The sequence below is a fragment of the Salvia splendens genome, chromosome 15, assembly GCF_004379255.2.
Source record: "Salvia splendens isolate huo1 chromosome 15, SspV2, whole genome shotgun sequence".
Lineage (NCBI taxonomy): Eukaryota > Viridiplantae > Streptophyta > Magnoliopsida > Lamiales > Lamiaceae > Salvia > Salvia splendens.
Window position 1 is genome coordinate 12,564,176 of NC_056046.1, and position 70,695 is coordinate 12,634,870.

At 37.2% G+C, this 70,695-nt stretch overlaps 6 protein-coding genes across 8 annotated transcripts in view; 4 read left to right on the plus strand and 2 right to left on the minus strand.

The window, feature by feature from the left end:
* Positions 1-4,099: 4,099 nt before the first annotated feature.
* LOC121766713 (zinc finger MYM-type protein 1-like) lies at positions 4,100-5,059 on the minus strand. Its single transcript, XM_042162977.1, has one exon. It carries the CDS (start codon positions 5,057-5,059, stop codon positions 4,100-4,102), a length of 960 nt encoding a protein of 319 aa, XP_042018911.1.
* A 1,465-nt stretch (positions 5,060-6,524) lies between these two features.
* LOC121767616 (kinetochore-associated protein KNL-2 homolog) lies at positions 6,525-13,572 on the plus strand. Its single transcript, XM_042163937.1, has 10 exons — positions 6,525-6,750; positions 6,853-6,938; positions 7,819-7,963; positions 9,501-9,633; positions 10,206-10,834; positions 10,936-11,166; positions 11,757-11,838; positions 12,023-12,081; positions 13,038-13,092; positions 13,241-13,572. The coding sequence occupies exons 1-9, from the start codon at positions 6,670-6,672 to the stop codon at positions 13,077-13,079; spliced, it is 1,488 nt and encodes a 495-aa protein (XP_042019871.1). The 5' UTR covers positions 6,525-6,669; the 3' UTR covers positions 13,080-13,092; positions 13,241-13,572.
* A 4,284-nt stretch (positions 13,573-17,856) lies between these two features.
* On the plus strand, positions 17,857-22,064 carry LOC121766518 (rab GTPase-activating protein 22-like). 2 transcript variants are annotated; one of them, XM_042162774.1, is made up of 5 exons: positions 17,857-18,183; positions 18,787-18,922; positions 19,039-19,088; positions 19,796-19,849; positions 20,597-22,064. In XM_042162774.1, the coding sequence occupies exons 1-5, from the start codon at positions 18,008-18,010 to the stop codon at positions 21,819-21,821; spliced, it is 1,641 nt and encodes a 546-aa protein (XP_042018708.1). In that variant the 5' UTR covers positions 17,857-18,007; the 3' UTR covers positions 21,822-22,064. The 2 variants fall into 2 exon arrangements, with proteins under 2 accessions (XP_042018708.1, XP_042018709.1); XM_042162775.1 differs by having other exon boundaries at positions 17,858-18,183; positions 18,790-18,922.
* A 621-nt stretch (positions 22,065-22,685) lies between these two features.
* Positions 22,686-30,726, plus strand: LOC121769191 (protein HLB1-like). The gene is made up of 14 exons (XM_042165917.1): positions 22,686-23,200; positions 24,011-24,133; positions 24,588-24,657; positions 24,813-24,926; positions 25,401-25,484; positions 26,350-26,400; positions 26,589-26,618; positions 26,776-26,838; positions 26,935-27,000; positions 27,148-27,276; positions 27,911-27,946; positions 29,642-29,761; positions 30,160-30,345; positions 30,445-30,726. The coding sequence occupies exons 1-14, from the start codon at positions 22,812-22,814 to the stop codon at positions 30,553-30,555; spliced, it is 1,572 nt and encodes a 523-aa protein (XP_042021851.1). The 5' UTR covers positions 22,686-22,811; the 3' UTR covers positions 30,556-30,726.
* A 1,361-nt stretch (positions 30,727-32,087) lies between these two features.
* LOC121768889 (metal-nicotianamine transporter YSL1-like) lies at positions 32,088-34,560 on the minus strand. The gene is made up of 5 exons (XM_042165491.1): positions 34,213-34,560; positions 33,971-34,146; positions 33,780-33,874; positions 33,579-33,713; positions 32,088-33,500 (listed from the first exon to the last, which is right to left on the minus strand). Exons 1-5 carry the CDS (start codon positions 34,532-34,534, stop codon positions 32,282-32,284), a joined length of 1,947 nt encoding a protein of 648 aa, XP_042021425.1. The 5' UTR covers positions 34,535-34,560; the 3' UTR covers positions 32,088-32,281.
* A 28,747-nt stretch (positions 34,561-63,307) lies between these two features.
* Positions 63,308-70,695, plus strand: part of LOC121769014 (STE20/SPS1-related proline-alanine-rich protein kinase-like) — a 10,621-nt gene continuing 3,233 nt past the window's right edge. Inside the window, exons 1-15 of one of the 2 annotated variants that reach the window (XM_042165653.1) lie at positions 63,308-63,670; positions 66,043-66,297; positions 66,405-66,535; positions 66,709-66,753; positions 67,247-67,328; positions 67,409-67,477; positions 67,586-67,756; positions 67,840-67,905; positions 68,554-68,622; positions 68,717-68,788; positions 68,932-68,978; positions 69,163-69,441; positions 70,222-70,355; positions 70,443-70,537; positions 70,627-70,665. In XM_042165653.1, coding sequence (XP_042021587.1) covers positions 63,515-63,670; positions 66,043-66,297; positions 66,405-66,535; positions 66,709-66,753; positions 67,247-67,328; positions 67,409-67,477; positions 67,586-67,756; positions 67,840-67,905; positions 68,554-68,622; positions 68,717-68,788; positions 68,932-68,978; positions 69,163-69,441; positions 70,222-70,355; positions 70,443-70,537; positions 70,627-70,665 — 1,710 coding nt within the window. In that variant the 5' untranslated portion in view covers positions 63,308-63,514. The remainder of the gene's footprint in view (positions 63,671-66,042; positions 66,298-66,404; positions 66,536-66,708; positions 66,754-67,246; positions 67,329-67,408; positions 67,478-67,585; positions 67,757-67,839; positions 67,906-68,553; positions 68,623-68,716; positions 68,789-68,931; positions 68,979-69,162; positions 69,442-70,221; positions 70,356-70,442; positions 70,538-70,626; positions 70,666-70,695) is intronic. The other variant, XM_042165654.1, reaches the window with a different exon arrangement.

Genomic DNA, 70,695 nt, shown 5'->3' on the forward strand with positions numbered 1-70,695 from the left:
TTGGCTTGGGGGTCAGTTTGTATTTTAGGAGGATCTGGGGGTCTCAGAGCGGGATTAGGAAAAGTTGGGGGGTTGGTTTGGCATTTAGGGAAGTTGGTTGAATGTAAATTGGGTGAGGCCCAATTTCGTCGAGCCCTAGCCCTCTCCATCTCCGGAACCCTAGCCGCCTCCATCTCCGGAACCCTAGCCGTCGTTGGGTCCTCTCCAGTGGGGACCCGAGCCTCTGTTGTCCGGTCGTCGATGGGTGTCCCTGTACCTTCAGACCATGTCTTTGCCGTCGACGCAGAGGCGATGGCTATCTCCTCCGGTGTAGCCTTGCCTTTGTCGTTGATTCCTCCGTCTTCCACTGTAGGACCGAAGCCGCCCGCCGAGGTGTCAGCGTAGGTGGCTCGGTCTCCGATTGTCACAACCGCCGCCGCTCTCCCGCCGCCCCCACCGTTATTGCGGTTATTCTTCTGTTGTCGAGACTTCTTCATCTCGTCCCACCACTCTGGAAATCCGTGGAGGTGAAAGCATGTATCTTTTGTGTGCTTTTTACCCCCACAGTGGCTGCAAAATAGCTTGCTCTTGTCTTCAGTTTCTCGTCGGTAGGGTTTCGCCGGTGGAGGTGGGTGTCCAATGCACTGGGTTGAGTGTCGGCTTCGGTCCACTGCGGCGAGGCCGACGCCAATTCCAGGGTCCTTTGTATCTGATTTCAGTAGCATTTCATTAACTGCCTCTCGTCTGACCATTCCGTAAGCTTTCTTGGCTGTTGGAGTCGGATCCATGTTTAGGATCTCCCGTTTAATTTTATCATATCGGTCGTCGAGGGCCCATAGGAACTGGTAGAGTCGGTGGCGTTGGGTGATCTGATTATACTTGTCGATTGATGAAGGGGTGTCCATCGGGTTGGGATCTCTGCTGTCAATAGATATCCATATGTCTTGGAACTTTTGCCATAAATTTTCTAATGACAAGGTTCCTTGTTTCATCCCGTATGCTTGTCGATGCAGGTCCGCAATTTGGAATGGATCAGAGCCGCTTCCATACGTGATGGCCAAGTTTTCCCACAAATCTTGAGCCGTCTCGTATTGTGAAACCTCGTTTACGAGGCTGGGATCTATGCTGTTGATGATCCAACTGAAGCAGCAGTGATCCCGTTGTATCCATCGGGCGTAGTTCGGGTCAGTCGGAGGGGGGGGGGCTCGACACTCCAGAGATGTGAGAAATCAGGCCCTTCCCCCCGATGGCTCTCTGCACCAGTTTCGCCCATAGGGGATAGTTTTCCCCATTGAGCTTGGTTTGTACATGTATCTCGCCCAGTGATTCTGGCTGGGGATCGGTTTTTGGTGGTTGTTTTGGAGACTCTTGAGACATATTCAGTCTCATAAGTTCTGCAAACTGTTCTGCAGATAGAATTATGGGTTGGTTTGTGATTTGGAAGGCTTTGGGTTCGGATTCTGACATTTTCTTTGTTGGTTTGCAGGGCTAAAAAAAAGGTCGGGGAAGGTATACGAGACTATGATGAGATTGTTCTGAGTCTCGCTTCCGGATCAACCTGCTCTGATACCATCTTAACGATGGTAATCGAGAGAGGCGATGCTCATGTTAGGCGAAAGAAAGGTATTAGATGTTTAGAGAGTAGAAGATGCATATATTGCTTGATGATCAAAAGATGTACAACCTTTACATTATATAGAGTAGGATCTTCTCTATCTATGGTAATGCTATAAATGTAATTGCTCTATTCTTGTACATTGTATAATTGAATCAATCATAGCAATCAATTAAGTATTCTCTGCAATCTTCTCCCTTGGTGGGAATATTTCCTTTGATTTATCTTGACAATCAGTTTGATAGATAATCTCTTTATGAGGAATATGATGGCCTAGTTTACTAACAAGTTATGAAAACCTTTCCTTAGTTTAATTGTTTATGCTTTAGTCAGTATTAATGCAGGTTTGTTCGTACGTAGGATACGACGATAATTCACTAACACTTAAATGAAAAGCATAAGAGCATCCACATCGGTTCTCTCTGGGACGGACGATGTCCGTGTCGCTGGCGCGGCAACACCTTGTCTGCCGCTGCTCGATGCATCGAGCACGTCCGTGCCGCTGAGCAAGCAACGTGGCGCGTTTCTATTCGCCAACGGATTAGCCGTTGGATTTTCTATTTTTTAAAAAAAAATCAAAAATAATACCAAAAATTTTAAAAAAATATATTTTCGGATTCCCAAAAATATAGCCGTTTTATTACCGTTTTTTTGAATTTTTTTATTTTTTTATTTTAAAAATAATCTCAAAATCATCTATAAATACACACATTCATCATCCATTTTTCACATCAAATTATTTCCCATTCATATTTTACCCTCTCTAAATATTCAAAAATGGATTTCACCGATATCATTGCGGAAGCGGAGCGCAAAGAACAAGAATACTATGAACAATATCGTGCCACCTATGAAGCCTATGACACCTCCGCTACCCCCGCCCCTCCTCCTCGATCAACTAGATCAAATCGCTGCTACATCCCTCGTGACCGGGAGGGAGCCCACGAAAGGCTTGTTGCCGAATTGTCAAAACGGTTGTTTATGCGCAGTGACGGATCCAGAAAATTGAGCAAGCCGGGGCTGAAATTTAAAATATATATATATATATATTAAAATATATAATCTTACATGTAATGTCTGCTCAACTTTTACGACACACTAGATGATAACTGTTTCCGGCGAGTCGCCATGTCCTGAAATCGCCGAAGAATGGTCTCATTTCCAATTTTTTTAAAAATTCCCCTCTCAATGTATACAACTAAGATATCATTCATCCATTCGTCTCCCATTCTATTGCGCAAATCTGTCTTAATAATTTTCATGGCAGAAAATACTCTCTCGACAGAAGCTGTTGCAACCGGGAGGATCAGTGTCAACTCAATCAAACGGTACACCAAGGGGAAAGCTTTATCTCTTGCGGTAGAAACCAAAATCTTTGCTAAATTTCCCAAATCTTCAATGTTGGAGAACTCAACTTTATCAACTATATCATTGATATAAGTTTTAAGTTGATATGGAAGAGACATACATTCTATAGGCGAGAAGTCATCCTAATAAAGTTCTGCAAGACGAACCAACCTGTCAACATTGAAGCTAGCAAATGAGTTTTTTGGACTAAGGCAACTCATGCAAATAAGCAATTCCGTATTCACTTCTGGAAAACGATTCTCCATCTCTTGAGTAAGTAAATCAAGAACCTAACAATATCAAAATGTGAGTTAAGTATTTAATAGATAATTAATTGTAATCATAACTGAGAAATAAAATGTGAATCTTACTTGACAATAAATCTCCACTTTATAATGATGATAATTAGTAACACGCCCATCCCGATTCATACGCACACGATGATTGATGGTATCATTCATACCAATGACATCAATGGAATTAGCCACACAAAACTCTTCAACTTGTCCCAAGAATTCATTCCACCCATTCTCTCTCAAATCTCGCAAAGTCCTTTTGGTTGTATCAATCAAAGATGTAGCTTGAACAATATTTTGATCTCCAAGTTGTAGAATTGTTGACAAATCATTCGTTGTCCCAAGCAACTCTATCATCAAGTGCAAAATAAAAACAAAGTCATAGCTCACCATCCTCATGACCAATGTTTTTGATATACCTCTATTATCAGGATTACAACCATCTTCAAACACATTTTCAAGCACTTCAATTATCGACGACCACATTTTTTTAAACGAAGCAAAGTAGTAAAGTGTGACCCCCATCGAGTGTCGCCCGGTCGCTTTAAACTCATCTCTTGATTTAAACCCCTTCCACTTTTAATTTCTCCACTTTCTATAGCTTCGACAAGCTTTTCATGCTCAATCTGCCGTAGTTTGTCCTTTCTTTTACAAGATGAACTACATGTGTTGACATAGTGGTAATGGTAAAAAAATCACTTACAGCACCATGCGCTTTTGTAACATTTACCACAACTAATTAGAGCTGATGGGCAAAACAATGAACGTACTTGGCAAATGGATTTTCTTTCAATATAAGTGATTTCAAACCATTGTACTCACCTCGCATATTTGATGCACCATCATAACCTTGACCTCTTAATCATGACAAAGATAAACCATGCTTAGCAAATACAAAGTCAATCCCTTCTTTCAAAGATTTTGCCGTGGTATCAGTGACATGAACCAAAGCCAAGAATCTTTCTACAATCTCTCCATCATTGTTAACATACCTCAAAACCAATGCCATTTGTTCTTTTATCGATGCATCGCGCGCTTCGTCAACCAAAAGAGAGAAATTGCGATTTTTAATATCTTCCAAAATAACTTTTGTAGTTTCAACAGCACAACAATTTGTCAATTCCTTTTGAACTGAAGGACAAACCATCTGATTATTGCGAGGAGCATTCTCCAATGTCACCGCTGCTACCTCAAGTTTTTGCTCACGCAACCAATCAAGTATCTCTATAAAGTTTCCCCTATTTTCAGACTCCAATGATTCATCACTTCCTCGAAAAGCCAACCCTTGTTTCAACAATATTCGAGTCACATTTAAAGAAGCAGTCAAACGAATCTGATAGTTGACTTCGTCTTCCCTATCAAATTTCATCAAATTATACTCTACACTTTGTCTTTGATTTTTAAATCCTTCAAAAAGTATTCTTGTCTGATCATGCGTGCTATTAACTGAACCCTCGTGTTCTCTAAAAATAGCAAGAGCCTTTTTCCAATTTTTACACCCTGTGCTCACAAAGACATCATCACCAAACCGATTGTCATTAATAGGCCTAAAAAGATAACACCAAAAACAAAATGCTGCATCTTTATCCACACTATACTCTAACCAAGCATGTCTTTCAAACCATTTATATTGGAAACTCCTTTTCTCATTGCCAAATGAGCTTTTCTTAAACACATGACCTTTTGGTTGGAAAGGTCCCTTCGAGATATATTCTCTTCGAATGCGATCCCTATCTTGGACATCATACTCAACAATAGGTCTCCGTCTTCCCGGGTCACAATCTATGTTTTCCACAATAGATTCAACACTTGCAAGCAACATTAATTCTTTCTTGGTTCATGATCGGATTCGGAATTGGAATATTACTATCATTTGAAGCACTTGTAGTAGTTGAATCAATCCTTGGTCTTTTGGAAAAATATCGATGCATAACTACAATCAATAACAATAAAATTTCTTAGTGCTAGATGATATATATATTCATACAATAATAACTTTACAAACATACTATTTGGACAATGTAAATGATTTTAACCTAATTCTATTTTTACCTAACAAAATTAAAAAGCATTGAGGCAAATAGAACTTGAGATTTGACAAATGGGATGTACTGCACTAAGCCCTAAATTACATACCAAGTATGATATATCACCTATTTACATGAATTCTTACCTAAATCGCGCTGAAGAACTCCGGCAGCGGCGGACGAAATCTAGCAATTCGAAAATCCACGCGAACTCCAGGCAGCGGCGAGCTCCAGGTGTGAAGTTTCTGTCAAGATTTGGGCAATTGGGCTAATTGTGTAGGGTTGGCAATTTGGCATTGTTTGATTGATACTTAGTTTATTAAAAGGCCCAAAATAAATGAGCAGCCCAATAATGAATTAAATAGCCCAAAATAAATAAGCCCACTTTTCATTCTTCTTCTTCTTCCCCAATTTTCAGTTTCAGATTTTAAAATTGAGGCGGAGACGGAGTCAGGGCTCGGCGGTTCGCTCCGGGGCGGAGACGGTCGGAGCACAGCGGTATAAGGGGGATTCAAGGTCCGGCGCCGGGCAAGCCCCCGCTGGCGCGGGGGCTTGGCACTGAGTAGATCCATCGCTGTTTATGCGTATTGTCAACACATTGTCCGCCCGTGTTGAATACTTTTAATCACGTAGAGACGCAACCGGTCGGCAAAGTCTCTTGGCGTTGCAGAAGTGTACGTGTGCCCTCCGACAACTTGTTACTGGGCAAATGACTGACCTCTTCGACGAGTATTTGCATGTGGGTGAGTCAACTGGAATCCTATGCCTCAAAATTTTTTGCGACGACGTTCGTTCTGCTTTCGGTGAGGAATTCCTTCGGGCACCCACAACCGAAGATTGTCAACGGTTGCTTCATCTTCACGAAACAGTCTAAGGTTTTCCCGGTATGCTTGACAGCATTGACTGCATGCATTGAAAGTGGAAGAATTGTATATAAATGGAACAACTTCTACACTAATAGTACATAAATGAAAAAGAAAATGTATATAAATGGAAATAAAATGACTTATACGTCCTAGCCTCAAAGGGAAAAATAGTTAGTCAAGAGTCAAGACACTTTAAACATAATTTTTCCTTATTCAAATTCCTATAACGTGATTTTTTTCTACTTTAGATCCACCAAAAGATGCATCACGCTGAATGGGTAACTAAATGCATCATTTTTACAAAATTAAAAAGAAAATGTTCCGATTTATCAAATACACCTAAATCAAGAATTTTGCTATTTTTAACACACAAGAGGAGGATCCACCCATCAAATGGGTAGCACACCATAGGCCCTAGATAATAACCACGAGCTTTAATAACTCAAACTCAAACTCAAACATCTCTAAAGCAATAGTTTTCACTTTCAGTCGTTTTATTTCAGTAGCTTTGGTTGATAGTAGGAGTAATGAATTAAGGTATGACATCGCCATCAACTTCAACTCCAGATCATCGTGGTGCGAACCCGTCCAATTTTCAGAAATCCCACTTTCGCCGGACAGTGAGCATTTTTCCTGAGCTTCTCAATTTTAATTTTACCCTTGTTTTCTTGTTATAGTATGTTGTTTATAGTCTCTCTCTCCCTATATATATCCGATTGAAGGTGTGTTTGGCGGATTGGTGGTTGGTTAAGTCTGAAAATGAGGTCCAAGGAAGGCGACTCGCCGTTGGAGGGCTTACTGACCAGGGGTATGTTGCTTCTTTTTGCGTTCTTCATATCTTCAACAACATTGACTTTTCAGATGCTTTAACTTCTACCTTGAAATAGTTGGTTTGTTGTGGTTATAACTCAAGAACATATTTTGCTCATCTCATTACTTCTGAAGGGTTAAAATCAATTGTTTTTACTTATACTGGTTCCCCTTCGCCCAGAGTTCTCCCTAAACATTTCTAGCAGCTGTTTTTGGCCCCCTTTGTATATTTTCTAAGGAAACGTAACAGTAGTAATAATGCAGCTTGCTCGGCTTTCTATTCGAGGTTGTTTGCTCAGGTTGCTTTTCTATGAAATATATTTGCCAAGATTATGTGTGAGAGCTTCTATAGCATGAAGGTTTGAGTCCATGAAAAGTGACAATAAACTGCAAATGCTGACTGATTGCTAATCCATCAGCTTATACCTGATTGCTTATGACCTTCAAGTATGTAAATAAGTTTTATTTTTATCTAATGTGGGGAAAAAGCTAGCTCAAAATTGCACAGCTTTTCATGAAATGGGTTTTATTGTTCTTTAGATTTCATCGTGAAACAAGCTTTGCTTGTGGTAAATACTTGACGGGGTTGCATGTTTTAATAGACAACAGATTTTTATCGTTTTACACATCTATCACCTCTTAATAAGTGTGTAGCAAACAAGCTCTCAACGTACTTTTGCAGAATTCATGGTTCTGTGGGAGCTTTATTTTATCTTCTTTGCTGATATGTCATTCTATGGCACCCTCGTGATCTAATAATGGTATTTTTGTAGACATTTGCCATTCTATGCAACTTTGCTTTGTTAGGTGGAATTCTAATAAGTTGATGATTTACATGATTTCTTCTCTTAAGAGTTCCATCTGATTTTGTGCCATAGGAAACAAGCTAGGCGAGAGTTTACATCAGCACCGATCGTCAAAAGTTATGATGATTTCAATATTGAAACCACTGATGGGATTTGTGTTATACTGAAGGGCTTCATAAACAAAGATCGCACATTGGAACATGGGTTTCCATCTGATGTAAGTTCCCATTGCTTTTCATGTCTTTTGAGAGGCATCATTGCTGTATTATATAACACAATGATTGTTATAAATTTGGTATCCGCTTATTTTATTTTTATTCGACAAAGTTGTTTTCTTCTTCTTCCATTGTCCTTTTCCTTTCTTTTGACTAGCTTATAATAGGCTTATTCTGGGGTTTAAGTAAAATAAAATTGTTGTCTTCTTAAATTCATCCCGTATCCTTTGCAACAAACAAGTATGTGCTTTTCTGCCTGTGTGCATTCTGGGTATTCTCAGAATCAACATCATTTGTTGGTAGGTAAAGGTGGTAGATGCTGGAAAAGAAATAAAAGGGGAGAAAATAACAATTGAAAGAACAGAAAATAACTCTCCTCCGAAGAGCCAAAAGGACCACAACAAATAAACTGACCCTAAATTATATTTCTAGATGAATGAAACATAGGAAACATAGCCCTATAAATAATAAACTACCGACTGACTCAGAATCAGAATAAAACTCATAATCTGTCTCTTAACTCTAGATAAACGATAAAAGCTGACTCTAACAAACCACTAACAACTAGACTCCCTAATGAAACAAATAACTAGTCAAGAACAACTATTACTAATAATAATCTGCTGATAAATGATCTCTATCATTTATTTCTTCTGTTAATGCTTCCACCTACATCAGTTAGCTTATTTTGTTCTAGATGTTGGGATGATGGGGAGAATTACCGTGTGATTCCGCTTTATGTTGGCAGGCAAAATCCTGGGATCACACGGTAGACTGAGATATCATGTTATTTTCTTGCTCATTTTGTTTACCTGTTTCGATTCATTTACTTAGTCAGCAATAATATCAAGATTACCCCCAAAATAGTCACTTCATTACATGCAACTCTATCAATTTGGTCCAAGTTGACACTATCTTTGTTGATTTATGCAAGCAACATCAATGTAGATATGGTTGGATACAAGAGGGAAGGTGTTGTGCCTGGTTGTAGAGTCCTGCCAGATGTGTGTTAAAGTAGGGAAAAAGCTCAATCGGATTATTTGGTTGATTAATTAGTTTATAGTTACAATTTAAATAGCTTATTTAAGGATATTTTAAGCTATTGTTTCATTATACATGGAATACATAGTAGAGACTGGGATTGTGGCAAAAACTAGTTGGTTATTGGGCTTCATTCAGGACAGAGATCCAATATCACATGTTTGTCAATTTTATTGGTACATTATCCCTACAATAATCTCTTCATTACTCTTGATTCTTTTATGGATGCAATACAAGCAAGGATGAACTTTATGTTACTAATGTGAATTCAGGAACATTATTTTGCAGTTAAAACTTATAGCTGCTGTAGAATCACATGTGAAATTCTGAAAGCTCAAGATAGAAGTTCATGATTCAGCTTAATTTTCCATATTATCATGCTAGAATATGCTTATACCTCTAAAAACATTCATATTTTGTTGTCATTATTTTAATTAGGTTAGCATTTTGGGTGTGTAAATATAAGTTATTAATCTTTCATCATTCAATACTTTACAGGTTTTCAACCATTTTGTTTTTGGGTTTCCACTTTACTGGAAGGAGTATGATGAAAAGTTTTTGTGTAAACAGCCTCCCTACAAGGACATTGTGACAGACAAATTCTCTGAGCAACTCTCTCAGGGACTTGGATGTATGTTTACCAGCTTTTTTTTTAGTGCTGTGTAAATTGCAGAGAACTTTTTTTTGATCGTAGGAGACAGTGAACTTATGCACCCAAACTTCTCGACTGCAACTTGCCTACCCAATTTAGCAAATTTTGGCAAGATGCCACATGGCCACACTGTTTCTGCTGGAAATCCACCGTGACTGCCATGCATGAAATTTTGAGGGCACATTTCTCTTTTGCATCTACACTAGTTGACAAAATAGTCCAAATAACATAAAACAATTTTTGGTGTTGGTAGAAGCAGATATGTTAAGTTCTAATTCATTTCCTACCCGAGATATTAATCTTTTTGTTTGGGAAAAAACAGGCTAAAAAACCACCCTGTATGTTTCATGAGAGTGAGCCGAACTGTGTATTCTAGCTAAAAGTTTTACCTGCTGCAGCTTTGGTGGTTATTAAAAAAATTGCAAAAATTAGTTAGTGTGTTGCAATTGGAAAAACTTAGATGCATAGACCATAGTTCAACTTCAATGGCAAAATTGTACTTGTTCCCGTTTAATCTTTGTCCTTACTATTTTCTGCTACAAATTGTTCAGCAATAGGAGGTGCACACCCACATTTGGACAGTCATGAAAAGGATTTGGGGTCACAAGGAAGAATTGAAGCCAAGGGTAGGTGGAAAGGCAAGCAAGATAAATCTTTGGGTGTTCAATTCCTTCGTAAACATATTGTTAGTGGGCTTCAGGAAGAATCATATTGTGGAGACACCTGTGTTGAAGACCATACTGCTCCTTATCTACCTGCGAATTGTCTTGAGAACAAGGTCAAATCATCGTCAGATTTAAGTTGTGATAGAAGCATCAAGGTATCCGCCGATTATTCTCAACTCAGTCATAAAGGAGGAACACTGCTTGCATGTCACTTACATAATAAGAAGATAAAGCAGGGAGCTGATAACTCAAGGAAGATGGATGGCAAAAAAGCAAATACCAACTCTGACTGGGATATGAGCTCAGAGAAAATTCCTAGCCATAATGAAGTAAGAGTCGTGACACCTTCAAAAAGAAAGTTCAGAGTGAAAGAGATGAAAAATCAAAGATCAACTGGAATATCAGATTGTGAGAAAATCAGGTTTAACTCTATTTCATCAGTCGGCTTTGGGGAATTAGAATCAGAACTAGTTGTTGATAAAGAACCAGTGAGTAGCAACAACTGTAATTCTGAGGTTAGTGGTCTCTACAAAACTGCATATATATAGTATTTGGTTTGCCAGATGCTCTGTTTATAAATACATGGATTTGACCAATTCCTGATACTTGTGAGCAGGACAAGGGTATCAGAGAAATTAAAACTAGAAGCAGCACCCGTAAGGCCAAAACTAAAGCTACTGAGTTACCTTCTACACCTGCTGTTTCATCCAAGTCACACGACTCACATCATACTCCAGCTTCCGCAGACAATCATAGGGGTACTTTAACTAATGGGAAAAGTAGTTTGTCGGAGAAGGCTAAGGCTTTGGGCAAGGCGACCAGACAAAAATCCATGCCTGTTAGTAAGGTTGGTGTCTATGTTACAATTATTCCCTAAGGAGGTGGTGTTTAGATAGAGTGGTAGGATAGATTATTTTCATTAATCCATCTCATCACTCCAGGCGCAACAAACACATTAGGTATATATGGTCCCAGGGATAGGGGGAGGGAAGAACTAAAACATGATGTAATACACTCTAGTTTGTGTGTGGTTTCTTTAACATATATTTCCAATCATTCTTCCCTTTTTTACATTTAGGATCATCAGAAAAGTTAATCTTTGTTGAGTAGGCAGATTTTCTGCTTAGGCGGAAAATTTCTTCCTGATCAGCGCTTGGCGCTTGGGGCAGGTTCCATTTTGGCTTCTAGAGCATAAAATTTTAGTATCTATGCATTTGTATCAGATATCATTAGAGACTGGATACTAGCTATATGACCTTTCTCTTTCTCCCCCTTTTTTGTTTTGTAGTGGATGTCACATACATGTTTGTAAAATTTAGTAGATCTCAATCTTGACTACTCAACATAACTCTTCTGTTTTAGTGTAGCCTGATTTGTAGCACTTGGTTTCTGCTACACCAAAGTAAACCATTTATTTTTCATCTACTTTTTGATCAGGAAACTCCTAAAAGGGAAAAGGAAAAGGAAAAGGGTTGGAATGCATCACCTCAGTCATGTAGTTTCCGCAGATCTCGATCAGGTGAGTATATCTTTCATATCTTGAGTCTTAATGCTTATTACTGTTTATCCTGGTTTTCTTCATATCTTAGCTTCACATTTATGAATTAATTGGTATTACTGTTTAATGCTTATTCAAGCACTCTAAACCTATTCAATCAGCTAGAGGAAAGTTCCATCTTCTTATGATGTTGGAAATCTTACAGGGAGATTGTTGATGCCTACCTTGGAATTTTGGCGCAATCAGAGGGCTATTTATGACACGGTTTGTTTCAACTTTTGTGATATACTCACTACTTATGATATGATTTGTCTTACCTTTTGTGATATACTTGCTACTTGTCCTGATTTATGAATCTCTGTGATGACTGGTTATAGAGTAATTGTTAAATTCGTGAGCTTACTTGGTCATACATCAAAGATTTGTAGAGTTTTGAGAACACTGAGCAATCCAGTAATCGAGGGTCTACTTGCTTATAGTATGTTTTTTGATCAATTTGGTAATATACTAATATTTGATGTAAGAGAAAAATTTGCATCCTCTATAGAAGAAGTATTTGATTTCTTTGCTTGCTTCACATTAACGTAGTATATTAATCTGTTCCCAAATTAGAGTGTGTTATCGTTGGTTGTAAATTTATCCTTGGAAAATGAGAAGTAAGAAACTTATCTCCCTTCAAATTCCTCTCTTTTCCTTTTTTCTATAGATAAGAATTTGACCCCTTCTTCATCATTTTCACTTCAACAAGGGATAATATTATCATGAGGTATTGGGGTGATAATATTATCCCTTGCTGGAATGAAAAGGATGAATAAGAAATGGAAAATTCTTTTTATAGAATAGGATGGAAATGAAGGTAGGAATTTAGAGGGTGATAAATTTACAACCAAACAGAACACACCAATAATGGTTCAATTGTGAATATACAAACCTAATTGTGAAAGCTGATTAATGTTCCTACTTACTGAAGATGTTAAATGACTGTCATGCCGCTGTTAGTTAACCTCTAAACTAGAAAAAGGTTATAGTATCGACATAAACAACTTATGCTTCATTTCAGTAGCTAGCTCTCTCTATTTTCTTGCAGTGTGGTGTATGTGTGTACAACTTTGTGCATTGTACGGATCTTTTACTCTTGTTTACGTCACCATGCAATGCCTTCTGTTCACATTAGAAACCCCGACTGTTGGACTAATGTCAAAAGTTAAAACATACATCAGGATCGCACAATCACTGGATTTGAGGAAGGCATGCAGCCCTAACAGCTTAGAAATGGTATGTTGCTATAAAATAATCATATATGAGAATGTGGTTTACCTGTATCCCTAAGTAATTTTTGTGGCAATATTCTGCGAATTCATGGAAGTTAGTAGTATCTCGTAATAAATGGATAAATGTTGAAATATAGTGATTTTCCTCACAGGAACATAATGTAGGAAGCTGTCCATTCTCAACTGAACTTCAGGGCTGATTTTGTTGATCCTTTCAACTGCAGTTGCTATGGTCATCATGTTGATAAGCAATACTATTAAGGTATATGTAATTATGCATCAGCTGTATATGCAATTTAGTTTGAAACTAGAGTTGTAACCTAATGAAATGCATTGTAGCCATAGGAGTATTTTGGACAGAGATATTAGTAGGTATGGTTTGGTGCCGATGTGTATTAATTTAGATAGTGTCAAAACGATGTCGTTTTGGCTACTTGACTTCGACTTTTCACCCCAAAGAGCTAATGAAGCAAATTAAGTTTAAGTCGAAAGAATCTATAAATCAGAACTAAGGTTAAGGTGTAAATTTTTAAACTTTGGTAAATGATGATAAAAATTTTATCAATTGATAACGAAAAATAATACTACTAGTAATTAAACGAAATCAATATACCTAGTCATATCTCATGTGCATTCAAGCTAGTTGAGAAATTTTGAAATATTCATTTTTAAAAATGTATCGGTTTGAACATAAAATTAATTACTCCATATGAAGGTAGTGCATGATAATATGAAATAGCATCTAGATTCATGTGGCTCCATTTAATATGGCGTATGACCAAAGCCAGAAGCATGCATGTGCACCTTTGCATCAATTTGATACCTTGTCTCCCCATCTTCTCTGCGCCTTAACTTTTGTATTTACCTCTTTTATTTTATCTTTTTGGCGATAAGAAAAATGTATTTAAAAATTAATTCGAGCATGGTATATTTATCATTCAAACTATTGAATTTGGAAGTATTCTTACATAAGCACGTTTGAGTCAGAGGTCTCCATTTCCTCATACAACTTTATAATTATTTAATATTGAAATCATCCAATATCTCCAGTCAATCTAGCAATCTCGGGACTACGCTATAATTTCGACTTTATATCTTTTTTATTTCAATATTGACTATATGCATATAGCACTCCATATGTTACTTTATTTTAGAGTTAACTATGTACTACTACTGTAAAATAAAATGCAGCAGAGTAATATCGTATTCAACTTCAACAAATAACTAGGAATATTATTTTAATCCATAGTAAAATATTCACTTCTTATGCTTTTTAATAGTATTAAACTAAAATTTTAATTTACGGGCAAAAGAAATTCTACTAATTTTACTATAAATGTAGTCATTTTATGTACAATATTTTTATATTCATCGTGAAATACACTACTCCACTAATTTTTATGTTAACTCTATCCTAATTAAAATCTTTCGTATTGCGAATGCGAAAATTGAGAACTATTTTTGGCTATTCAATTTTCCAAAATCTACAAATGATGAATCTCCCTTGCTTCTTGTGAATTTAGTAAATATTACCAACCCACGCCTACTCCACAAGAAAGGAAGTACTCCCTCAATATCACGTAACTATTCTTTTCATGTGGTACTACAAAAAAACATTGCCCAGATTCTTAATTTATATTGTATTAAATCGTTCTTTTACTAAGATATCTTCACCATACTCCTATAAATTATGAGCAAGATAGAACAGTTACTGTTACATACTCCTATAAATTATGGTAGTACTAGTACATTTTAAAATCAAATGTATTGTGTTAAAATTGGAGGGGAACTAACTTAGTGTGAAAATTTGTGTATATATATGAACACATTAGGATTTAGGAGATGCAACCACATTCCTCAATCTCATTATGCTTAACCTTTTTAAAGAGACGTGATTATCTCGGTAAATTTGATGAGTAACCTTAAAGTACTTTAACAACTAAAATTAAATGAAATTCATACGACATAAATGGAGCATTGGGTCACACACATATATATATTAATCAACTTTAATATTGTAAAAGTTTGGCTGTGCAGATCTCATCATCGTAGTGAAGCACACTTTGTAATTATAACACCGAACACTAAACCTAACTTTTAGGGAAAGTGCAATAATTCTCTAAGCGCAGAGGAGTTTCTTGATTTAAGCAGTGATCTACATTTGTTATGCAGATCGAGACAGTAAGAGGAGACAAGATCTTGTAATGCCACTAAACATTCAAAATCAAATAAAAAACTTATCCCGCTCCACCATTAAAGTGATGCATAACTTTATAAAAGTGGATTACCTGAGAATCGAGTATTGCTGTGGGAAATATGATAGACCTCACATTCAATTAGATATTTTATAGTAGTATTAGATTAAGTTATCTTTTAAAAATTGTCCTAAAAAGGCGTAATCCATCCATGTCCCGTGAGTCATGAGGCAACAATGAGTTATGAGATACTATCATACTAGTCCTTAGTAGTACTTAATTAAGATTCTCCCTACATATGAATAACGATAGTCGACAAATATACAATGACATTGAAATTTAAATTAATATAGGTATAAGATGGGGGATAACTAAACCCCTTTTTTAATTGAATGCCCAAGATAATAATCTGTGCATTTGTTGCTCAATCTGCGGGCCTATGCGGGCCAGAGTACAAAAACGGGCTGATATATTGGCCCAACAAGGGTATCAAATGAACGAAAATAACTAGATACTAATCTATTTCTTGGCTATGCAGGCTATCAAACGACCCCTTAGAGACAGTGACAAAATTCATTCTTAACAGATTAAATATTATGGTCCGTCCATTCAATTATTTTGCCTGCTTAACATCCTCATGGCAAAGCTGGCATGATTTAGACACAAATCAGACACTTCTAAATCAATGCGAATGCGAATCCTAACACAAGATTTTATGCATATTTTGTTAATTAAGTAAAATAAATAAAATTAGAGAGAAATAGTTTTCTAAATAATATCAATGTTATACCATCCTAATCATATTTAATGCGAAATGTTTCATTTTCAATACCATATTTTCTGCATATTTTATGAGTTAAGTATATAGAAAATAAAGTTAGAGAAATACTCATAGAATAGAAAAAATAACATTTCTATGTTAGGAAACATGTTATTAATGGGATTCTCAATAAAAAAAAAAGTTAGATCACTTAAAATAGGATGGCCGTAATATAAAATTTAATCAAGTTTGCCAAATTTATTTAATTTTAGAATGTTTTAATCACCTTCTATATTTTTTATATGGAAATATTGTTTCATTGCACGCACTCTTTATGAACATAAAAATATTGAAAATAATGGTCAGATATTGTGATTCGAGTTTCAGAAACATCTTAATATTTTTTAGTATGCTTCATATAATTTTTTAAATATTGATAATTACATTTAAAAAGTTTTGGAAAATGCATTTATGATAAAAAAATGAGAGGAAAATGGTTATATTTAAGTTTTAATTCCATGGGAGATCGGGATCACCTCAAAATGCAAGAGGCGGTGATGTGGGAAAAAGGGGTGCGTTTCTGAGTTTGGTGATGGTGTTGAGGAGCTCGGGAGTGAGAAGGCGCCAGGGGATAATACTAATTTCTCAGGTGCTTACAACGCTGACGTCGGTGGCGGCGGCCTTCTTGTTCATGCCCGAAATCTTTCTCGGCGGTTATGATCAGAGCAGGATCTTTTTTTTCGCGGAGGCCAACAGCGGCTCCGGCGGAGGGGGAAACGTCCTCATTCCTTCCTCTTTCAATGTTGGAATAGCCATCGCTGTCACGGCCATGGCCGGTCTCGCCCTCGCCTCTACCCTCGTCTACTCCTCCGGGGTTTTTCTATTTTTGTACTAAAATAGAGTTAGCATTCCTCGTTTGTTCTAGACTTTTTTTTTGTTCCGGGTTTGGGAGAGACGCATGAGCCTCATGCGTCTCCTTTTAATGAGACGCATGACGATTATGCGTCTTTCATAGAGACGCATGAGGGTCATGCGTCTCTCTTTTTTTTCGTTTTTTTTTTTAACGACGCATGAGGGTCATGCGTCTTAGGGAGAGACGCATCTCCCTCATGCGTCTTAGCCCATATATATTTCGTCTTAGCCCATATATATTTAATGGGCTTTCGAATTTATGAAACCATTCTTGGTTGTTTCTCTTTTATAGAAACATCCTTGAATGTTTGATGTTTCACTTTCGATGTGGGACAAAATCATTCTTGGTTGTCTATCTTTTATAGAGACATCCTTGAATGTTTATGTTCCACTTTCGATGTGGGACAAAATAATGCAAAAGAGAGACAACCAAGAATTATTTTGTCCCACATCGAAAGTGGAACATAAACATTCAAGGATGTCTCTATAAAAGATAGACAACCAAGAATGATTTTGTCCCACATCGAAAGTGAAACATCAAACATTCAAGGATGTTTCTATAAAAGAGAAACAACCAAGAATGGTTTCATAAATTCGAAAGCCCATTAAATATATATGGGCTAAGACGAAATATATATGGGCTAAGACGCATGAGGGAGATGCGTCTCTCCCTAAGACGCATGACCCTCATGCGTCGTTAAAAAAAAACGAAAAAAAAGAGAGACGCATGACCCTCATGCGTCTCTATGAAAGACGCATAATCGTCATGCGTCTCATTAAAAGGAGACGCATGAGGCTCATGCGTCTCTCCCAAACCCGGAACAAATAAAAAGTCCAGAACAAACGAGGAATGCTAACTCTATTCTAGTACAAAAATAGAAAAAACCCCTACTCCTCCCGTAGGTAAAGACGAACACAAATCAAATCAATCATTACTTTTCATCATCCAAATTCATCTTTAGCTGTAACCCTAGCAGACGGTTTGGGAGATTTTTTTTTTTTGTTATAGATTTGAATTAGATCAAGTAGTCAGATAATTAGGTTTATCATAAATGTTGGTACAAAAACAACTATTGATGAAGGCGCTGAGGCGGAGCCACATCATTCTGGGGTCGAATAATACGACGCCTTCATCGTCATCTTCTTCGTGGGGTCATTTGAGATCGGTTTTGTTAATCGTTGCTTCTTCATCATCATCCTCGTCTTCCTCACTGGTTTCTTCTAATCGGTTAGTTTTTTTCCCACTCTACTCCTTTCTTCTTCTTCAGACTTTGGGGGTTTTGATCCTTTTTTTTCATTCATTGTCTAAAAATTTCTTTTTTTCGTTCTCTCTCCTAGCGTTTCCTTCCTCATTTCTCAATCCCGGAGGCTCTTGTCTAATACTAGTAGTATAGAATAATCAAAGCCTAACAATTCTTCTTAACTTTAGGAGTTTGTATTTAGCTGTACTGACTACTGATAAGGTGAATTAGAAGATTTCTGGTGACCAAAAGGTGCCTGTGGCGATCAGAAAGTTGTTAGAATTGGGACTCTTAGTAATATCTGGAAGGTGATAATCAAATTCCTAGAGTTAAGAGACAAATTTATTAGCATTTTGAAATCAGTAGAGGATAAAAAATGTAGCTTTTGCTATACTCTTCGGTTCGTACAGGTCTAATTTCTTACACTGACTCAAGAAGTCATTCGAGTTACCTTCTAGGGAATAGTCAGGATTGTGCATAGTTGATGTGAAGATTATGTAGTTCACATTCACCTTTTATTCATCTGCATTCTACTTACTGTTTCTTTTTCTTGCAATGGAATGTTATATTTTTTGATCAATTCTTTACAGCAGAAGCCTTACATCTCCTTGGTCTAGAAGGAGAAGGAAGCACGCTCTCTTGGCCAAACAGTGGAAGGGTTTGTTTGATGCTGATGGGAGACTTTCTGATGGAGGAGTCAAATTTTTGAAGAAAATCCGTACTGGGGTATGCTCCTAGTTTAGGCAAAAATTGTGTTACAACGCAATTTTCTCAGGATCTTATTCTGTATATCATTATTATCATTATTTACTAACTTCAATTATTTATCTAATTTGTTGCAGGGTGTTGAGCCTAGCATACGGATGGAGGTTTGGCCCTTCCTTCTTGGAATGTAAGTTTCTTCATTTGTTGTTTTCACCCTTTTATTGCAACTTTGATTATCATTCAATTTGAGAAGTTCCAATTGCTTTAGATCCATCATCCCTTGCACGAGCAATCTTTATAAGCTTATGATCTCGCTCTCAACATGCTGGCTGTAATGAATTATATTATATGTAGCTTATGGCAAGAACTGTTCAATGACATAATGATATGCACTTAACAATTTTCTGATAAAAGGTTGTGGATATTCTTTTGCCATGACATTGTTTTCATATTCAGTCTGACAATTCACGTTCTTGAAGCTTTTAATGGTTTCTTTATGAGTGTATTTGGTGTTTACACTTCCTTTGTAATGAAAAGATAGAGCCTTCATTGGACACTAGCTAAAAACTTCAGTTACTATATGACTCTGAGATTGTGACCTAAAAAGAACCCCTCTCCCTCCCACGAAAAAAGAGAAAAAAATCTAGGTTCTATGCTTGACGTTAATGAAGAGGGTGGTGAGCATGCTTGTTTTAAGACTAAACTGTAATTTTACTGATAATTGCTCTTGGGATGCGAAGATTATGTGCTGTTATTCATTATGAAACAATTATATATTCCTGAAAGAAGAGTATATTCTTGCTGCATCTTATGGTAGTGCATTTTTTCCCCTTTTCTGTCTCTCACCATGCTTTTGCATGCTAATTTTTTTAATCGGGCTGTTTGTGATTACAGGTATGATGTGAGAAGCTCAAAGAGTGAGAGAGATGCCACTAAAGCTCAAAAGAGGTACCCTCTCCGTCACATTATGAGTAATCTATTTGATTTGGGCACGTATATTAAGAAAGTTGTTTTTTTTTTGTGTAAAAAACTTCCTTTTTTGGAACAAGCCACTTATAAGTTGTATACAAGCCTCCTATGGGATGGAGGGAGTATGTTTAACTCTCGCATGGTCCTATTTTGGTTGGAGCAAGTAAAGGAACCAATATTCTTGTATTGTTTTCTGGGAAGCTATTCTTTGTTTACAGTTATGTCTTTATGCAGCTCTTTCACTGAGATCAGTAGCTAGATTCAAATGAGGTTAGGTCAAGCTAGAATCAAATTTTCTAAGTACTTGACTTGCAAGGTTGATTAAAACAGTGAGTGAATAGCCTTTCTTCTTTTGTTTTTTCATAATCACTAGATGCCTCCTTAAAATCTGGTTTATGTAGAAATCATTGGTTTGAAGTTTGAACATCTGCATAAATGGCGAAGCTGTTTTTCAATCTTAATATTAGGTGATAATATTTTCATGTCTTTTTCTGTCACCATGCCAGACACATGCCAAGGGTGTTGACACAAAATGGGTCTGGTTTGTTTTCTTTGATTTTCCAATTCCAACAAATGCATGTTTGCTCAAAACCTTCCATATTAGAGCAGTTGGGATCATGTGGATGTTGACAATCTATATTATCTTGATTTGTTTCTAACCCCTGCTATATGATTCATCTTTTTTTTTTCTTTTGCAACTTATTTATACTCATTGTATTACCACAGGAAAGAATATGCAGAGCTACGGAAACAGTGTCGTCAAATTTCCAAACGTGCTGAAAAGAGTTTTAAATTAAAGGATGCATCTGGAAACAATAGCGAAGAAGAAGATGGGGAAGATATCAGTCAAGTTTTTTATTCTTCAAGTCTGGATGAAGCTACAAGTACCAGACCTTCTCAATCAACAGAGGTTACTAGTTCGTCTGTTGAGTTGCATGGACACAGAGAGTTAGTGGAGCAGGAAGAAGACAACGGTGAAATTACTAATGAAAACACCTCTGAAGCTGAAACGGATCCATTGGATTCTGATTCCTCTGATGATCTGGAGGACACCAAAGCTCTTATCACATCAATGGAAATTGAAGATGATAATCTTTATGAGCCTGTGTATTCAGCTCTTGGCAATCTAATCACGAGGCCTGTCTCTTATAAAGTTGAAGATTTTGCAACATGGCAGCGGATCATACGCCTTGATGCTATACGGGCTAATGCTGAATGGGTAATTTATTCTCCTTGTCAAGCTTCAGTATCAAAAGACAAGGCCCGACAACTAGCAGAGAGTATTGGATTGAAGGACTACGATCATCTTGAGCCATCTAGAGTTTATCACGCAGGTCGTCTTGTTGCTATCCTTGAAGCTTATGCTTTGTACGATTCTGAGATCGGTTATTGTCAGGGTATGAGCGATTTGCTCTCTCCAATTGTATCCGTGATAGAGGAAGACTATGTGGCATTTTGGTGCTTTGTGGGTTTCATGCGGAGAGCTAGGCATAACTTCCGTCTTGATGAAATTGGAATCAGGAGACAGCTGAACATTGTTTCAAAAATCATAAAATGCAAGGATTCACATCTGTACAGGCACTTGGAGAATCTTCAAGCGGAAGACTGTTTTTTTGTGTATAGAATGGTGGTAGTGTTGTTTAGAAGGGAGCTGACGTTTGAGCAGACACTTTGCCTGTGGGAAGTGATGTGGGCAGATCAAGCAGCAATTCGAGCCGGAATGATCAAATCTGCTTGGCGACAAATGAGGCTAAAGGCTCCACCAACGGAGGATCTGCTATTGTATGCAATAGCTGCTTGTGTGCTTCAAAAGCGGAGGTTGATCATAGACACTTATAGCAGCATGGATGAAATCATGAAGGAGTGCAACAGCATGGCTGGTCATCTCGACGTCTGGAAACTCTTGGACGATGCTCATGATTTGGTAGTCACCCTCCATAACAAGATTTAGCCCAGGAGGTTTTTCATTTTCTTTTTTTTTCTTCTTTCTTTCATCCACACAGAAAAAAGTATCTTTTGCCTTATGAATTTTCACTCTGTATTATTGCCCGCGCTATGGACTCCCTAGTGAAGTGGCAACATGCTCTAACAAGGAGATCATTTGAGTCGAGGTTGTGCTTTGAGTTTACCCAGACATATACATATTGATTTCCAGAACATCCTCTTTGAAAATGAAAGTAAGCTATTAATCTCACAAAATAGATTTCTTTAGAAGCACTTTGCCATTTGATCCGTGTTCTTAATATCAATACTTTACTTGGACACTACACCAATTAAGTTGTTTACTTCAACTTAATAAGTAGTATATTTTTCCCTTTTTATTCTTTTATGTAAATTCACAACCTTTATCTTTGGTGCACATGAAACTTTTTTTTTGAATTACCTCTGTTATTGAGGCTTTTACCAAGCAATAGAAAGTTCATTCATAGTAATAAAACACGTTACTCCATCTGTCCCATAAGAATATGCACTCTTTCCTTTATAGTCCGTTCAATAAAAATATGTACTTTCTAATTTTGGAAACTCTCTTCTCTCTAATAAACCACTAATAATATTTTAATTACTTTTTTTTCTGTACCTCTTTGTTTTATCAATTTTGCATTAAAACTCCTACGGAACCAAAAATGTATACTATTTAGCAACTGAGGGAGTATTTAGAACTACTATTAGTAAAATGCTAGACAAATGGGCCTTTTACTGCGAATGGGGCTAGGCCCGTATTGTTTAACCAACAAAGATAGAAAAAAGGAAAGAAATGATCAATTTTGTTGTGTGTCAATGAAAATATATCTTGAACAATACAATAGAATAGAATTTCACTACAATTAGTCGTTGCATACTTGCATTTCAGTATTCAGAGAGAGAGAGAGAGAGAGAGAGACGGGGAGAGATCTCTGTTCCCTCTCCCGGTTCCCATATCCCAATCTTTACTGCCATCACTATGTCTACGAATCCCGACCACTCCGAATTACAGAACGGATCACCCGAACCATTAGCTTCTGAAGCCGCCGCGCCGCCGACCCAAACTCCAGATCTCCAGAAGCCTGATCCCAGCGATACTGATGGACAACAACCGGATGCTGAGAGATCGGAAGAAGTGCGGCCGGAGAATGCCGAGGCGTCGAATTCTGCGCCGGAAGGAGAAATCTCGAGAGAATTAAGTGATGCGGACTCAGGCGTGGCGCAGTTGCACCAAGAGGTGGAGAGCGATTCGAAGGCGGGGGACAACACGGAGGGGAATCGGACATTTACTATGAGAGAGCTGCTCAATGAATTGAAGAGTGGAGATGCGAGTGTCAACGACGGCGGAGAGTCTGGTACTCCTTATAGGTTAGTCAATTGCAGTGTTAATGTTCTAGGATTGATACTTTTAAAAAAATATCTTAATAATGCGCAAGTGATTGTAATGCGGTCAGATATCGGATCTAGGTGTGTTCAGTCTCTGAGTCCAACGGCATAAAGTTATCTCGCGATGATAGTTGATGCCCGATTAGTGGGAATCTGATAATTGCTGCATTTTCTGTAGCTTAGATTAGATATCTTTGAACTTAAGTTGTAGGTATTCATTTTCTGAAATCTTTTGGTGTATTTAAGTGATTTAAATTTGAAATTAGTGGAAAATGGAAGGATTCTGGTGCTTAAGTGTCTAAACATAAAACATTAGAAGTCCTCAGAACTGAGTGCGATACTTATTCCTTTCATGGAGAGATCAAAGTTTAGCAACACAGAAATAATTAAGTTCAGAACTGTTAAATGTCTTGAAATGGTTTTGGGTCAGGAGCCAAATAAAACTGTAGGTGACTCATATTCAATTGTATGGATAGTGTAACACTGATTTCTTTTCCAAGAGTAATTCTTGGAAGCAGTGTTAAGTAACATGATCCGGAACACAATTTTTTTTGGATATCTAAATCCTTATCTACAAATAAAATCCGATCATACAGAGTTGGCTAGAATTGTGCAAACTTTTGAACTTATGAATAACTGAATGTCTTAAAGCATTGTCAGTGCGATTCATTAGGATTTGTTAAAGTGTCCAATTATGTTTAAGGCAAAGGAACATAATCTACTCTGATCTATTCTTTTGAATTCTATTATGATAGATCAAAACTTTTGGTTGGAATTTTGATGTTATTACAGCCAACAAAACTTGGAAATTCATATCGAGCAGAATAATGCTGCTATGGAGTTGATTAATAGCGTCACAGGTCTTGATGAAGAAGGTAGATCTCGTCAAAGGATTCTTACATTTGCTGCCAGGAGGTGATAATTTTATCTTTAGCATATATATGATGTAACTGCTACATATATTTGTTCATTTTATTTTTTGTTGTTGTAGTTAATGGTAATTCATCACGCCACAAATCACCAAGTGTGTTTTCTAAGTGCCGTTTTTGCTATCAACAAAGGGCTTTATGCCTTTTCCTTCCTTTGAACACCGATTAACAGTTTTACTTTTTACTCACAGCATAGAAAAATGCTCTGGTTGTCTTACTTCACTGACATATATATGAATAGTTGAATACCAATTCCCGGTGCAAAACTTTTGAGTGATAATGATTAGAAGCAGTCCAGACACATTCTAATGCATAAGAAAACTAACCCGGATATACTCCTCATAGCTTTAACATCTGTTTCCATATGATTTCTACCTTGCAGAAGCTTCCTACACGAACATTGCTTTAGTCAATCTCATCTTTTTTGCATTGATTTGCAGATATGCAACTGCTTTAGAAAGAAATCCAGAGGATTATGATGCACTGTACAATTGGGCCCTTGTTCTTCAGGTTTGAGTGGTGGAATGTGATGAGACTTTATAAATGTTTTTTTCACGTTTAATTCATCATCAGTAATTGATGTAGTCAACTTATAAATTACATCCTTGAAGTTGCATTTTTCTCGAATGCTGTAAGGTTATCTGAGATTTGCACTATGCACGCAGGAAAGTGCAGATAATGTAAGTCCAGAATCTAGTTCTCCTTCTAAGGATGCTTTGCTTGAAGAAGCATGTAAGAAGTATGAGGAGGCTACTCACCTTTGCCCCACACTTAATGATGTATGTGTCACTGATACGTTGTATTATTTTTGGTATAAAGAGTATAATTTTTAACTTCTAAATATAATGGGAAAACAGTTCCTTACTGATGCTTTTGATGCTCATGAAAATAATGACTTTCCTACTGTCCAAGTCACCTATTATGCATGCACCGATGCACTTGTATGTTTCATCATGAATATATGAGCTTCTTGCAATAATATGACTGCTATTGGTTTGCACTTTTACATGGACAATGCGTGTTTAATTAGAAAAAGTCATTTATGCATATGCTCTTGAAGATATATTAATGAAAACTAATTTATTATTTCTTTATGAGATTGTAATTAGTTAGAAAAACTCATTAATGCATAATGCTCTTCAAGATATATTAGTTCAATGAAGCCTGTTTTTTAGTTTCTTTACTGTGTAACAGTTAAATAGTAGTTTCTATTATTCAAACGGAGATTTTTGATATTTTTCTTCTTATGTCAGGCTTACTATAATTGGGCTATAGCAATATCTGACCGGGCTAAAATGCGTGGTCGGACAAAGGAAGCAGAGGAGTTCTGGAAACAGGTTGGTTCTGTTGGCGTTCTTTCTATTTATGAGCTGAATCCTTGTGTTTACTGTAATATCTTTCTTGATTTCTTGATCACTTTGTCCATTCTTTTGGTTCAGATCTGGTGACATTTTATTTTTTTTCTTTAAACGAGAGCTAGGGACACTGACATTGAACATATGGCCCTAAAGCTCTACCTGTTGAAGCATTGATTTAGTTAAATCCAGCTGTAAAACTTAAGAAAAATGTAGAAGTTAAAGAGGTATAAACATTATTTTGTCCCATTTTAAGCTCTGTGCATATTGGTTTGGTTAGGAATGATTTCATCCCATTTTAACTATTTTTTAATACTATTGCACATGGATATTAGATTATTAATTTCTTCTGCTGATTAGAAGCCTGTTTAAAGATGATTATTAATAGTGACAGCAGTTGCTGGTTATAAATGGTGGTGCTCTCTATATCCACAAGTGTAATAACCATGTCAACTTCTCCCGTTGCTTTCATTCTTAATCTAGAATGACAGATACACATGTAACATTAAGTGTGCATGATGTTACTGTATCGCTCCCATTGAAGTTATATATTCAATCGGAAGTATTGAACTGTTTGTAGAAAATTCTGATTTCTCATTATTTGATGTGGTATTTATTCTTCCTTATGCAGTTTACTGTTTTTCTGAAAGATGACTATTCTGTTTTTCTGAAAGATGATTAATCTTGTCGAGTGTTCCCAGATATAATATGTTGGCACATGATTTCTTAGTATTTAGATTTCCAGTGCTATTCCTGTAACATGGTTAAGCACATTAAATGTCTTTCATGATTTTGTAAAGGGTTTGTATAATAGTGTTGTTTCATACTGTTGTTCTCTTATTTGCAGGCTACAAAGAATTATGAAAAGGCTGTCCAACTCAACTGGAACAGTCCTCAGGTAGGTATTTTCATTCAGTCTGGCAAAAGTGAATAACCCTTTGTATTACAATACAACTGCTGAATAGAGGAATTACGTTCATGAACATTTTATATCAAATACTTTTCAATTCATTCTTTTGCTTAGGAAATCTCTACTGTTATTTTACTTTTTTCTTGATATTTGCTAATGTTAACATGAATTTACAGGCGCTTAACAATTGGGGACTTGCTCTACAGGTTCGTTTAATAGTATCTCATCTATAGAAACCATTTTTTCCCCTTTCTAGTCAATTCTGTAATAAGATGATAATGATATGTTTTAGCAGTACACCCTTTATGCATGTACAATCTGGAGACTTACTTTCTTTGTCCTATGCTCCTATTGATGTTTCAGGAACTCAGTGCAATTGTTCCTGCTCGTGAGAAACAGACAATAGTCAAAACTGCTATAGGCAAGGTGTGGGATTCATGCTTCTCGTTTAAGGCCTTAGACATTAACTGAGCTATGTATCGAAACTATTTCTGCTTTGATAACACCCTTATTTGTCTACAGTTCCGTGCAGCAATACAGTTGCAATTTGATTTCCATAGGGCAATTTACAATCTTGGAACTGTACTGGTTAGTTTGACACTAGTCTTGCTCTTGCATAATTTTACTATATACAAGTACTAGAAGATAAATTTTGACATGCTATGGTAGCATAAGTAAGAACCGGGAATTAGAAAAAGGATGTCATGCATTGGTCTTATTTACCCAATTTTGCAGTATGGCTTAGCAGAGGACATATCAAGAACAGGGGGATATGTAACTGCAAAGGAGGTATCACCTGATGAGTTGTACAGCCAATCTGCAATATATATTGCAGCTGCACATGCATTGAAGCCCAATTACTCAGTAAGCACACTGTTGTTTGATCATTATCTATTATTCTTTATATTTCCCTGTTACATCTTCTCCTGTTTTTAATTTTTTATGAAGTACCCCTAGAATGATCACACTACTCCTTCTACATCACTGTAATAGGAAACCTGAATTTTTTGTGCTAAAATTAATTTACCTGGTATTGTAAATATGATATTCATCCTATTTTTCTTGCAATTAGTTACAAGGAAACTATATAACAATTGAAATCAACATCCATTAACAAGGTTTTTTTCAGTAAATGATAATTGATGCTTTTGACAGGGAAAGTGCTATGTTATATGGGTGAGATGAATATGGAAAATAAGTCAACCTTTGTGTGATGAACTGGGTAGATTATAGACCAGACATTCAATATCTCTGACTATATAATTTGTTCTTTTTTAAAGTAAAATCCCGACATCACACTTATATTGCTGTGCGCTCTTATTATTTCATGTGTATTATTTTATGCGTTCTTGTTCTGTCATTTCGTTCATTGCATAATTCCTCTGTTCATTTGGACAGCTTTCTCTATTTAGTATTTACTAAAAAAGTATTCTACTATCTGAATTCTGAAATAGAAATCTTGAGAGACAACCTCATTTGTTTAATGCTTGCGGTTCAGGTTTACAGTAGTGCTTTGAAGCTTGTGCGGTCTATGGTGAGTATTCACTTCTTCAACATTACTTATTTCATACTTAATCTAGAGGATGTGAAATTATATGGAAGATCTCAAAATGCTATACCAACTGTTTTTTTTATCTTGCACCCCTCATACTCATAAAGATGTCAGATCTCTTAATTTACACTTGAATCCGCTTCAAATCTATCATTTAATTTGGTCGAATTCATAGTTGTATGATAAACACTTAGGTTTATTCAGTGATTGGAGAACATCCCCTTGAGTAGACACCCCCATTCCACCTATCAATACTATGCTTTAAACTGCCATTGGATTATAAGAGCTTGAAATTTGGCAGTTGACCTTGTGATGATACTATTTATAAAATACCTGTAACTCTTCAAGGCCCACAGGTTATGGCCAATTAGTGATACAGTGACACAAAAAGCTCTGATAGCAAGTTAGCAACTACTTGATCAATACTAGTATTGTTATAGGAGTAACTGACCTTGAATCTTAAGAGCTTGGAAATTGGGTGTTTGACAATTGATCTTGTAACATTACTGTTTATAAAATACCTGTAACTCGGCTCCCCCAGGCCACGGGGTAGGGCCCAATAGATATACAATGCATAACAAGCTGGTAGTGACTACTTGATGTTTGTCCTTGCTTTGTCAATATATTTAACCGAAGTTGCTGAATGAATCATTGCCACAATAAATAAACATTTGAAGCATGAGCGTTGTATCCGATGTGGGACGTGACTATACAAAACCTTTCAACAGCATTGAAATATGCAGCGTAGTTTATAAGATAAATAGTGGTTCCTGCTCGTGAGAAACAGACAATGGTGAAAACTGCTATAGGCAAGTTGTGGGATTCATGCTTCCCATTAAAGGTCCTGGACATTTAATTGAGCCTATGTATGGAAATTATTTCTACCCTGGTAAACACCCTTATTTCTGCCCTGGAACACCCTTATGTCTGCCCTGGTAACACCCTTATCTGTCTCAAAGTTAACACAAAAACTACACATTACTCAAAATGAAATTTGTAAAATAGTGTACTCATTATTCAATTGAACTTTTAGTCTTGCTTTAATTAAAATAATACTTTTATAATATAAGACTTTAAGCTTTAAATAATAACCTTCATATTTTATGCAAAATTTTATTGAAAGTTGAACATTAAGTGTTTGACATAAAACCAACATGAATTATGTATGTTAAATTTTCTGTATTTAGACATTCTTGGCTAGGTCCCATTGCATACCATAGGGTAAGATCATTGCATAGTATAGTAAGTCCATTGTTACCCAAAGATATGCTCATAGCATAGTGTTTATCTGAAGGTGAATGCATGACAACCTCTTGAAAGTAAGTCCATAGCATAGATGTAGTACACATTTGCAATCATCACTCATTGTAAAGATGATTTGAAATATGGAAACAGTTAAATATTTTTCAGCTTGACTTATTTGAACTTGGTTAAAAGCTCGTGATAAGATATTTTGTCCCATATCATAGCAGGCATGGTCTAAAAGTAATGTATATAGTAATGCGTCATTCATCTGTTCATATTTGCTGTATCTTCTCCTTGTTCTGACAGCAGGATAAGACATAAGATAGACGTCCGTTCATATTTGCACTTTAAGATATCTTCTTGAAACTAGTTAATAACTTAGGACATCTTTTCTCAAAATAATTACATCTGAACAAATTTGTATTTTTTCAGCTTCCGTTGCCATATCTAAAGGTTGGATATCTTACAGCACCGCCTGTTGGGAACCCAGTTGCACCTCACAGTGATTGGAAAGGCTCTCAATTTGTACTGAGTCATGAAGGGCTTCAACAGGTAGGAAGTCTTTGCTTATGCTTAAAAAGAAGGATTATCACTGCTATGTTTTGTATGAAACATATTAAGCAAATTAAGAATGCGAAGTGCCATATGAAGCAGTAATGTAATCATTTGATAACCCGCTATCTTCAAATTTCAGTTACATTGGAACTTAAGGATTAAATTCAGAACCCTATTCCTATGAACTTTGTTAACTTTTCAGAAAGCCTTGTTTTGTCATTGGTCTCTTTACCCTTTAAAAAATTTTCGATGGGCTTCTTACTAGGGTTACTTGTCTGCTACTCCTTATTTCATGAATTCTTCAAGCACATTATCTTATTCTTCCTTATGCTATCCTCTTCTGTGTCATAATGCTACTTTCTCAAATGAAACTTAAGAATCATTTTTTCATGCAGATTAGCAAAACTGAACAGAGATATGCATCCCTGAGCCTTTCATCGAGATCAGGGGATTCGCCAACCAGTATACCGGTCATCAGAGTCTATGTTGCGGATATTGTTTCTGTATCGGCATGTGCTGATCTTACGCTACCACCTGGTGCTGGCCTGTGCATCGACACAACTAATGGACCTGTTTTCCTGGTAAGATATTTATGCTTACCAAGCCTGTCATCTTGTATTTAAAAATCAACTTCATGCTCTCTTCTTCTGCTTTTGATGTCATGTCATTGGTCACTGCAGGTTGCTGAATCTTGGGAATCTTTGGATGGGTGGCTTGATGCCATTCGATTAGTTTATACCATTTTTGCGCGGGGTAAGAGTGATGTTTTGGCTGGTATAATAATTTCCTAATTTTGTACCTGTATATTATGATGATTGATGGTATTGCAAATATTCTTCTGGAGGAGGCCTACTGTTACTCTGTCTGTTTAAGAACCATTAAAGGTTTGTTGTTCATGTAGGCTTTGTAAATTAGCCAATTATTGCTATAAATATGAGGCAGAGTTTATATTTTTGCAACTATTATTACCGCCACTTATAAAGATGCAACTAATTGGAATATCACATTTCAGTACTTTGATTTATTTTATTTTCATATGAAAGTGAAATAGTCAATAGCGATCGTTTGGTAGGAAAAAGTAATCAATTTACGAGAAAATTATGTTGTTTAAAAGAAATACAGGAGGAACTGAGGAAGTATCTAAAAGGGGATTATACAGAGTTTTGCACCTTCGCAATTTTAGCTATTGAGTGAAGTTTATTCAAAAAGATCAAATTAAAAGTGACTGGGAAGCGTATATCATTTAAAAGTGACACGCAAAAAAAGAAAAGAAAACTGAACTACTACCTTGGATGGAGGAAGTAGGAATTTTTGCACGTTTTTTATTTATAGTTATACGAAGTCATGCGCATATTTAGATTTTTAAATTGCTTTTAAATCGTCTGAAAAAATTCTTAATAAATCATAGCATGTGAAACTGAAACAACTCCCTTTAATGAGTGTTGAATTTTTTTTATATACGACATTTTCCAGTTATCTAGCCTGTTTTTGAAATTTCTATAAATTCAAAGAATTCACTTGTGTACTAGTCAGTCAGTTGGCCCACTTGTGGAAACTCAAGGTTCCATTAAAACTCAATTTGAGCAACAATGATTATGTTGTGGAGAATTTAAAGAAGATGAGGTGAGTGCTGAAGGCAAGTTAGCTATGACAGATTTTGAGAGATACAGCAGAGGGGAGAAGGGAACTTTTCCTGCTGCCAAGCAAAATTATCTGAGGGAGGTGTAGTTAATGCTAACATTTAAACTAGTTCTATATTACATCAAATCTATAAAAAGGTTTCAATAATACTCCCTTCATCCCAGATAATTTATCTCATTTTTCTATTTCGATTCATCCCATATAATTTGTCTCATTTAACTTTTTACCATTTTTAATAGTGAACCTCATATTCCACTGGCTCATTCCTATTCACATTTTATTATAAAACTAATATATAATAGTCAACTAACTTTTCATTACATTTTTTAAAACTCGTGCCCGGTAAGTGGGACGAATTATCTGGGACAGAGGGAGTATCTTTCTAATCTAGTTGTGCCAATTTAAAATTAAAATTTAGGCTAAGTCAAATTAATTGATAATTTTAAAGCCAATTGTTAAATTGTCTTATTAAAAAGTGTCAATTCTCCTAATATTAGATATCGATCGCATCTCGTTGAAAAATAAATTAACTAACAATAGTAAAAGTGTGATTATACTATCGAATTCTTTTGAAAATTATCAGCATTTCAGATGTGGAGTGTGGGCATCCCCTCAAAATAGAGTAATTAAAGAAAAAAGATGGTTGTCACTGACACACGTATGTAAACGTGAGGCCATTAAATCGTAGAAAGGCATAGTTTTTTAGATTAGTCAACCAATAAAAACATACTATCTCGTATTCCTCTTATCAATGATACTATTACAGTATGAGTATAATTCTTCTTATACACAGATCATAGACTTATAGGAAATGGGTAGATTTTATAATCACCCAACCTAACAAAGTTCTATCCATTCTTACAAATTACTAACTAACTAACCGGCCAAGAATTTCATGCAAATCGGTGGCTTCACTTTAGCCAAAGCCAGAATCGAGGCCGGAAGTATCCACAGCCCCTCCCCACATATCAAACCCGACGCCACCGCCGGCACCATCAGCGGCGCCGTCTTGGACCTGAACCTATGCCACAGATACACAACCAGCGTCCCCACACACATATCCACCGCAAAGTATCCCCCAATCAGAAACGGCACCGCCATCGCCGTCGGCAGCGGCATCCACTTCCCCACCCTCGCCGGCGACATATCCCTCACCAAGTTTATCCCCACCGCCGCCGAAAAGAACCCGTAGCACAGCTGCAAGCAATGCCTCGGCAGCGCCGAGAACCCCTCCACTCCGATGATCGCCAAGTTCCTATATATAATCCCAAACGGCGCCTTGAACTCCTTCTCCGGATTCCCGATGTCGAACGCCTTGTAGAATAAGAAAAAGCTCAACGGCGAGACGACGCACCCCAGCGCCGTCCCCACGCTCTGGCTCACCAGCATCGCCCTCGGCGACGTCAGCGTCAGGTGGCCGGTCTTAAAATCCTGCATCAGAATGCAGGACACGTTGATGATGGACTTGAAGAGCCCGCAGGCGGCGAGCGAGGTCAAGACGCCGTGCTCCTTCCCGGAGATGGCGGCGACGATGAAGAGGCCGACCTTGCCGTAGTTGTAGGACATGTTCATGTCGGTGAGGCCGGCACCGTAGGCGTTGCAGAAGGCGAGGCACGGCGTCACCACGTAGGCCATCACGACCAAATACCATTTCAGGTCAGGGAAGATGAAGGGGATTGCGATGACGGAGACAACTGCGAAGATGAGGTAACCGGCTGCTGCTATCCAGAAGGGGAGGCTTTCGCTGACGAAGACCTCGTCCTGAGTGGGATTAACTGCGGTCGAGTTAGGATGAGTGGAGTTCTGATTGAGTCTCCGGTTGTGGATGTTGATGAATGTGATGCCTAGTATCTTGACGAAGTTGTAGAGGCCGTCGCCGAGGAGGAGGGCGATGGGGATGAAGGCCTTATAGCCCGTGAGGCTTTTCATGCTCGATTCCGGGATATCGGCCGGAAACCAGTCTCCTTTGCGCTGGTGGATGAGCGGCCACATTAGCCCGTACGAAACGACAGCACCGAGCAGCAACGACAGATTAACAGCGTGGGAGCAGATCATGCCAGTGCCCACATATGTCAAGCTGAAATCGAAATAAAATCTGCCCAAACATGTACACAATTTGTCATTACTAATTGTCATAACAACAGTGGATAGTTTTTATGTTTGGTTTTCATACGTTTGTTTCTTTGCTTGGAGGCCAAAAGTGGGGAACTGAGAGAAGCCGCAGTTGTCTTTTGCTGTGTAGAACCACTGGAAGAAACCCCACACGAAGCTGCCGGCGAAGCTCTTGATGAATCCGTTCACTTGCTTCCTACAAAAATCATCAATCTTGTCAATAAACATTTCACTAAATTAGTTTTAAAAATACAAATATTACTTAGCCATTTTGTCTCCTCTGCCGTGAAAACCATTGATTAGTACTGCAGTAGCCAATCCACTAGGAAATGTCAATTTGTAGTCGATGATCAATATCTACACGTTATTGAAAACCAAGTCATTGGATAGAGTAGGATGATGATTGATAACTCCAATCAACACTTGATATACATGGACAAAAAAAACACTCACTTTTCGAAGAGGAATCAAGACGAATAGGCCTACAAAACAAACTAAAAACAGGAAAGCAGTCATCCAACCGATCCCGGGCTGTTTTATGCTACTCGGACTGTTCCCTGCAACGCTCAACCCGCCCGATAACTCGAACATTTTCCTGTTCATCGCCAGCAGATACGACGCAAATCCTCCTAAATCATATTCACAACACCAATTAACAAAATTTAAGTATTTAAACTATTTATAAAAAAACGAACCTCCAAGCGCAATACTGTAGCATGCAACAGAGCAAGTCTGAATCATGGTGTTTTCCTGCTTGGTGAAAGGAGCAGAAGCGATCCCCAGTTTGGCAAGCACCTTTGTCCATGTCCGAATGAATATGAAGGCGAGCAGCGCCGCCGACACGTTGAAGTGAGGAGTGATCCCAATAGTCAGTGTTATCTTCATCGCGATAATGCTGAATATGGACCCGATCACCACGCTTGCTACAAGCCCGCGCAGCGTTAGCTGCTCGTGCCATGGCTGCACCACTTCCCTCTCCTTCGACTCGTCCACGCCATCGTCCATGGTTGAAGACATTTATTCGTGGACGGAGGAAGTAGTTGTAAAGAAAAATAAGTGAGTTATTTATAATTGGTGTTAGCTAGAGGAACTGTGCTGGTTTGATTTCGACGTTTATGGTTGAATCAAGTTGGATGAAATTAAAGTCAAGTGGTACTAATCACTTGGAATATCGAGGAAACAAGTAACCAATCATGTATGCTACATGTTACATTGGTTGTACAATAATTTAAATGAATAGTTGGTAAAAGAGAAGCTTCTCCACAAGTATCTGGAGAAAGGTTGTGTGATTATTTCTTTTTGGAGAATCAATTGTTAACATTCATTTATCTCTCCTACTCCTAGGCTTCATGCTATACTATATTTACGATGATATAGTACACACAGTTTCCGATTGCCATGTTTATTTGTAATTAAAGGCCACATCTAATCTTATCTCTTGTCCGGTTACTTTTTTTTTAAACTTGAATCATGCCAATATATCTTGGCTCTTTTCAACACTATCAAAATTACATTGTATCACATGATTAATCATCTCAATTCTATCCATTTGACTAATTTAATTATTGCAAACTTTATTTTAGCTTGTCTCATATTGTATCTCACTATAATCTTATCTAATAAATCGAACATGAATACTTATTATCTATCTTACACTTTTTCAATCCTTTAAATTATAAGATTATGATATGGCGTGAATATTTAAATGAATCTTAGTTAGAACATGAATGCTACCATAGAAAAATATAAAGCCACATCAAATTTCTAATCTTGAATCTTTAGTCAGCAGTGGAAATTGATACTTTGACCTTTCTACTTATGGAGGCCACATCAGATTTCTAATCTTGAATCTTTAGTCAGCAGTGGAAATTGATACTTTGACCTTTCTACTTATGGAGAAAAGGATGTTAGTATTTCCACACTTAGACAATCTTTACTCCCTTCATCCCATAATAAGAGTCACATTTTGCCATTTTTATCCGTCCCATAACAAAAGACACATTTTCACTTTTACCATAAATAATAAGTAGATCTTACATTCCACTAACTCACTTCACTCATATTATATTATAAAATCAATATAAAAAATGGATCTCATATTCCACTAACTTTTCTAACTCACTTTACATTTCTTAAAACTCGTGTCCACACCAAATGTGACTCTTATTGTGGGAGATGGAGTAAAATAATTTAGAGCGTCTGTTTTGCAACAATGGAGTAACAATTGTACTACACCCTCCGTTTTTAAAAAATAGCAACTATTTCAATTTTGGATCGTTCCTCAAAAATATAAATTTTTGAATCTTTCTATTTTAGAACATGGACCTCACAATCCACTAATTCTACTTTCACTACTTTTTCTCTTCCTCTCTCCTGCTTGACTCATTTTTCTTTTCATCTCTCTTGCTTTACCAATTATGTATTAAAACTCGTGTCGTTTCAAATGTTTCTGTTTTTTTAACACGGAGGGAGTATTATTATAGCAATTTTTAAATTAATTAAAAACCTAAATGGGGGAACGTTGGTAACTTTCTTAATAATTAGATCATCTGCCTGCGCTCGCGCCGCTGGCACGGCGCTGCTCGATGCATCGAGCACGTCCGTGCCAGCGAGCATGTGACGTGGCCGGACGTGATTGGGCAACGGCATAGCCATTGCATTTGAATTTTTTTTAAAAAAAAATCGGTTTTTAATTAAAAAAACCGATTAAAAATAAAAAAATATTTTCTCACTTCCCAAAAAAATATATTCTTTTTTCTACCCACTTTTAATTTTTTTTAATTTTTTTCCCCAGAAATACACATTTTCATCTATAAATACCCCCACTTTCACACCAAAAAATTCACACCACACTACACAATTCTCATCTACATTCTCTCATTTCCATTCTCATCTACATTCTCTCATCTCCATTCTCAATCTTTCTTCCACTCATACAACATAACAATGTTCGGCCAAGGCGATCACCCTCCGAGCTCCCACGGTTGGAACCCTGATTGGTTCGGTTCACAACCGTTTCCTAGTCCGGTCAACGACCAAGATGTCCTCGAAGGGCTATACGGGTGGACACCCGAACCTAGAGCGAGGTCGACCGCCCCCTCCCAAACTCCGACTCCCCCTACTCGCGGTGTCCGCACACCGTACACTCCGGCGGAGATGGAGCAATTGTTCAAGGCGTTCTTATCAATCTCCGAAGATCCGGAGGTTGGCACGAACCAATCCGGCGATCACTTTTGGTGGCGCATTTGTCGCCGGTACAATGAAAACCGGCCGGAGGGAACAATTGAGCACAACGAGAGTATGGTGCGCAACGCCATCTACAGAGCCAACAAAGAAATCCAAAAGTTCCAGGGGTATTACCTCCAGGAAGAGCAGTCGGCGGGGAGCGGCCGGAGCGAGGTCGACATCATCAGTTCCGCCATGTCGACCTACCAATCCATGAACTACAAGGCGTTCAAGTACTTCAACATTTGGCAGGAGACGCGGTCGCATCCGAAGTATAGGGGAGGCGTAACATCCTCCGCTAGCGGCTCCTCCAAACGGTCAAGGTCAGTATCCCTATCCGACGCCGGCTCCGAAGACGTGGTTAGTCAACTCGTCGGAGCTAACTTGGGTAGCCCCGACGCCGGCCCGAGCGGTTCCCAACGCCGACCGCAAGGAAGGAAGAAGGCAGCGGCCAACCGCCGTCGCGCCGCGACTCCATCCGGCGATGCTCCCGAACCCGCTCCCGTTCCCATTCCCGTGCCCTATGCGCCACCTCCACCCCCCCACTAACTCGTTGTGGGCGATTTTGGCCCAACTCAATATGGTCAATAGGTCAACTATGACCCCCTCGCAACTTCGATCGCACGAGGCCATGATATTGGGCCTCCAAAAACAATTGGGGGTAGTGTCGGCGGATGAATAGTCTTCCACGGGGATATTTTTAGCTTTAATTATGTAAATTTTAAATTTTAGTATTTCAATTATGTAACTTTTAATTTTTAAGATTTTAATTATGTAATTTTTATTTTTTAGGATTTTAATTATGTCTTTTTTATTTTATTTGTAATTTGTAATATTATTTCAGTTTTTTAAATGAATTTTAATATTATGGAAATGTTTTTATTTAAATTGAATAATAGAATGGTGGGACCCTTGTGCTCGTTCTTGCGGAAGAGCACAGCTGCGGGTGTTGTGCTCTTGCCTAAGAGCAGGCAGAAATAGAGGCGCCGGACCCACAACCGTGCCGCTGGCAAGAGCACGGTTGTGGATGCTCTTAGAGCACCTACAACCGTGCTCTTGCCAGCGAGCACGATTGTGGGTCCGGCGCCTCTATTTCTGCCTGCTCTCTGGCAAGAGCACAACACCCACAGCTGTGCTATTCCGCAAGGACGAGCACAATTAATTTAAAATTCAATTAAACAAAAACATTTCAATAATACTAAAATTCATTAAAAAAAACCTAAATAATATTACAAATGGCAAATAAAATAAAAACGACATAATTAAAATCCTAAAAATTAAATGGATGATGAATGTGTTGATAATATGGGTGAAATCCATTTGAGGTTTTGAGTGAGGGATGAATGTGTTGATAGTTTGTATGAGAATTATGAATGAGAGATGATTTGATGTGATAAATGGATGATAATTGTATGTATTTATAGATGATTTTTGGGGAAAAAAATTTAAAAAAATTCAAAAAAATTCAGAAAAACGGGAAAAAACGGCCATATTTTTGGGATTTGGAAAATATTTTTTTTTATTTTTTTATCATTTTATATAATTAAAAATCGAATTTTAAAATAAAAAAAATAATTCAAAGGCAACGGCTATGCCGTTGACCAATCGTAAGCCGCCACGTCGCCTGCTCGCTGGCACGGCGCTGCTCGATGCATCGAGCAGCACGTACCAGCGGCGCGAGCGCAGCGGCGGTGGTATGCGTCCTCGCCGCTGGCACAGACGGACGCGGGACCGCCGTACACCGTTGTGGATGCTCTTAAACTTAGATTCTTACATAGATTTCAGAACTTGAGAAGTGTACGGCATCTAATTATTAGTCACTGATTACGTGTCATGCCAGAGTTGGCTTCACTCGAAATGTGAGGAAATTGTTTTGGGACCTTGAGATGTCAAATTTTATTTCGAGGGCATACTTATGAATATTTTTTTTATTAATTTAGTAGTCGTAGTAGTATTTATTTAATCTTGAGGTCCAGGTGTTATCTGGGGTAGAATTAACTCTTATTAAAATTTAAGATGTATGTATGGACTTTTATTATATTGATTTAAAACTGTTGTATCGATTAGTTCAGCTAATCTCGATCTTCATTTGCATAATTAGTAGTAGTATATTATATGCGCATCCGTAAAATAATTCTATATCAAGTCAGATTAAGATACAGTACTTTTAACTTTTAAGAGCATCCACAATAGCGCCTAGCGCACCGCCTAGCCGAGCGCCGGCGCTAGGCGGTGCGCTAGGCGATCTATTGCAGCCGCCTAGCGGATTTCGCGAAAAAAAACCGTCTTCGGCGGTTCCGCGGCGCTAGGCGATCCGCTAGGCGCTATTGCAGCGTCCGGATCGCCTAGCGCACCGCCTAGCGCGAATTTTTAATTTTTTTTTTGTTTCCGAAACACTATATATACGCGACTTGCCTGTCATTTTCATTCGCACCACTTGTATTAACGAGTACTCTCTCTATCTAAATTATTGTACTTTTTTAAAAATTATTGTAATTCTTTTTTAATTATTGTATTTTTTTAAAATTATTGTACTTTTTAAAATTTTAATAGTATTATTAATGTTTTCCGTATATGTCTCGTAAATTAAATTTCATATATTGTGTGATTGTTAATTATTTCATTTTGTATATATATTTGTTAATAGTGATGTGGATATTATGTGGCTAGGCTATGGCTGAGCTATTGCTGGGCTATTTGCTTGTTTTGATGATGTGGCAGGAGGATTTTTAGTGCTGATGATGTGGCAGTGGCTATGCTATGACTGAGCTGTTGCTGGGCTATTCCTATTGTGGATGGCCTAAATGTCATTATTTCTTATTTGGTGACATCAAACTCTGCAACTTCCAGGTAATTCTTAAAATTAGCAAGATCCATCTTGTAGAAGTACATCGATCAACCTAATCTTAACATAAAATAGAGTACAAACTTTAAATTTTAAGAAATAAAAGTACGAAATCCATTCATAGAAAATTACATTATCACAACCATAAATACTTATCAATTAATTTCAACCTCTATCACCTTACATTCACTGCTTTGAGATATTTTCAATGGACGACCTTGACTTATATAGTCTTCACTTTAGTCCCTGTCAACTGTACCAGTGGTGTGAGTACTAACTTCAATTTTCAAATGTAATATACGTAATTTTGGCATTTTGCTATCAGGAAAATTTGCCAATATAAAATTTGACATCTATATATTCTGCTCAGGACACTCTTTATTTTTTAGACAAATAAACATAAATTTAAAGATTGTGTCATGAAAGATTCGAATCCAAAACATTTACCACACTACTATTAGATGAACTAAAGTGAATAAATACCCACAAATGAGTAAGATTAGCCAAAGACCTCTCACTGAAAGAATCTTATAGTATCTCAATTTAGTCATTTAAGTTAGGACTCATAGGCAAGCCACTAGGCATTTGGGGGTTGAGTGTTATTATTAGAGAAATGATAATATTGTAGAAAGAGGATATATTGTTTGGTAGTTGGATTTTTTTGTCTCTAAATTTAGATAATTACTCTAATTTAATACGCTCTCAATAACTTTTTTACCAAATTTATTTAAATTGGGGATTATGGGACTATAGGAATAGGGGTGACCGGCCTACCATTTATTTGGGAGGATGGTCAACTGAATTTAATTTGGAGTACTTATTAGGGTTGAACACGAGGGCTGACCCAAGCCATTTCATAAATTGCGACAGTTAGAAATGGAGTAGTTGGATTCCTAATTCCACAGACAAATTCACATACTCAAGTTCAGAAAAAACAAAATACGTACAAGAATAGCAACTTAGGAACTCCAATTTTAATAATTCAATTAATTTGCACAATTCATATTTTATATTTAAGCCTTGTGAACTGAAAGCCTGCAATAAACATATACTCCTACAAGAAAAAGAGAGCATGGAACATATATAGCGTTAAGTAATGTTGCAAGTGCAAATATACGTCGAGAAAACTATAAAAGCTCATGACATGATAAAACTTTCTCTAATTCTTTTTTTGGTTTTAAGCTATAATTGATGAGTGGTTAATTACATAAATATCTTGAGTTTAGTGTGGTCATGTAAGTTGATTCATCAGGGAAGTTTCGATATTTTTATGTATAGCTTAATTTGTTGATTCAAGGGATGTTTCGATATTTTTATGTATAATTTAATTTCTTTCAAAAATTTGACCACTGTTTATATATGCATTTACATGTACCAAACTCGTTTTTGGACCAATTAGTATCTCATATCCTTGATTTGAAGTATACCATAAGATAAATATATGACCATTTCCTAAGTTATTGTTAAATACTACTAATAAAACTTAACGTTAGTGTGGAGAATAATTATATTAAAATGGAATGCAAACCTTCTGGTGTCGTGCCTACAGAGGTTTCACAGCCTTTCCCACCATAAAACTCTACTTAGCTATAAATTTTCCCACTTTAAATTTTATTTAATAAATAATATACTTCAGATTTAAATATATTAATAAGTGGTGATTAGACGCTTGGCTCAACTTCAACTTCAATAAATAATAGTACTACAAATTTAAATATATTAACACAATAAAAAACTTATCTTTCAATTCAATGATATAAAAATTGAGACACAATTACTAGCCGGGGAAATTTTTTAAAATAACAATAATTTATGACACAAAAGAAACCATCCCTAGGTTGATGGTAAATTATCTTAATTTTTTTACATTTTTAGGATGTTTTTATTTGTGTCTTCTAATTTTTGTTGGGATACCAATAATAAAGACAATTTATGAAGTGTTGTTGGTATAATTAGACATACAAATTAGCATCTTTAATAGTATTAAAAAAGTGTCTTTATCTGTTCTTTTTGTTGTAGTGTAATAGGTGGGGATTAGACGCTTGACTCAACTTCAACAATATATTTTCTTTTTTCAGCTCTACAATTTTCGATTAAAAACACACCCTGTACAAACTTTGCTCTAGACATATACACATGCTGTATAAATTACGGACAAAAAGATGATCACACTTCACAAACTCTTTTATGAACATTACAAAGAAAAGGAGGAAAGAAAATTTCCCACTTTAATTTCTCATGAATCAAGTTTATCTAGTATAGTATTATTTTTCTTTTTTTTTGTTATTTGTTTTTTTTTAATTTTCAAATAAGCTTTTGTTTAAATTATTCTATTTCATATATAACGAGAGTTATTTTTTCTCTCCCCTTTTCTTTGTTTTGAATCCAATTTTTATCTTTTATTTAAGAGATAATATATACGAATTGTGCAGTTTATCTGAAATTGCGCACACACAAAAAAAATCATCTTAGGAATGCACGACAAATTGAATTGCTCCAAATCAAATTGGGCTTGTCAGTCGAAATATCGTTTTGATTGCCACTTTAGCCATTTACATATTTCAAATCCAGTAGATGTTGGGCTTGTGAGGTTGATGGGCCGGAAAAAAAGGCCATTCACACACTCAAATAGATATTTTTTTGGTGTTGAGGGGTTTGTATAATTGTATTCTGCCTCAACGGATAAACGATTAAAATGAGCGAACTATTAGATTTCATGGTGATGAAATATTGAAATTGGAGTGTTTATATGAAATTAATTAAACTCTACTCTGTAACAGTTGCGTTGTTTAGTGCAGTAAAGGAATATGTAGAATGAATGTGATTTTGAGATTGTAAATGGACAAATACATCATACCTGAATGGTAGAATTGAATTTCATCCGTTTCATAGTAGTGGAGGCATTTCTTTCCGGCACATAGATTAAGAAAAATTGTGTTAATTAAAGGAAAATAAAGTAGAAATGAAAAAGGTGGAGAGATGAAGAGAGAATAAAGTAAGAGAGATTAAAGTCAGTGAGAAGAAATATATTGACTTTTACTATAAAAAAGGGAAATGACTTCAACGTACCAAAATGAAAAAATGACTCTACTACTATGGAACAGAGGAAGTAAAAAAATAAGACTGATTTTGTAATTTTTGATAATTTTTTATGAGTAAAGGTCAATTTTGGTTCTAAACATATGACCAAAATACGAATTTGGTTCAAAACATTCATTTTTTGGAAAGCAGGTCCATAAAAAAATGAAATCTTTGTTTGATTGGTCCTTTTTTTCCGGTTTTGTCAAAAAAATTAATGGTCATGCCACTGTGCAATTAGCGTTGACCGTTAGTTTTTTGACGGAACAAAAAAAAAAGACTACTTTGTCGACATTTTCATTTGTTATGGACATGTTTTTCAAACAGTGAATGTTTTGGACTAAATTCGTATTTTGATCATATATTTGAGATTAAAATAGACTTTTACTCATTTTTTATTGAACATGTGATTTTCTAAATATTGGGTACTAAAAAGGTGGAAACCTGAGTATAGTTTTGTACAGTTAACTTTTTTACTAAAGAAAGAAAAGCATTGCTTACAAGGTGGTGTTTGTGCTGGGTTAGACTTGATAAATTGAATTAATTTTACAAACAACCGCTGAAAAACAATTTCTTTCATAATTGTGCAATGTATTCAAACTCCAAGACCAAGCAATACGGTTGGTGTGGAGAGCCCACTAGGCTGGAAAGAGCTTGGGAACTTTGGTTTTGTAGAGCCATTATTCAATAATTTCAATTCAGTGTATCGCTTCAGCGGTTAGTTACTGGTTCAAACAATGCTAAGCCATTCTCATCGCCTATTAATATTAGAATTTACCTTGCCTGCTATGAAGAAGCCAAGTTGTAATGAGCATTGTACCAAAAGGTGGAAAGTCAAAAGCATAACAACTATAGATGAGACTGAAATGATAAGGGATCAGTCAAGTGATCATAAATCTCAAATCTGCGGCGCAGTCTCCTCTCAAAGCATACCAAAACCATTGGCTATAAAAAAAATCATCTCATTGACTAAAAATTACACACAAAATAGAAGTGAAATGGAGAAAATATTATTCAGTGACAGACAGGATACAGCCTAGAGCCAATTATCACCTCAGTCGTCGAAAAATGTGATATAAATGAATTTACCAATATATAAGCAAATTATTTAGAATATAAAAGTAAGGACGTCCGTTAATTTTGTAAGAGAAAATATATAGAGTATAGTATCATTTTCATAATTGGGCTTTTAACTTTCTTAATATTAGGATGTGTAATGAGAAACTGTAGTTACTGATGATGGGCGGGGTTTCTAAATCGTTGTTTTGTTTTTTGGTGGAATTTGGGTAATCTCACTTATCAATGCCTAAATTTGTCTTGTGTTCGGAGTTTTGGTCACTGTGACATAAAAGATGGTTCACCTCATATGATATTTTCTTTTTTATAACCAAATTCAAACAATGGAGATGCGGTAAAGCGAACGAGTTTTAATACAAAATTGATAAAGTGGGATAAAAATAGAAAGAAATAGCACGAGTTTTAATACAAAATGAGATACAAATAGAAATAAATGTGTGTTTTAATATAAAATTGATAATGTGAGATAGAAACAGAAAGAAATGTGTTCGCATGATTTTTAATATAAAGTTGATAAAGAAGAGATAGAAATAGAAATAATTTTTTTAATATAAAATTGATAAAGGGGAGATAGAAATAGAAAGAAATGTGTGTTTTAATATAAAATTGATAATGTGAGATAGAAATAGAAAGAAATGTGTGTTAGTAAAAAAAATGAGTCTCATCTCATTGGAGAAAAATAAATTTTTTCGAAATGTGAGTTTCTATTTTTAGGTGATAGATAAATAAATTATATTTTTAGTGACGGAGGAGTATAACATTGCTAGAAAATATTTTAAGTTTGCATTAGTATAAAAAGTTTTATTGTTTTAAGTTAGTATATATTCCATTTAAAATTCAAACATAGCTGGGTTTGTTAACATTTTTGTTAACCACAAGGATGAGAGATATTATATCCTCCGTTTCATCAAATTGAATCGTACTAAGTATTTCTTTTTGGGATGTCCAAACTAGATTTAGTCATTTTCTTTTATGATAAAAATCAAAATATTTTTTGTACGTTATTTCTTTCTTATACTTTTCAATACAATTTCTTAATTTTTATACTAAAAAATTTTGACCTAAATTAATTGGGACAGAAGGAGTAAGAAAAAAGAATATCAATATTGTTCACCATTAGTTAGCAAATGTATTTAACTGTTCAAAGCTCTTTCATAGGATAAGTAATCTATCAATATATAAAGTGCCAGTTTTTTGGACGGCCACATAGCAGCATTTTGGCAGGAAACTAAAGTTTGTTTTTGTTAATCTTTTTTAATAATTTTGGTAGCCTTTTATGAGTTAAAATTTCAGATCTTATTTTAAAATCAGTTTGCAATGCTTGGCAACTACCTTCTCAAAAGCACTTCTCACCCCTATTCTCGGTAACACACAATTAAGGTATAGGTGCAGGCCTATTACAATAGACAACTCCTATATACAAATAGAATACAATAAAAATTGCAAAATGTAACTTTTTTAATTTCTGCAAATCTGCAACGGATTCTTTTGCTTCCTTATTTGGAAGATCTTTAACCTCATACTAAAATCCAAAAGGAGAAAGATTATATTGGATATAGAATTAAAGAACCTTTTTTCCAAAATTATTGCAAAATTTAACAAACCGACTTTAAAAAACTATAGATGAATATGATGTTTAATGTGCAAAACTCTTAAGAAGAATTTATTTTGATGGATGTTGACCCAAAGAAATATGAAGAATTCGTTTAGTACTTTAATTGACAGAATCTTGATTCAATTTAAAATTAAAAAAATACTCCCTCCGTCCCATAGTAGATATCACACTTTCCTTTTTAGTTTATTCCACAAAAGATGTCACATTTCCTCTTTTGAAAAAACTTTCCTCTCACATCAATAATAAAATTATATTTTCTCTCACCACTTAACACACAAAACAACATCTCCAAAAATCTCGTGTCATCTCCCAAGTGTGCCATCTTTTTTGGGACGGAGGGAGTACTGTAGAAGAAAAAATTTGATGTGTAATATGCAGAATCCTGAAGTAGAATTTATATATTGATAGATTGGATACTAAGAGTAGTGTTAAAAATTTATAAAGTGCTCTAAATGAAAGAATTTTTCCAAAATGTGAATTTGAAGTAACTAAACCCTAATGAAACCTTACTCATTCTAATATGTGAATTCACTTATAGAGTTAATTTTAGAGAGTACCTCTTTATCTTCTTCTTTCTTCTTTCTTCTTTCTTCTTTCTTCTTTCTTCTTTCTTCTTTCTTCTCTCTTCTCCTACTTTTTGCTGAGCCACTGCAGGTTTACCTAGCGGCGTGCATTGCTGTAAGATAAAGAGAGATTCATATTTTCTGCAGTTTCCAACACTTCATATTTTCTGCCAATGCAATTAATACATGTGATATGAATAGTTAGATAATAAAATCACATATTTATAACATAAAAAATAAGAGAACAATATCACAATTTAGAACATAGAAAATAAGACACAGAGAAAGTAATGAAAGTAATAGAGAGGGGGTGACAGGTTATTAAACACAAAAGTCTACAAAAGTCATTCCTGCTATAATCAATAACAATTACTTTATTAGATTCCAATGCAAGGTCTCATTGAACAAAAAAAATATGTGTTATGTTTTATATTTAAAATCTAGATTATAAGTTTAAAAGTCTGTAACAATAAACTTTAGTATTCTATGAATAGAATTTGCAAAGCAAACTGGAATTAATTATTGCAAAAGAGTAGTAATTGATAAACATCGATCATGAAATGTTTAGCAGTTAATAGAAGTTAATGTGCACCCATTAGGGCTAAGTTCCTAACCTATTTGTGAATATACTTTTATATTCATAAATTAAATAGAAAAAATGTGTAGAATTGTAGTAAGAGTGTCCATAATGGGAAAGCCGCGGCCCGCGGCTCGGTGCACGGCCCCCCATTGCAGAGAGCCGAGAGCCGAGGGCGAGCCGCGGCCGCGGCCTTCACGCGGCTGAGCCGTGGCTGAGCCGCGTAAATAATTTTTTTTTTCAATTTTTTTTTATAAATATGCACTTCTATTTCCATTTTTTTCACTTCTTTCTACACTTCCAATCCCTTCATTTTACACTTCCAAACCCTACAAAAAATGCAAGGTGGAGATGGTAATTCCCCGGGGTATGGAGACTCGGGATACGACAACTTCCCCAATCAGATGTGGAGTCCGCAATCGCCCCAATTCCGGGTCCAGTCATTCCAGCAGAGGAACTTGGTTCGCCAACCATCGAGGTTCGGTGACTACCGACCGAATATGGACGCGATCAACAACCCGTCCCAGCACTTCCAATCCTCCCAATTCCAATACTCCCAGTCTCCACTGTCTGAATCTGATAGATTCACATGGGAACAGTTGATGGGTACACCGGAGACCCCGACATCCGGTAGTGTGGAGATGGAGGCCGCTACCGGGGTCGCCGAACCAGCGGTGGAGGGGGGCGAGGCGGCGACGGTGGCGGTGGGAGGCGTGGCGGCGGCGGTGGGAGGCGAGGCGGCAGAGAGCAGGGGCCCACCGGGGGCGGGCGAGGCGGAGACGGAGAGCCGGAAACCGGCGGTGGCCGAGGCGGTGGTGATCGGCGGGGCGAGAAGTACAAGGATGATGAATCCCTCGCTGTTGCGCGGGCTTGGGAGGCGGTCACGACGAATCCGGTCATCGGCACGGATCAGACCGGCTTTTGCTTCTGGAGGCGCGTCCTGACGGTGTACAACGGCTTCAAACCAGAAGGCAGTGTCGGACGTGATGAAGGCCAGATCCGGAAGAAGTTCGGCCGGATCAGTAGAGCTGTGAAGAGGTTCAGGAGCATTTACGAGAAACAGCTCCAGAATGCCGAAAGCGGTCGCAGCAAAGCCGACGTACGGGCGTTATCGTATCAGTTGTTTAATACTGAACGTTGGCCCAAGTTCACCTACTGGAATGATGACATGCTTCTCCGAGACTCCCCTCAATTCAAGGCGATCTGCGATGATGAGACCTGTCTAATACGATCAGCGTGACAACAGCAGACGAGGAACCATCGGTGCCGAAGGAAGTGACAACCTCAGCTACGAAAGTCGTGAAGCCAAGGCAGCGGAATAGGATCGAGAGGACTTCAGAGGCGAGATCGTTGAGGCCGAGGGATCGAATCAAGCCTCCACAGAAGCTGGCGAATTACGTCGCCAAGTAGCGACGTAATTAGATGAGATGCTCTGTTTTCCTTTCTTTTCCTTAGTTACATTTATTTCCTTTTCTTAGTTATTTTCTTTTGATTATTAATTATTTTATTGTAATTGCGTCGGGCGTTCTATAAGCCCCGTTCGGGTTTTCTTCTTTGGTTCTTTCCCGAACGTCTAGGCTAGGTCGAATCAACCCTAGGGTCTTAGTATAAATAGGGCCTTTCTTTCGCTGATTTGCAGCATATCAATATATCAAATATTTTGGCCCAAAGCTTGAGCAACAAGAAACGCAATTCTCTCCGCTGACGACGAGTCTCTCGCTCGCGTACAGCTTCTATCATCGGAATTCGCCGCCGACCCAGACCTCCTGGGCGCCGGATCATTACCGACGTGTTTCTTGATCGTGTGATTACCGACGTTAGGAGTTTCGCTCCTAACACTGTCCTACTAGAAAGCGGACAAAAATCGGGGCCGACGACACCTACAGCAGTGGTAGCGACTCACGTGCATTCGACCTGAATGACGATGTGAGGGATGAGCCCCCCTCGACAATGTCGAGGCGCCAGCGCCCACAGGGCCAACAAGCCGCCATCCGGGAAGCTAGAACCGCTTCCCAAGTCTCTCGGGCGAGCGCGGCGGCACCGCACCCTTCACCGACCGCGGAATTGACTCAAACACTGGAGGTGCAGATGATGAAGCAACTTGCGGATAACTTGTCCTTGTACGAGAAGTCGACGGACCCTATCACCAAGATGATGTACTGCGACCTCATTCTTAGATTGAGGTCGAAGTAGGGCTTCTCCGTTCGGTCGGAGACGGGCGAAGCTAGCGCCAGTGGGGCCGGTGTCGGCGGCGGTGGAGGAGGTGAAGAAGATGTCCGGATTCCGATGACGCCACCGAGTAGGTAGCGGTGGCGTTTTTTTTATCTTTTTATGTTATGTTTTTAAAAAAATTCGTTGTAGAATTTTCCCCTATCAAAAGTACGACGAAAATTTATCTCTAATTCGTAACTTTATTAAATTATGTTTATTTCCCAAATTATTAGTCTACTAAAATTTAATATAGTTAAATTAAAAAATAACATTAAAAAAGCAAATAAATTAATTTTTTTTAGAGGGCCACATTTGGTGGCCCTTGTTATTTTTGTTAATTTTGTTATTTTTACTATTGCGGAGGGCCACATAAGAGCCACGAATGGTGGCCGGGCCATACTTGGTGGCCTTCAAGGGCCACCATTGTGGACACCCTAAGCATATGATTAATATTTTTGTATTAATCATAGATGATAGGATGTGAAGCAGTCATAGGATTAAAGTGAAAACAATTAAAAAGAAAGAACTGCATACCTCTTTTTAAAATCTGAATTCAGAATCAGTAGTAGGCTTTGTAGCCTCTCATGCTTGCCATCTTATCTTTTTCTCAAGCATCTTATCTTTTTCTCTTCTCTCTGTAATGATGGTAGTTTGAAGAGAGAAAGCAGACAGCTAATCTTATTTTTCTTCTTTTCTCTTTTTCCTGAAGAGTAGGAGTTAGAGTTGGCTGTTTATATTTAGGTTAGGTTTGTTTTTTTAGTCAATAAGTGAGATTTATTATACTAATGCAAGAAAGGTTAATTATTGGTTAAATGAAATGAGTCTTAAATGAACTTATATGGTTGCAAACTAATGAAATTAAATGGGCCAAATTAATTATAATATCAGTATGTTATATTAACTTATGTTCGTATTAATATGACCATAAATGTATTAAACTTAGCATGCAGCAATTAAAAGAATTTTAGATTTGGATTTATTATTTTATGTATTTTATAATTCTCCTCATAATTAGTTATTTGGAAGGTCTTTATCATTCTGTTTTATAGGGAACCTGCATGTTTTTCTAACCAGCACACTAGACAAGAGAGCCCTATAAATAACCTGTCCTAACACAACATCCTCTCTCAACCAAAATCAGTCAAGAAAACCAACAGTAAAATAGTTCAGTTTCTTCTTCTTCTTCCCTATTTCATTTTCTGCATACTCAATCTCTTTCCATTTATTCTTATATATTCTCTTATGAATCTTCACTCTGTTCTTAATGTGTTTGCTTCTGTTTCTTATATATCTATTTTTTCCAGTTTTTAATACTATGTACTCAATTAATAGAATGTTCTAACCTTGAATCTGTCAATGCTTCCATTTCTCTGATCCTTGAAACCTTGAATGACTGCTTTATTTGAGATTTTTGTACAGCCTATCCCTGCATGTAAAATTTACATGAAAGATTTATTTTCTGTTTCTGTATTTACCTTCATGTCTCTTCAATATGAATTTTCATATTCAGTTCCTTTAAATATGAACTAACCTGTTTTTTTCAGTTTTGTACGCAATCTTTGTTCTTTTTCTTTCACTTCTACTTGCAATTCATTAATGTGATTGTCTGCAAAAAAAATAAAAATGAAGCAGCATTCAAGGTTGAGTCAAGGTTGAAGATTGTTAGTTAAATGTTGGCAATGGCGCATGTATGGTATGTGGTCACTACTACCTGCATAGCTCTCCCCATAGATGTAAAAGTCCTTCGTAAAGGTTCTCATGATTGTGCTTTTCTGGGAACCTGCACATTTATTAACCAGCATGCTCTCCATTTGTGTTCTTTAAATACCCTGCCCTAACCCTTCATAATCACTTAGCAAGCTCTCTGCAACAGAAATCAATCAAACATTATCAGCAACAAAGATCCACTTCAGATTTTTCATAAATTCTTCATCCATTCTTCTTCACTTTCTGGTCTTCTATATACATTTCTTTGTTATTCTGACTTCCACTATTTGTAAATGTTCATTTCCTCTTATATAAAATAATTTACCTCCTGTAAATATTCATTTGCAGGAGGATGTTCTGTATTAAATATATCTGAATACTAACATGTTTATATCATATTTATTTTTGATGTTCCTATTTCTGTATTAGTTTAATATTATCTGTGTTAGCTCCTATATAATGAATGCAGTTTTCGTACCTTTACTCTGTGATTGCTTCTATTGCTATCTAATTTTTGTTCCTATCGTGGCTCCTTCATGATTTCTATTCTTTTAGATCATCTCCAACAAATAGAATGTAAATTAGATTTTTCTATTTCTAATTTTGCTATTTTAATAAGAAATTTTAATTAGCAGGTTTAGGATCTACAAATACTCATTTACCTTTGCTATGCTATAATGGTTCTTTCTATGCAACTTTTGACTTTCCGCACGTGTAGATCACAATGCTGCTATACTTTTTGTAAATTGATATCATTCCCTGCATACAGAAGATAATTTCATTTTCTACAACATTTTGTTTAAATAAATGACTCATTCTATAGAGACACCAAGTGAAGTAATGACTCTGGGTTGGTGGTTTGTCCTGATTCTTTGGAATAGGTGAAGTCGTCGCCGATTTTGGCCTGAGTTTGGGTAAATACACCGTCGTCGATGAAGCTCACCGATTTCGTCGGTGTGTGGAGGAGATTTAGGGTTCCGTCTGTCGGGTGGTGTTGAACAACCATGAGTTTACATGGAGTATAAACTACCGGTGAGTAGAAAAAGTTGTCGCTGATTTGTGGTGCGGCGTGGTCAGCGGCGAAGTTTTGTAGGCGGAGATGGTGGAGCGGCGCGATTTTGGGCTAGGGTTTAGCTGGGGCGGTGGAAGAAATGGAGAGAAAATCCCTTTTATATTTTCCTGTATAACATGCTACTATTGTAATGTTCATTTATTAGGCAGATCAACTGTAAGAGCATCTCCAACGGCGGCGTCAGCGTAGGCACGCAAATTTTTCGCGGACGCCGATGCTGACGCCGAACCATTGCAGCCGGCGTCAGCGAAACCGGCGTCAAAATCGGCGTGCCTACGCCGATTCTTGGTATGACGCCGATTCTCACGGCGCCATTGTAGGCCATGAATCGGCGTCAGACCGGCGTCAGAATTTTTTTTTTTTTTTGAAACACTATATATACGCGCTTTGGACGTCATTTTCATTCGCACCACTTGTATTAACGAGTACTCTCTCTATCTTAATTTCTGTACAAGATCAACAACGAGAAATGAGTAATGCCGGTGGTGGTGGTAGTGGTAGGGATGCTGATGAGTACGAGCGTATGATGAACGAAGAGCTAGATGCATATACGAACGGTGAGGTTGATCGATGGTTGGAGAGTTATATGCAGTCGGCGGTACCTCGCCCACGACCAATTGTCCACCGTCGACAAGTGGTTGATCGTGATCATGTAGCTGCACATCAGCGCCTGTTCACAGATTACTTCGCAGAGGAGCCGCGTTTTAACGCCAACCATTTCAGGCATCGTTTTAGGATGAGGCGGGACGTGTTTATGCGTATTGTTAACGCTTTGGAGCATCGATATCTGTATTTCCGCTTCAGACACGATGCGGCTGGCAGACCCGGCCACACCCCTATTCAAAAGTGCACTGCGGCAATCAGGCAGTTGGCCTACGGAACTTCGGCAGACATGTGGGACGAATACCTCCACATCGGTGAGACGACTGCCATTGAATGTATGAAGTATTTCTGTCAGGGCGTGATTGAAGTATTCGGTGATCTGTATCTCCGAAAGCCTACCCTCGAAGATTGCCGGGATCTGCTGCGGATGCACGGGGATCAGCATGGGTTCCCGGGAATGTTAGGCAGCATAGATTGTATGCATTGGAAGTGGAAGAACTGTCCCGCTGTCTGGAAGGGGTTCTACACGACCGGCTACAAGGGAAAGAATCCCACGATGATCCTCGAGGTCGTAGCTGATTACCGACTGTGGATTTGGCATGCGTACTTTGGGATAGCCGGTTCGAACAACGACCTAAACGTCCTCAACTCGTCGCCCCTTTTCAACGAGCAGTGCCAGGGCGTCGGTCCGGCCATCAGTTTTGTCGCCAACGGGCAACCATCATGATATGGGCTACTACTTGGCGGATGGGATATACCCTAGGTGGCCAGTCTTTGTGAAGACGATCCGCTGCGCATCAGATGCGAAGAAGCCCTACTTTGTGACGCGGCAGGAGTCAGCGCGAAAGGACGTGGAGCGCGCATTTGGTGTGCTTCAGGCTCGATGGGCTGCAGTTAAGGGACCAACGCGTTTGTGGCATGTCGACTGCATTGTTGATATAATGTACGTCTGTATTATCATGCACAACATGATTGTCGAAGATGAAGGTGTACAGGGCCAACGACGATAATGAAGCAGGTCCATGCCACGGCGTCGCCGCCGCCAACGTATGGGGTGCGATACCTCACGATGAAGAAGCCCTCCTCCAAGCACATGCCGACATGCGTCAAACGGATGCTCATATTCGACTCCAAAAGGATTTAATTGAAGAGTTGTGGGCGCGGAGGATTGCAAGGTGTTAGTTTTATTTTAAATTATGTAATTTTTTTAAATGTACTTTTAAATTTTTGTACTTTTTTTATATTATTGTACTTTTTTAAATTTTAATAGTATTATTCAATTTTTCCGTATTTGTCTCGTAAATTAAATTCCGTATGTTGCTACGATTGTAAATTAAATTATATAATTGTTATTAGTGATGTGGATAGGCTATGGGAGGGCTATTGCATGTCCAGTTGCATGTCCAGATGATGTGGCAGGAGGATTTTAGTGCTGATGATGTGGCAGTGGCAAGGTTATGGGAGGGCTATTGCATGTCCAGAACCACTGGAGATGCCTTTAGCCAACCGGGCGAGGTCGGCGACCGAACGAACGAGGGGTCGGGACCTTCTGGGCCGTCTCGGGGAGGTCGTGGGAACCACCGCTACTGCCGCTATAATCACCGGTATAGTTCAGTTTCTGCTTCTTCGGCCAGCTAGCGTCGACACCTGCCTGGAATTTCTCCGGCACGTTGAGCACAAGGTAGCAGTTCCAGTAGGTGAACTCATAGTACTTCCCGGGATCCGGGTAGGCTCTCTCCGCAATCCTCCTGTAGTCTTCCTCTGTTTGGCCACTGGTCCGCATACGGAGGACGTTGGCGTACAAACCCGAAAATTGAGAGACGGCAGACCTGATTCGGTCCAAGCACTTCCGGCACTACTCCCCGGTGCGAGGTCTCCCTTCAGGGCAAAATGCCCTGTAGGCTGCGGCTATCTTGGCCCACAAGTTGACGATCCTCTGGTTGTTCGAAACGAGAGGATCATCGCAGACACTCACCCACGCCTTGCCCACCGCAACGTTCTCCGCGTCCGTCCACTTCCTCCAGACCCGGCTATCCTCACCTGGCTGCGACGACTCGCCGACCTTCTTGGCCTTGCCCTTCTTCTTCGGGGCGCTCCGACCCCGCCCTACTCCCCGGCTTTGAATGGGAGTTTTCGGAACCTCATTAATATCAAAACCCAACTCCTCTAAGGAGAAGGTCTCATACTGCGTGTACTGTGCATCCGTTGGGGTCGATGTGTGCGAAGAACCGGTGGAAAAATAAAAAAAATGATGTCCAAAGCGCGTATATATAGTGTTTCGAAAAATTTTAAAAAAAAATTAAAAATCTGACGCCGGTCTGACGCAGATCCGGGGCCTACAATGGCGCCGTGAGGATCGGCATGAGAATCGGCGCGGGTACGCCGATTTTGACCCCGATTTCGCCGACGCCGGCTGCAATGCTTCGGCGTCAGCACCGGCGTCCGCGAAAAATCGGCGTGCCGGTGCCGACGCCGCCATTGGAGATGCTCTAATTAGTGTAATGTACGTGGAGGATATTAAATAGAATGTGGGTATATAGTTTGTTTTGGGCTTCGTTTAATTGTGTTCTTTGGGCTTTTCGAATTTTATCACATTTTAAATTAGGTCATTTCAGATAATTCAAACGAGCTCTCATTTTATTTTGGCTTTTCTTATTAATTTCATTTGATTGTTTCTTATGTTTCTTACATATTTGGTCCTTTTATTTTTTTTATTAAAAACAATTTATATTATTTTTTTAGATAATTTTTTATTTGTAGATAATTGAAACAAGTTTTTATATGTATATATATGATTTAGTGGTTGTACATACTTTGCTCTCAAATCTCACTCATCATCCATATCTCTTTTTTGTGGAGTAAATCTTAATTCTAATTAACAAATGTGTTTTTCTCCATTTATTTGATAAATTAAAAATATACTGAATTGTGTTTCGAGTATGTAATCGTACTCTTAAAACTGGATTATAGAGCTATAAATCTTTTTAACGTGTACATATAGTATTTTATGTTTCTACTCAATTATTTACAATTTCTTTTCCGTGAGACATTTGCTATGCAAAATTATACCAACAATCTAGAAGATGTGCATGTGTTCAAAATCATAAACGTTATATGCTATTTGATGTACTTATTTGTTGAGATTGTGAAGTTCATTAATTTATTTTTAATGATTTAAGGCTTTGAAAAAATTAGGCCTAAGTAAAAATCGTGCCACGTTTTTGACAAATCTTATTAAAATGGAAGTGATACTTTGCATCACCTATTTTAGGATATAAGTACATGTTTTGTCTTAATTACTGCCAACTTATAGACCACATTTTATTTAAATCCATCTGTTAATTTTCTGTTATCACTTATTGTTCAAATTTTTTTCAAGTACATTTAGTCCGTAGGTTTGAGAACTATGTGAGGACAAGTATAAGCATATAAGCCCAACATTTAGATCTAATCTAAGAGCATCCACAATGGCGGTGAGCGGACCGGCTAGCCGATCTCTGGCGCTCGCCGGTTCGCTCGTCGAACCATTGTAACCGGCGAGCGCCATTTCGGCGAAAAAATCAGCGAGCGCACGCCGATCTGCGAGCGCTGGCCGATGCGCTCGCCGCCATTGCAGGCTCCGGACCGGCGAGCGAATTTTTATTTTTTTAATTTTCTAAACACTATATATACGCGCTTTGCACGTCATTTTCATTCGCACTACTTGTTTTAACGGGTACTCTCTCTATCTTAATTTCTGTACAAGATCAACAACAGGAAATAAGCAACGTTGGTGGTAGTAGTGGTGGTAGTGGTGGGGACGCTGAGGAGTACGAACGTTGAATGAACGAAGCGTTAGAGGCCTATGCGAACCATGAGATTGATAGGCTGATGCAGAGGGCCTTGCAGCCGGCGGTACCTCGACCACGACCAGTTGTCCACCGCCGAACAGTGATTGATCATGATCACGTAGCTGCACATCAGCGCCTATACGAAGACTATTTCACACTGGAGCCGCGGTTCAACGCCAACCTTTTCAGGCGCCGTTTTAGGATGAGCAGAGCCCTGTTTATGCGTATTGTTAACACCTTAGAGCATCATCGATATCTGTATTTCCGCTTCAGGCACGATGCGGCTGGCAAACCCGGCCACACACCTATTCAAAAGTGCACTGCGGCAATCAGGCAGTTGGCCTAGGGAGGCGCGGCAGACATGTGGGACGAGTACCTCCACATCGGTGAGACAACTGCCCTTGAATGTATGAAGTATTTCTGTCAGGGCGTGATTGAAATTTTCCGTGATCAGTACCTTCGAAGCCCTACCCTCGAAGACTGCCAGGATCTGATGCAGATGCACGAGGAGAAGCATGGGTTCCCGGGTATGTTAGGAAGCATAGATTGTATGCATTGGGAGTGGAAGAACTGTCTCGCTGCCTGGAAGGGGTTCTACACGACCGGCTACAAGGGAAAGAATCCCACGATGATCATCGAGGCCGTATCTGACTACCGGTTGTGGATTTGGCATGCGTATTTTGGGATAGCCGGGTCGAACAACGACCTCAATGTCCTCAACTCGTCGCCCCTTTTCAACGAGCAGTGCCAGGGCGTCGGTCCGGCCATTAGTTTTGTCACCAACGGCAACCGGCATGATATGGGCTACTACTTGGCGGATGGGATATACCCTAGGTGGCCCGTCTTTGTGAAGACGATCAGATGCGCATCAGATGAGAGGAAGGCCTACTTTACGGAATGGCAGGAGTCGGCGCGCAAAGACGTGGAGCGCGCATTTGGTGTGCTCCAGTCTTGATGGGCGGCAATTAGGGGTCCAACGCGTTTGTGGCATATCGACTGCATTGCTGATATAATGTACTCGTGTATTATCATGCACAACATGATTGTCGAAGATGAAGGTGTACAAATGACTAGTTGGGCCAACGACGATAATGAAGCCGGTCCAAACCACGACATGGCCTCCCCGAACGTACGAAGGGGGGTCCCGCACGATGAAGCCGGCCTCCTCCAAGCACATGCCGATATGCGCCAAACGGATGCTCATATTCGACTCCAAAAGGATTTAATTGAAGAGTTGTGGGCGCGGAAGAATGCACGGCGTTATTTTTTTTTTAATTATGTAATTTTTTTTAATTTAAATAAAATTATTGGATTTTCTCGTATCTGTGTCATAAATTTAATTCCGTATTTTGTGTGATTGTCAATTATTTGTTTTATATAATTTTGAGTGATGTGGCTAGGTTATTGCTAGGCTATTGGCCTATTGCTGGGCTATTTGCTTGTCCTGATGATGTGGCAGTAGGATTTTTAGTGCTGATGATGTGGCAGGAGGAGTTTGTGGCTGGGCTATGGCTTGGCAAAAACCATTGTGGATGCTCTAAGGATAAGCCCAACATAATATAAAATATTGAATAAATTGAAATGTTATATTGGTTTCTATGAATTGTTAAAGGTTTAAGTATGAAGTTCTTTACAGGTGAAGAAGTTCTTAGTTTCTTTTTTTTTTGTGCTACACATTATCTGATTTCAGTTTATGCGATTCATATATCACCACTGAAGCCATGAAGAAATTAAAAAAATCTGCAATACTTAATAATTGTTCATAAGAACAGATTACAGCTTCATCTTCAGGTAAAAAATAGTACACCTTACAATCATCTTTATTTTAATTGTCCCTAAGATATGTAGCCGTTTCATCCAAAATTTTATTTCACCTGTTTTTTATGGCAGTTTATAAATATGTTAGAAGTCATTTGAATATATATATAGTACAGAATGAAGTTTGCAGATTAATGTGTGACACTGTATTTCACTTATTTTATTAGCTTTTGAATTATTTTTCCTTGCATCTTCCTTTTAATTTTGAAGTTACTTTGTTTTTTATTTTATACCATATGTGTTCCTGCTGAAAACCAAAATCAATAGATTAGTATAATTGGGATATCATCTAAATGGCTATGAATTAAGTAGATATGTTCCTCTGTAGCTAATTGTTCTTGGAAATCCATATTTTTCGACAGACATGACAACATCTTTGACTTAGTCTATTTTTTAAACGATTAGGGATAATATTTGAACATGCAATCCCTTACTAATTGAATACAGTAATATTTGGAAGAATATTTTACCTTTCTATAGTAGGTTTGTCATAAGCAGGCTAAATCCATTCCCTGGTTTTAAGCGATTTGAAAGTGCAATTTTTCCAAAATAGCTCAATGACAGATATAGCTTTTATCTTCTAGGGTTTTTTTCGTTTGGGCGTCTTCTGATGGCTTTTTTGGGGTAGTCGGTTTTCCATCATTTAGAATGGTGGAAAACCGACCGATACAACGCCGAACCTTTAAAAAATGGAAAACTTGTGAGAATCGTTTAGAATTCAGAAATTGTGTTTATATGGTCAAAATTTTCGATGCTTTTCATCGATCTTACATGTAATCATACTGGAATTGTCGACAAGTGTATGACTGGAGAAATGCCGTGACGATTGAGCGATACGTAAGTTGGTTCTTCATACTACGAGGAAAGAGTATTGGTTGAAGTTGATGCTTGCTTCTGTCGCCGATTTTGAGAGTAAATCTTTCCAGCTATGGAGGCGGAAGATTGGGCGCCGCGTTTGAGAGATGAAGCTAGAGTTTCAGCAGTAATGTGTCGGCGTGTGGAAGGAATGAATGAGTGTATATTATATTGTTTAAATACCTAAGTACGTTAATTTTGATTTTCACTAATTTCAAGTTTATGTAATTTAGTTGAAGTATGATTGGAATAATACATTTGTGTTTATATAATTGTAGAAAGTTAGGGCTATATATTTTAGCTTATTATGATGCTATATAATCTTGTTTTTTGGGCAGGTTAATTGAGTTTTTTTGGGCCCAATTTTTTTTTGTGTTTCTATATATTGTGATGTTATTTTAGTTAATCGTTATGTTAATTGTTAATAATTAAATTATATAAATTGATTAAAATTTGAAAAAAATTATATAAACTTTTTTAGGAAAAGCTCTGGCAACTCTCTCGACCAGCAGCCGAGAATGTTGTGAATGCCACCATTAATTCTTCATATCTTTGGAGTAGTTGTGCAGTATTGAAGTTGACCAGAAACATGAGGTGATGGAGTTGTTGGTGGTCTGAATGATAGTGAAGTCGTTATTGATCTTCCCTTTGACATTGTACTGTCTAATGCTGGAGATCCTCTTAAAACCATTGTTGAGAAGATTTATCCTTCCTATATAGATCCTGAAGAGTTGAGCAATTGTTTGCATGATTGTGCTATACTTGCTCCCACGCTTGATGTTGTCGATCAGGTTAACCAGTTCATGATTTCGATGGATCAGTCTCAGGGTCGAGTATATTTGAACTCTGATAGCATTTCAAATTCAAATTCCACATCGAATGGTTCTGCTGAGATACAATCAGTTGAATTTTTGAATAATTTGAAGTGTTCAAGTACACCTAATCATGAATTGATATTGAAAGTTGGAACTCCTGTGATGTTGTTAAGATCATTCTAATGGTTTGTGTAATGACACTAGATTGATAATTACACGGTTAGGTGATTATGTTTTGGAGGCCTGTGTCTTGGGGGGGGCATAATATTGGTCATAAGGTTTTGATTCCGCGAATGTCTTTGATACCGTCTGATCCAAGGCTGCCATTCAGATTCCAACGACGCCAATTTCCATTAGCTGTGTCATATGCAATGACCATTAACAAAAGTCAAGGCCCAATCTCTGTCCCATTATTGGATTATTTTTGAAAAAACCAATCATGGACAACTTTATGTTGCTATATCTAGAGTCATAAGTCGTGAATGTTTGAATATTTTAGTTTGTGGGATGAGAATGATAGTAGAAGTGATTCTACTCTTAACGTTGTTTACAAAGAAGTCTCTCAAAATGTATGAATTACTGGTGTCAGAGAGATGTTTGTAACGATTTTGTCGAGAAGATGTTTGAATTCTATGTTTTGTTGATCAAATTTATAATGAACTACTGTGTTTATTTTTTCAAATAATTTTATTTATTTACTTTGGTATTTAGTATTTCTCAATCTTTTGTTTGTATATCCTATTCTATTTCTATTTCTTTCCCTCATGTCCTTTCGTTACAGTGGATTGATAGATTGATAGATGTAGAAGTAGAAGTATGTTTTTTAAATCTTTATAATCTTATGAATATAACATTTAAATAGTTTCTATTCTTGATTTGCAATAATTAGTGATATTTTTTCTATATGTTCTTTATTTTGATTTAATTCGTTTTAATTTTTTTTTTTAAATTTTTAAAAATTATTTGGCCCGTGCATAGCACGGGTGATAACACTAGTAGTAGTAAAGGAGAGGTGAGTGCCTGTATTAAATTTTAGAAAAACAAACATATTGACTTTCGCATCAAAATTTCCACCTTTAGAAAATAATAACATGTAAATTCACAAATTTAGCCATCTTTGAAAGATGAGACTGAGACTTATTCCATAGAGTACTCCTTAGAGCATCCACTATGCGCCCCGCGACCGTCCCGCGTTTTGTTCCGGAGGGACGGAAGCGCCGCGGGACGCGTTGCAGTGAGGCGTTCCGTCCCCAGCCCGTCTCCATGCCGTCCCGTAGCCCGCGACCACACGACGTCTCGCCACGCGCCGAGTGGGCATCGTCACGCTGACGCAATAATTCATTTTTTTAAATAATTTTTTTTAAATATTTTTTATTTATAAAAATTATTTTTTATATTTAAAAATAATTTTTACAAATAAATGAATACTATAAATCCGTATTAACCCATATATATTTGATGGGCTTGCGAATTTATGAAACTCATTCTTGATTGTCTCTCTTTTATAGAGACATCCTTGAATGTTTTATGTTCCACTTTCGATGTGGGACAAACTCATTCTTGGTTGTCTCTCTTTTATAGAGACATCCTTGAATGTTTTATGTTTCACTTTCAATGTGGGACAAACTCATTCTTGGTTGTCTCTCTTTTATAGATACATCCTTGAATATTTTATTTTCCACTTTCGATGTGGGACAAACTCATTCTTGGTTGTCTCTGTTTTTATTAATTAAATTTGTTGGAGAAAAAAAATAAAAAATGAAATTGAATGAATAGTAATTTAAGGGACGGTTAAGGGATGGAGCGTTACAGGTTCCGTCCCTTAGTTAATGGATGAAGTAAAAAAGTACAGTGGAGCCCTCAAATAGTAATTTAAGGGACGATATAGAGACAACTTAGTGGATGGCCTTAAGAATGCACCCAAAAGTATATGTTGATTGTTGACGGACACACAACAAACTCATTAATCATTATATGTTAATAGGATTTAATTAATAAAAGTAAAGCAATCTAGCAACTACGTTAGTAAATAGAGAGATATGCGCTAACTTATTTCGGAGTGGATATATTAATGGCTGGAAAGAATTGCCGGTGACTGTTCACCTTTTTCATAATGATAAATTGCATAAATTCCCTCATTGTTTTTATGATTTTGCTAAAAAGTTGGATAGTAAACAAAGCTAACAGTGTTCAAACATTCAAATGAAATGTAACTTAAAATATTAATGCAACATTTTATATGATTTATGTAAACTTAAAACATTTTGTATCAATTTGAAATATTGGTAAAATATTTTGTATTAATTTGAAATATTGGTAAAACATTTTATATGTATAGTGTAATTACCCCTAGAGATGCGACATCATTTTCTTCGTTTTGGAATTGAGGTTGAGAAGCGATATCTCATATCCTTCATCATAAATTGTAGATTCCATAATGAATTATACTCCCTTCCAAGTTAGCAGAGTCGTATTCTTTTTCGTTTATTTCAAGGTAATTGAATCAATTTGTTTGTTCTCTCCTACTTTATTCTATCTTTTACTTTCATATTTTATTCTCTCCTATTTAAATCTCTCTCATTTAACTTTTAAAATCAATTTCTTAATTTTTGTGTCTAATAGAAATGCATCAATTGTCTTTGTTATCTATTTTCCTTTATAATGTCTTTATTCTATATATTATCTACTTTATTTCTCTTTATTTTAATTTTTAAACCTTAATTTCATTAACTTTTGTGTCCAACAGAAGCGCCCAACTACCTTCGGACGAATAGAGTCAAAATCTGTTATAGAGAAAAGTGTAAAACAAACCCAAACGAACTATCAGCTAAAGAGGAAAGGCATAACCTAGCTAAAAAACAAAACAATACAATCCCATAAAAGAGCCTCAACAAAACCTACAAAACTAACCGTCAAGATAATACCTACTAAAATAAATAGCTCACTCATAGATAAGGCAGCCAAACTTGAAAATCATTACCCAATTCATCCGAAATAACCAACAAGCCTTTAAAATGTCACGACAAACATCGAGCTATGAGTTATGTCTTTTTTTGACTTTTTCCTTAAATCATTTAATTTTTGGAGTGAATGGAAAATCATGACACCAACTCTGAGTCCACAAGCCAAAATGCGAAAAAAGTACTTTTTAAAAATCCAAAGACTACCTCCTTATCATGAATATTCTCAATATATAATGTAGTGACATCCAAATCTTTATGACGAACTTTATGAGTAACGCCCCATCCAAAGCTTCTCCTACTTTCAAAACGAAAAACATTGGTCTACAACTTCACCAATTTTGGAAATTTCTTGTTTCAAATTAATTAGTGATTCTATGATATCACGAAGAGAAGAGAGTAGTACATTGTAAAAGTGTACTAAGCTGGCATTGACAAGGCTTAGTTGAAGGTACAACCTGGCGATGCACATCGTTTCAGACGATTCTGCCCTCAGCGTTGCAGTCAACGGGTGCATAATCAGCTTATACGAATAATTAATAGTACTACCATATCATTACAAAAGAATCAAATTAAATACACCATAACTTATTTAGTAACTTTGCCATATATCGATAGGTAAAATTAAGCAGCAATAAATACTACTCCCTCCGTCCCCGAATAAGAGTCGTTAATTTCCATTTTGGGCCGTCCCCCATTAAGAGTCACTCTTCATTTTTACCATAAATGGTAGTATGCCCCACATTCCATTAACTCACTCCACTCACATTTTATTATAAAACCAATATAAAAATGTGGGTCCCATATTCCACTAACTTTTTCAACCAACTTTTCTCTACATTTCTTAAAACTCGTGCCCGGTCAAAGAGCGACTCCTATCAGGGGACGGAGGGAGTAACATTTTAACACAGTGAACTAGAAAGAGGAGAGAGGCACAAAAGTAAGAAAATTTCTGCAGACTTCAACCCAGTCCATATCTATAGACTTTCACTGTCCATCTCTGGATTCTCTCATAATTCAGTATCAAAGAATCGAAAACAAGAAGAAAAATCATGATTAAAACCTAACTTATGTTCTAATTTTAGTGGAATCGAAGCTGGAAGATTTCAATTGATTGATGGTTTCGTCAGCGGCAGCGTCAGACAAATGGGGAAGTCTTACTCGGCGAATTCGAATGATTACAAGCTTCTAGAAGAGGTTGGATACGGCGCCAGCGCTACTGTTTTCAGAGCGATCTATTTGCCTTACAATGAAGTGGTGGCGGTTAAGTGCTTGGATCTCGATCGATGCCATAGCAATCTGGTTTGTTCAATATATTCTTTTCATCTATTTGTATTGCGCTTCTGTTCATTTGCTTTGATTCCGCGTGACTTGGGGATTTAACTTCATTTGGCTTTGTGTGAGGTGACTTTTGATCTAGTTGGAGTGCATTTTCGATGTTGCTTGGAAAATTTTAATGCGTCTGCAGTTTGAGATCTCGGTGCATTGAGTAATGGTGTGAAATTGTTTAAATGGAGCTACTTTGAGTTTAGAGGGCGAATCTTTGAAATTTGAAGCTTTGAATTGGTTCGAATTTGAATTCTGTTGTGCAATTTGGTGTCTTTATTACTCCCTCCGTCCCAAGCTACTTGCACTTATTTCCTTTCTGGGCGTCCCAAGTTACTTGCACTCTTTCCATTTTTAGTAAAAATTATCACCTACAGCCGTAATATTTGACTTTGTCTATCACTCATTCCTTAATCTCCGTGCCGAACAGGAAACGTGCGAGTAGCTTGGGACGGAGGGAGTATTATTATAGGTTAAGTGAGTTAGCTGCTTATCATCAAATATGTGATTTTAAGCACATTTATTAATTCCTAGAGAACACGATCAGGTTTTGTTGTGTACTGCTTTGGGATTAACTGTTATCATGATGCAAATTGCATTGAATTCTTAGGGAAATATAGTGCAAGGAAGGGTAGCTATATCAGCTAGGTTGAGTTTGAGCAGCATCAAATAAGACCGTTCTTTGATTTGAGAAACTGTTGCTGAGTTAACTACTTAACTTATAAGAATGAATTAATGAAATGAATATTCAGATATCGAGAATTTTGAGGAATGGCTGATTGAGAAAGATTTCATCTAACCCAGCAGGGAGAATCCTTAATGATAATCAGCTATTGTTAATGGGATTGTTTACGTACAACCGGTAGAATGAGTCAATGACTAATCAATTTCCCCAAGAATGTAGTCATACTATTTACTCTAGAACTTATTGATAAATATATGATCATAAAGCTACTGTTTGGTGTTGTTTTCTTAGTATCAATACAAATATGTTGGTTTATTAGCATCAATACAAATCTGTTGCCTTTTTTTGCTAAACCTTCTTTGTTCAAAATTAAGCCTCATTGTTCTCATTTCAATGTGATATTATGTTGACATAAATACTACAGCTTCAGATTGCGTCCCTGTTAGATATAGCATACTTCCTAGGTTTTACATAAGTGCCAATCGTTATTTAACTTATTACTCTCTTTTTTGGTCCAAAATGTATTTTGTCTGTAACATTTAATAGTTACTAGAACTAGAAGTTTGTGCTAACTAGAATTTAAATGAAGGTCAATGAAAATTTGAACCAGAGTCAGTCCAGATTAAGTTAGAGGCAGAATGGAATAATGAAGTTGTAAAAAGTCAAATATGTCGGCGATAGTCAGTTTTGTTAAACATGTTATCTCAGAAATTACGAAATACACGTGGCCATGTATTTTAACACTTCTAAGATGCCAAAAGCAATTTATTGCATGTTATGAATTTTACAGGTGTCATCATTAGGTTTGAAGTCTGTAGCTCTGGCTTTGAGATGTATATAAGTGTGTGTATTATCTCTCTGTTGTAAAGAACTTTATTTCTTGATTATTCGTTTCTACAAAACTTTTTGGGGTTCATATAATCAAAATATGACTTTCACTGTGCAGTATCAAATTAAACCAGACATTTTTTGCGCCATTTAAGATATCTTAACCCCTATAATGTGATAAAAGCTCAAGAATATATCAGCAAAAGATTAATTATCTGGATCTATTGTTGGTTATCTTTAGGCATCGAATACCTTATGGCACAAGTAAGAATTATTAATGCCCCTTTCTCAAATTGTATGAAAGGAATCTGTATAATTATCTTTTTTCCGTTGCTTGACGCTTCAGAGATTTGTTGCCTTGTGGGAGTTTACTACCAGTGATGAATTGCATGCAAAGAAATTTAATCTAACTAGCTTGGTTGACTCAGATTTTATATGGTTACTCTTGATACCTTACCTGTAAGCTCTTTTATATTATTAGCCAAGAAGATAGCAATGAGTTCAGTGCGATACCTTCTGAACTCCTTGGTAATCATTAGTTATTTCTTTCTAGTTACCATGTTTGGCATTATGACACATGTTATGGGGAAGTAGTTGTTAACTAGTTTTATTTATATTTATTTTTTTGTTTTTTTCGACATCAGGATTCATAGTGTTATGCAACTTGTGGTATTCCTGTGAAGTGTAGATTTCTTTAGTAGAAAGTTCTTTCCTTGGATACTGGTTTCAAAGCATAAGAATATTTTAACCAATTAATGTAGCTTATTTGTTCTATTATGATTAGTGGATGTGGTTGGGCTGGACATTCAGTTGAATAGTGTTATCTTATCTGCAGGATGATATTCGCAGGGAAGCTCAAACAATGAGTTTAATCGATCATCCTAATGTCATAAAAGCTTTTTGTTCATTTGTTGTTGACCGCAACCTTTGGGTGGTAATGCCTTTTATGGCTGAGGGTTCTTGCCTGCATCTCATGAAGATAGCATATCAAGAAGGATTTGAAGAATCTGCCATTGGATCTATCCTGAAAGAAACTTTGAAGGCTTTGGAGTACCTTCATCATCACGGCCATATTCACCGTGATGTTAAGGTTAATTGATGTTGCATGTTTAAATCTAGACAGATCAGACACTGGACTTGTTCTCGGATAGTATGCATTAAGTAAATTACTTTATTCTGTTTAACGTCTCTATACAGGCTGGAAATATATTGATGGATACTGATGGTGAGGTGAAGCTTGCTGATTTTGGTGTTTCAGCCTGCATGTTTGACAGAGGTGATAGACAACGATCAAGGAATACCTTTGTAGGCACTCCATGCTGGTGTGTGTGTGTGTCTCTCTCTCTCTCTCACACACACACACATTGAAGAACAAATACCAAACTATCACCATCAGTATCCAATATCCATTTACATTTTGCTATACATATCTTTCACTTCTCACCCACACTCTCTTTTGATACCAACTGATTTAATCCGTCGCTTTTAATTCATTATACAGGATGGCCCCGGAAGTGTTGCAGCCTGGAACTGGATATGATTTCAAGTGGGTTACTTCATATTCTTGTACTGTCTTGTGGTTCTATATTAAGAAGTGTTTTGTGCATGCATACAATTTGGTGGCACAGGCATACAAAGGGTGTTTGTGAATGTATCATAAAACATTATTATAGTCTTGTAGATTGGGATTTGGATATTTATTATTGATATCTTGTAGACACTATACTGGGAAATTAATTTTCTAATCTGAGGTATAGGTAAGCTACGCTGGTGTGATCCTCACTGCATGACTTTGATATGGCATCTGAAGTCTAAAAATGTCTATTCGAAAGACTAAAGTTGAATGGAAACTCTAGTTAATCTATTCCTCTAAGAACATTACTCACTTTAGACTATCACTCAAACTCCAAGTAATTTTATCATTTTGTGTCCATGCTTACCTTGTATTCACATTTCTCAGTTTCCCATCATAGTTGCTAGCAGTTGTAGATGCTGATTCTTTTTGTGCATGATTCATAGTGTTCTTATTAAACGCACAGGGCTGACATTTGGTCATTTGGAATAACTGCACTGGAATTGGCCCATGGACATGCACCATTTTCCAAATATCCCCCAATGAAGGTACATGTCTACATAAAAGCACTTTTTCTGGATGATACTGTCCTTAACACTTCATGATATTTGCCTCCACTCTCCAATAGGTTTTGTTGATGACCATACAAAATGCACCACCTGGACTTGATTACGATCGTGATAAGAGGTTCTCTAAGGTATTCATGATATTTCCAGGTGTACCATGTTCACTGAACACTGTCTGGCCTCTAAATTATTATTACCAATACCAATGTTCATTTTTAGTTTCATTTGGTTTTTGATAGTCCTTCAAAGAAATGGTTGCTATGTGCTTAGTAAAAGATCAAACAAAGAGACCAACTGCAGAAAAGTTGTCGAAACACTCCTTTTTCAAGAATGCAAAGCCTCCTGAACTCATTGTTAAAAAGTTGTTTGTTGACCTGCCACCACTATGGAAGCGCGTGAAAGATCTCCAGGTATATCCTGTTCGTGGAAACCGGCAGGGTTCTGAAGTAACGTTTTGTAGAATTTATGCTGATATTGTTGCGAATGCTCATAGATCAAAGATGCTGCACAACTTGCTCTGAAAAAAATGCCTTCAGCTGAACAGGAAGCTATATCTCAGGTTTGAAATGCACCAGATCCTATAGTTCTATTTCATTTCCTGTTTTATGCTAGCCAAAGATTTACTGCTATGCGACACTTCTCTTTTCTCCTGTTGATCTAATGCTACTTGCGAAAGATTATAGAGAACTTCTATACTCCGTTACTCATAAAAAATTAAAATAAAAAAGAAGTTAGGGTCCATTCATATGGTCTGCTTAGAAGTATACCTAAATGCCAGCTGCTGCATTTTTTCTTTCATGAGTATTTTCATCTTTAATGGGAAGTTGGAACGAATGAAGATGAAGACCCTCGTTTTCTCCTTATTCCTTTCTTATTCATTAGCCAATCGCTACCTACAGAGCCTGTTTTCAATTGAGTGGCCAATTGAGCTAAAAATGTTGGTGTGTGAGCAAACATCAGCTGGAATTGTCTTGTCGCATTAACAATTTGCTAACTATGGGGTCCCATCTTTATTTGTTTATTTATTTTATTACTAGGTCTGTAGGTCACAAAGTAATGATTAGTGGAAATGCAGAATCTTCTATTTAAACACATTGCTCAGGATTATAAAAATATATACCACATTCCCTGTGTTTTGTGATGTGTGCATTTGTTCTTGTTGTAGTTTTTCTTTCCCTTTGGTTGAATAGATTTGATTCTCTTTCAGAGTGAGTACCAGCGAGGAGTAAGTGCTTGGAACTTTGATGTTGAAGATTTGAAGTTTCAAGCATCTTTGGTATGTTGAGAGAAGTTTTATTTATGCTCAATCATCAGTATGGAATAATTGTGAACAGTGGAAGTGATCCTATGGGCTGTTTTATTCTTGGCAGTTGCAAGACGAGGATGAAATAAAAGAAATCCAAGAAGAAGAAGACAGTATAAAATTTAATATGAACCAAAAGGTGTTTTAATAATGATTTACTTTTTATGGAGACCTGTCATTGTTTTCAATATTTCTGTTTCTGTTGTGTACATCTAGCTATACTTATTCTTTAGCTACAAAGTGAAGAAAGTATGTAACAAAATTCTTATTGCTTGTTTGCAGAGTGCATCTGATTCTGTACCAAAACCAGTAGTCCACAATATTGTCAGGTAACTTAGAAAATATTTGTTCCATCTTTATGCTACATATTATAGTTGTTGCCTTGTAAAGGTTATTTGTCTGCAATTTTTTGTTTCTGTTTTGATGCGTATGAAGAAATGCTTTGACTATATCATGAACTTATGTCCCTATTAGTCTAAATAATTTTTCTGCTGTGTCTCCTTTCATCTCCAGTGAGAGGATAAATGGTGATGAGGTGCTTGTAGTTGAGAGCCAGACAAATAAGGGACAGACATCTGAAAGTGACATGAGAGAGTATGACACTAATGCAAAAACTGATACAATGAAGAGTGAATCAAAATCTGAGCTGGCAGCATCATTGGTAGAGAAAGAAGGAGTTCAAGCTAAGACTAGAAATCAGACCGGTAGAGCCCGTCAAACTCAAAGTGGACCACTTGTGCCTGGTATGGTGCTAAGTAATTCACTATCAGAAAGAGCTCGCAACTTTGAAAGGTTTATAATTTATTTTCTGCCTCATCTTACTTTGCTATGCTTGTGCAGCAAATAGTGTGTTATCTAAACTTGACGAGATATTGAGGAGTGATTATCAGCTTAATTCTTTCTAGTCCAGTTAGAAAATCATGGCTAGCTTGACAGTGGAACTACTTAACTGCTCTTAACATAAATTTGATATCTATTCTCATTCTTTATTGTGGCTGGCCATTCTAGTTGTAGCTGTGAAGTTGATAGTTTGAACTTTATGCACCTGGAGTCTGTTGTCCTTGATGGTTCTTCCTTCAGTTTTACTATGACACATTGACAGTAAAATGAACATTACATTTGTCTTCATCCGCATGATCTCCTTTCATACTAATTGTACTAATAAAATTGGGCAATGCTCTCCGAGTAAACTTGACTGTGTGCTGTCTCTGGATAAACTTTATTGGACCAGTTTCTGTTTGAATTTCTTATCTGACGAGATATAGTTTCAACTACTTTAACTTGAAGGCTTCTTACTTCTTGATGTTGAGATAAATACATTAAGAACTTTACACACTGTTCAGTAAATGCATTTTCTAGTGTAATGCTATAAATCATGCTGTGAAGAGCATGTAGCACGTGGATTAATTTACTCATGATATTTATTCACTGAGCAAATTTAACTTATATATTTTCCCTGTGCAAATTATGAAAGCTGTGTTGTATCTGTATAGTTATTTCCTAACACCTGCAATTCAGCACGAGAATTCCCCTACCTTAATTTTATTGGTAAATGCAAAATGTGTTCATTAGGTATGAGAATGATAGCTACCTAGGGGCTGAGAAGTCTCAGCAAGTGCGGAGAGCACCCAGTTTTAGTGGTCCTCTAAACCTTCCGAACCGAGCTTCAGCAAACAGTTTATCAGCTCCAATCAAATCTTCAGGAGGTACATTTAAGTAGCATTCATTATTGCATATAGCTATGCTTGGATAAATTTCTTGGAAGGACATTGCATCGTCTTCTTTGTTTCCAGGGTTCAAAGACACGTTGGAGGACAAATCAAAAACGAACTTGGTACAAATAAAAGGGCGGTTCTCCGTAACCTCCGAAAATGTAGATCTTGTGAAGGTATAGCTCATTTAAGTAGTAGATTCTTTTTCATGACTGTTGCTAAATTGTTTCTCAGGATTGTTTGTCTAACCTAACACAATTACTAGGATATTCCGTTATCCACAGTCTCTCGACGAAATTCTCAGGTGAGAAAGAACAGAGCAACCTTGGTTCTT

What these genes read in the sequence shown, in the direction of transcription:
- LOC121766713 (XM_042162977.1), bottom strand. Translation starts at nt 5,059, where the DNA reads ATGTTGCTTGCAAGTGTTGAATCTATTGTGGAAAACATAGATTGTGAC.
- LOC121767616 (XM_042163937.1), top strand. Translation starts at nt 6,670, where the DNA reads ATGACATCGCCATCAACTTCAACTCCAGATCATCGTGGTGCGAACCCG. An exon ending in AATCCCACTTTCGCCGGACA is followed by an intron (nt 6,751 to 6,852) that starts GTGAGCATTTTT and finishes ATCCGATTGAAG; the next exon opens with GTGTGTTTGGCGGATTGGTG. An exon ending in TTTCCGCAGATCTCGATCAG is followed by an intron (nt 11,839 to 12,022) that starts GTGAGTATATCT and finishes GAAATCTTACAG; the next exon opens with GGAGATTGTTGATGCCTACC.
- LOC121766518 (XM_042162774.1), top strand. Translation starts at nt 18,008, where the DNA reads ATGTTGGTACAAAAACAACTATTGATGAAGGCGCTGAGGCGGAGCCAC. An exon ending in TGAAGAAAATCCGTACTGGG is followed by an intron (nt 18,923 to 19,038) that starts GTATGCTCCTAG and finishes AATTTGTTGCAG; the next exon opens with GGTGTTGAGCCTAGCATACG. An exon ending in TGGCCCTTCCTTCTTGGAAT is followed by an intron (nt 19,089 to 19,795) that starts GTAAGTTTCTTC and finishes TTGTGATTACAG; the next exon opens with GTATGATGTGAGAAGCTCAA.
- LOC121769191 (XM_042165917.1), top strand. Translation starts at nt 22,812, where the DNA reads ATGTCTACGAATCCCGACCACTCCGAATTACAGAACGGATCACCCGAA. An exon ending in ATTGGGCCCTTGTTCTTCAG is followed by an intron (nt 24,658 to 24,812) that starts GTTTGAGTGGTG and finishes CTATGCACGCAG; the next exon opens with GAAAGTGCAGATAATGTAAG. An exon ending in TCAAAACTGCTATAGGCAAG is followed by an intron (nt 26,839 to 26,934) that starts GTGTGGGATTCA and finishes ATTTGTCTACAG; the next exon opens with TTCCGTGCAGCAATACAGTT.
- LOC121768889 (XM_042165491.1), bottom strand. Translation starts at nt 34,534, where the DNA reads ATGTCTTCAACCATGGACGATGGCGTGGACGAGTCGAAGGAGAGGGAA. An exon ending in CTACAGTATTGCGCTTGGAG is followed by an intron (nt 34,147 to 34,212) that starts GTTCGTTTTTTT and finishes AATATGATTTAG; the next exon opens with GAGGATTTGCGTCGTATCTG. An exon ending in TCTTGATTCCTCTTCGAAAA is followed by an intron (nt 33,875 to 33,970) that starts GTGAGTGTTTTT and finishes AATAACGTGTAG; the next exon opens with ATATTGATCATCGACTACAA.